Source organism: Curcuma longa, chromosome 13 (assembly GCF_044706935.1).
Source record: "Curcuma longa cultivar G26 ecotype Majalengka, Jawa Barat chromosome 13, ITB_CL_G26_1.1, whole genome shotgun sequence".
Classification (NCBI taxonomy): Eukaryota; Viridiplantae; Streptophyta; class Magnoliopsida; order Zingiberales; family Zingiberaceae; genus Curcuma; species Curcuma longa.
Window position 1 is genome coordinate 8,829,331 of NC_133873.1, and position 72,089 is coordinate 8,901,419.

A 72,089-nucleotide genomic window follows, 5' to 3' on the forward strand; every position below is an offset into this window, starting at 1 on the left:
GACAGAGGCAGTCGACTGAACCATCGCAGAGCTGATTCGGACAGGGTCGTCGAGAAGACTCTGCACTTGATGGCGCTAGTGTATTGATAAAGCAATGCAGCATTTTCAAACCGCCCAATATGATCTTCCGGGTCGGTAGATCCCATGTAATCAGGAAATTGTAGAGTCTGGAAGTGTCGGGGTAGCTCCTCGTCTATGATTCGGCGCGCGAAGGGAGAGCTATTCATTCCGCTTCCTTCTCCTGTTTCGGGACCCTTTACCCGGACGGGATCTCTGATCGGAGCCTGATCAGCGGCGGATTCCATGGAGGCGTCGTAGTAGTTAACCTCTGACATGGGTCTCACGGAAGGTGCCCGCGGAGCTTCCATAGGCGTGAATAGTCAGCAGGCTAGAGCTGGAGGGGCTTCGACTGGTCTTGTAGAGACTAGAGATGGAGGAGCTGGAGCTCCAGGTTGCTGCCTTGACAGGGCGTAGACCACTGCGGCCACGGCCCGGTCGAAATCTTCTTGAGTCATGGTGAGGAGATGGGGTGGCTGCGGATCATCCATTGGCATATCTCAAATCAGGACTTTTTGTGTTCCCACAGACGGCGCTAAAATATGTTTCTGTTGAGATCCGCTTCTGGATGTGTTGCTCCTTCTCAACACCTCACTTGAGCTAACTTGAGTGGGGAGGGAGACACGAAGCTACTGGGACCTGTGCTCACAAACACTATGAGAAGGAAGGTCAGGGGTTGCCCTGGCGCGACCACTCCGATGCTTAAGTTAGTTCGTGGAGAGGGAGGAAGAAAACAAGAGGAAAAGAGAAGGGTTGTGAGATTCCCCCCCCCCCCCCATTCAGTACAGAACTAACCTTTTATACAAGCCGAAGACGTTATGTCATGTTACAGATGTGACTGAAGTCCTATCACCGTTATGAATGTGTCAGAAGGCATGGTATAGTCAACGCATATGTCCCATCGTTGACTCGTATTTAGGGGGTCATGTCACGCATGGCTGTCAGAGTATTATCATGATGAGTTGCAGAGGTGGCAGGAGGACATTCACAACCGCATGATGGGGAGTGGTCTTTGGGAAAGAAAGAGAAGTCCGCATCGGGCCAGGGCAGAATGGGGAAACCAGCGTGCCTTACGTCTGAATGGGTTGAGTCGGCTCGGGCAGGGAAGCCACTCTGAGGATCTGGCTCGGCTCGGAGGCGATGTAAGGCCGAATTGACAAGGAGAGGCCCATTTCCTTGCTGATTTGGCTTGGTCCCCGTATCGACCCGAAGGATTCGGTTCGGGGATTCTGTACCGAGTCATTCGAGAGGGTGAGACTTGATTCGACATCGGCGCCGGTACAGAGTACTCCCGAGTCGTTCGAGAGGGTGAGATTTGATCCAACTTCGCGCGCGGATGAGGAGTCGGCTCGGTTGACTCGAGAGTAGAGAGCCTTATTGAGAGGACTCAAGACCGTGGCGGAGGTCTTCTATCCGGTCTGGATCCGATTTCCCTGACTCGGTCTGCACGCCTTGACTTGAGGAGGTTTCGGAGAATTCGGCTCGATCCAGGCTCTATGACCCGTACCGTTGAACCTGATAACCTTTTTCGGGCGCGGCCCACTCCTTACGATCATAACAGTAGGTATTTATATGTACAAAGCTGAGAGATACTCGTGCGAATTGTTGAGTCGTTTCAATCATTAATTTTAGCTAACTTTATTGTAAACCCTTCCACCATTAATGATCATTAATCACTCACCGTTAATGATCAATAATCACTAAGACCTTATTTACAAATTATGAAAAGAATTTTATAGTGAAAATTTTCCTTTATTTACTTCGTTAACTTTATAAAAAGTATGAATTATATTCCTTTTTTTGTTATGGGCAGATGAATTTACAAATTCATGATGGATTATTTTTTGATTATTTTTTTATCCGTTTAAATCGGCGGAGAGTTATTTCCTCCCTCCCAACTATAGTCTAATTTCTCTCAACTCGTGATCGAACCTCATGCAGTCGCGGACGGCAGCCCCATATGACTGCAGATGCAAGGTGGCCTTGCACAACCTCTTGCAATGATCCCGCGAGGTCCTTCGTCTTTCTCTTCCTTTTTATTTCCCTTTTTTCCTTGTTACTTTTCTTCCTTTCCCAATAGATTTTTTTCTTTTCTTTTGCCTTTTCGTAGAGATGTTTTTTTGGTTTTGAATTCCTTTCCTTCGTCATTAAATTCCATCATTCGGAGTAAATAGAGGATTAGGGATCATGGAGGAACCATATAGGGACCCTATGTTAGGTCAGCTCGGTGCGTTGCGCGTATTTACACATTCATAAACATACAGTGGAAGGAAAAATAATAATTACGATATATTATTACAACACTCGTCGCAATACACGCATGCAGAATACAATAAGTACATGACATAATTGGAAATTAAAATTTTATAGAATAATAATTTATTCTAAATATAACTGACGGATGACATGGAATGAGATTGACATCAATCAAGCGCCTCTTTCAAAGCTCCTCCTCTATCGGTGATCCACGCCAAGCTCTCATCTGGATGACTTTCCTTTGGTATTAAGTTTTACCGGTGATACACATTTCACAAATGTGCATAGCAGAAATAAATAAATAAATACACCTAATTATTACAACACACGCATGCAAATAAATGAAATAACAAAGTACAAAGTATGGCAGGAAATTAAATTTTTTTTCAAAATAGTAAATATTCTATGCGTACCTTATTGATGACGTTGAGCAAAGTTGGTATCAATCGAGCGGTCCTTGTCGAAATCCCGCCTCTACTGATGATCCACGCCAAACTTTCATTTGGACGACTTTCGAAGTCACAAGTCGCGACATCGTCTTTGATACTAGCCGATGATCGATTCTAGAGAAAAATCTTATTCCGGAAACACTCAACAACGTTTGTCGAGATCGTTTTATGAGGCTTTCTAACTATCATAGGCAATCATATTCTCGGTGTAGTTTCGGTGATCAACCTTTGACTGTCAATTTGGATAAATGGTTGGAACCTTTCCAATGTTGATGGAATAATTTCTGAAAGCTTCATGAGCTTCTGTGAAAATGACAGATGGTTGTTGGACGATCGGGGTTGATCAGCCACGACTGAACAACTCTTCATAAGAGCTATCTGTTGGGGCAATTTTGCCCCAAGCGATTTGAATTTTAATGTTTGACTAAATCAGTTAAGTTAGACAATGTTTGTTGATCTAACGTGTGTGATTTGAGTTCACAGGAAAGTCCAGGAATAGAGTCTTAGCATTTGATGAAGTCCCGGAGGCGCGACCTCTTGGAAAAGGACGAAGTCCCGGAGGTGAGGCCTCTTGGCAAGAGAAGTCTTAGCACGACAAAGTCGAGGGAAACGTGTCAAGCAAGTGCAAGGAAGTGCACGAGGCTTGTGGAAGGCGTTTGAAGACTTGTGTCAAGGCTAAGGGATGAAGAAGAAGCTGAAAAAGGGAGTTTTCAGCTTAGGCAGTCGACTAGCCCTGCCAGCAGTCGATTGGGGTTGATCTAAAGAACACACAGCCAAGAACAGAAAGATTAGTCGAGGGGATAATCGACTGGGACCAGTCGACTGGCGTTGGAGCGGTCGACTGATAGACTAGACCGGGTTAGCGTTTGTTTCTTTGTGCATCATTATTATTACTTTGCTTCCGCTAACAATCTTGCAGAGAAAAATCGAAAGACGCTATTCACCCCCTCTAGCGAACGCCTCGATCACAACAAGTGGTATCAGAGCCTGGTTCCTTTCACCCCCCTCTAGCTGATGATCATTATCGATCATCAGCTAGAATCCAAAACCAATGCAAGCATTAAAGAGGAGGACTAAATCAAATCAAGTGAAAATTAAATATATATGTACATGAATAGGCAACAAATTTAAATTGGCACCATTTATTGTTTGATCTATCTTCAAATTTAAAAAATTCTAAAAACAAGAGTAAACACTTAGAAGAGTAGATAAGTAGGGTTAAAGCAAAATTAATTTGTTGCATATATGACATGGGAAACAAAATGTCTTCTTCAAAAGCATGCATATGATTTTAGCATGGTAGGAAAGTGTACGCCCAACCATCGTAGGAATGATTTGGAACATAAACCAATGTCTTAGAGGAAGACTAAAGCACCCTCTTATTGTTGGATGTTTTACAATTTTAACAAATGTTAATTAGTATATTAGACCGAAGATGATACATAAGGAAGTCATCCTTAGCAATGACCTTGTAAATCCAGTAGGGACCAATAAATTTTGAGTCCCAAAGAACAAAATTATTAAAAAGTTTTGGGTGTGACAATAAAGAAAAGTGGTAATTAAGTATATCCTTAGCATTTTTGCACATTTGGAACTTTATATTTCAAAGTGCATTATATTTTCTTTTACTTGCATTACATCTCATTAGAGCACAAGTTTGAAGTTCTTTGTTGTCCCCGGGACATGGTGCCGCGGTAGAACATCTAGGTTGTCACCCAAGTACCCGCGGTTCGATCTCTAGCTACAGACGTATTTGTAGAAATTTTCCTTCAAATGAGGAGCGCAATCAAAGGATGTTGGACGTCTGGGCTGGTCGCTGCGTGCACTTCTCGATTTACCCTGGTGGCTGGTGGGAAACTTCCGTGGGATCGGACCAGTCACCCCAGGGATAGTCAAAGAGGCTAACTGGGATTTATCAATTTTTTTTGGTATATTAAGACATTTATAAAAGAAAAGAAAGTGAGATGTTGAAAAAATTATATTGTTTAAGCTAATCTTTGATTGTCATTCTAAAAACAAAACTAGAAAATTATTTTTTTAGATTTATCAAAATAAGATACATATTTCTATCAAATTAATGATGTTTTTCTAAAGTTTGTTAATTCATTACTCATAATTGGTTTACTCAATTTACACATAGAATCAATTGATTGAATGGAAAATATTTATTCGACTTAATTTGTTCACAACTCAATCAATTGGAGAGTGGACTAAGTTATTTAATTGAACATAATAATTATCTCTTTATTCTAGTTGATTGTTTTTAAGACTCAATCAATTTGAAATTAATTGACTTGTGCAATCATTCGACTAATCAAGAGACACGATAGTAAAATTTGAATTGCCGACTGGATTGTTTTGTTGGAATATTTTATTTATATACATTTTTCCTTATTGAATGTGTCACTAACACCCATCAAAATTATTTATTTAATTATTACCAAACCCCTAATTATCGACTTAAGTGGTATAGAGAGGTCCGGATCGTCTCTCTCACGGACTCAATGACAAGAAGTTTATTCTAGACATATGGTGTGGGATTTTTATTAGTTGACTTATTAATTCCTAACTATTTACAAGATTCAATTTCTTGACAATCAAATCCTACACACTAAAGTCAATCATACATATTTACATTATACCACAACAAATTCCACTAATTTACAACTACTCCACCCATTATGTACAGCTCACATAAATTAACTAAAATTAAATACATTCTTATTGCACACATCAACAACTAATCACACAACAATCTCTTCTAAATAATACAACCTAATAAGAACTTACAACATAAACTTCATTCACACAATATACAATATTTTATACACAACATGCATTACAAAACATATTCACAACAAAAACATACTGCATTCAACACAACTAAATCATGAATAACACAAGTTCAGCATTGCAACATGAAGCATAAATCCCACATATAACCACTTACAACAGTTAAGTCACAACAGCATGCATACAAATTACAATTCTCACTTCTTTATTCACAAACATCACTCAATTCCACATGATCTGTTTACACTTCAAAACCATTTATACTTGACTCAAAACAACTAAACCATTATGCAACCAGCAACACCCTTTCATACTCACAAGACTGAACCAAACAACCAAACAACAATTTCCATTTATTCAATTAGAATCAATAAACCAGGAAAACATGAGGGTTCCTTGATGCTATTATCTGAACAGATTAGAGAAGGATAGAAACACACTAGGAATTAGGGTTTAGGATTTCCAATTCATCACTGAACAAGTGCAATTCCCTTCATTCATACACTACAAAATCAATCAACCAAATTAGGAGGGGCCGGTTTTGCTTATAATAGAAGCTAACAAACTAAGAACGAAGCAAACAAGACTAGATTATGTTAAAACTAGGGTTAGAGATTAAGGCCTTCCCTCAATCAACGCCGACACCAACTGAAGGAAGGAGGAACAGAACATGGGATGCGGTGGAATGAGGAGAAGGTGGATGGAAGGATCCAATCAACTCCAAGATACAGCGTGACACCATGTTGAACAGCTTACACCAACGTGGATGAACAAACGCCGCCGGAAATGGCGGATTCCGACGAGCTCAGATCGGGGAAGATAGCGAACTTCGCCCCTGCTCAGCCTTGCAAACCACAGACAGATTAGAAAACCAAACAGAGACTTACCTCGCGTCTTCGGTGGAGAAGATGGTCGAAGTTCAGACGGCGTCCCGTGCCTTACTCCGGTGGATGTGAAGGATCAACGAGGTTGCCGGAGCAAATCACCCACGACAAGTCCCATGAAGTACTGCCGGTCTTCCCAACTGGAGCAAACTACTCACAGCCACCGAAGAACCGGAGGGTTAAAGAGGAACCGTGCCGGAGCAAATCACTCACAACCGCTCCCCTACGTTGTCGTCGGTGCTCGTGGATCTTCGTGGACACCGGCGGCAGCTAGAGGGTTGATCGGAGGGGGAGATGATGAAGGAAGGTGGCCGCGACGGCTCGGAATCGCGGCGGCGAAGACAGTGAACAATGGAAAATCACGAGAGAGGAGAAATGCGCCGAGCCTAGTATCCGCGAACTGGCGCTTGCCTTTTACCCTAGGCGTTGAACCGACGTTGATGAACCGGCTTGAACCGGGTTGATTGAACCGGGCCGAAATTTGCAATTGAACCGGACCGCTGGGCTGAGCTTTGGGCTTGCACAGTGTTGGGCTGAGATTTGGGCTTGAACAGTGCTAGGCTCAATTGATTTATAGGATAATTTGATTTGGATTGAGCTTGGATTTGGCTGAACCAAATTAACTTTGGTCTGAGTCAATTAAAGTGGGTCGGGCTTAATTGGCTTGGTTGCATTGGGGCTGATTAAGTCCAATTTGAACCCTAATTTGAATTGCACCACTTTTAATCTTGATTTTTAACCTGGTTGAGTCAAATTGAGTCTGATTTGAGCCCAACTCGAACCAGGATTGAACTTTCTTGCAATTTAGCCTTCCAATTAATCATTATCATCATTCTAATTAATTCCTGCAAACATTAAAGACCACAAAATTAATATCCATAATCACCCAAAAAATTAGAATGAAGACATAATTTCATTCAAGACAAGAATTAAGCTCAATAAACCCAAATATGACATGAAATGCTATCAAGAAAGTCCAAAATAAACCCTAATTAACCCTGCCAACAATGAATTATCACTGACTCATCAATTGACCGAAGTCACTTAATCTATTGATTGAAGATGTCAGACTTACCTAAGAAGTTTAAGATTTTAGTCAATTCATGTCCTTCCTCTTCTTTTTCAGTCACACCTACTTTGATTGAATAGATAATTCATTTGACCCAATTTGTTCATATCTTCCCTCAATTGGGTAATGGAAATGAGTTTACTATTTAATTGAATAAAAAATTTTTCTCTTTATTTCAGTCGATTGTTTTTAGGCCTCAATCTACTTAGCAATCAATTAACTAATCAAGAGAGAAAACAATAAAAATGCTTGAGTTGTTGACTCATTATTCAACTAAAGTCACTTAATATATCGATAATCGAATGCATTAGATTTATATAAGAAATTTAAGATTTTAATCAACTTGCATCATATGTTTTCAAATTATTTTCGATAAGGTCCTCCATGTTTTCATATATTTTATTAAGGACATTGGCCTCCTACATTTCAACTTATAATAATGTGTTGTATATAGTAATTGTTGGTTGTATATATCCTACTTCTTATCAATCAAGGTCGTCAAAACTTTCTCATCTTGTAAATAACAAATTAGACATCAATATTGCATTAAATGTTTTCTATCGTTCACCATCAATTCCCAACCCATGAGAAAATATGAAGACCTTACAAGTACAATTGAACCTAGCTCTATCAAAGAATTATGATCAAATAAGAGTGAGACAATTATCTCTAGCATGAATGGAAATGATATATCCCTAGTATGGAAGCAAGGAAGACAGCTTTAGAGTTTGGGGTATGGTTGAATTGATTACTGTGGAGCAGACTTGTTGAAGTGGGTAATGGTCGAATCTCGACGAAGTCGAGATAATACCCTCCCTCGTAATGATCAACTGTAGCTTTTCGATTTATGATCTCCTCACAGATGGTTGTAGAGCCGACCGTGTGAGACTGCTAGAGTGGCAGATTCTACCTTTTTGCTGAAGAAGGAAGACAACTTTAGAGAACATGAGGAGGAGAGAGACGAGGAGAGGCCATAACCAACACACTACTTGGGTGACAAAAATCGGGGTGCACAACATGAGGAAACTATTGCAACACATCGGAGTGTGTCTAGGAGACTATTTTAGGTGTTTGGTGAATTTTGTTATGAATTCTAGGACTCTTGCTAGAAGTTTGATAAATTTGTTATGAATTCTATGACGTCAAAAAGATTTGTATTAAAACATTTTTTCCTATCAAATTTTATAAAGTTACATATTTTGGTAAAAATTCATGAAATTTGAACATTTTCTAAAACCTTAATAGCTAAACATTATAAGATTTTGTCAACTAAAATAGAAACCAAACAGTTCAGTCAATTGAACATCCAATCCACTCATTGAATATCCAATTCAATCAAGTGAAGTAATTATTATTTCTCTAATAAATTGCTAATTCTATTAGTTAATGCAACAAATATAAACTTTTTATACTAAATAATTGTATATCTGATCAAGATGGAAGGTATTCAGAGGGGTAATTTAGGAAAAAAGCATTGGCCGAATTACAATATTGCCGAACTTTTTAATTTTATATTATTTTTTTAAAATAATTTTTCCCGAATTACAATACTGCCCTTCCTTTCAAAATAGCTTTAGCTTTGGCCGACGTTGCTTTTCTTTTCTGCGTCTCCTTTTACGGATTCCATCCGGTGTAGTTCCAGCGGAGCGAGCATTCGAGTTCAAGAAATGCAAACAAAGCGAAAGACAATATAAACTTTGCTATTCCAAAGATTGCTGTTGGTTTTGTAATCTCTCTCTCTCTCAGATTTCACCCTGGTCGCGGTGTTTCTTGTCATCGCGCTTTCTTGCAGGATAATCTTTTATCCTGCTGTATTGTTGGGGTTTATGGTGCGTTGTTCGTTCGACTCTGTATTTGTTGTTCGCCATCTTTTATTCGCTCTTTTTTTTTGGATCGATATGGGGAGTTATATGAGTCTTCTTCGGTGCGCCTTTTGTTTGTGTGTTTTTTTCTCCAAAGATTTCTTTTGTTGCTATGAGGGTTTAAGTGTTACTTACTGCTAATCCATTGTGAAGTGAGACGACGGTCCTCGGTAGGTGAACAGTCTTGCTGATGACACGGAACAATTGCAATCTTTGGAGATGTCCAATAAAATAATTGTGGAAGGTGATAGTGGATTTCTTGTACCCGAAGTGCGTGAATGCGTAAAAAGTGGGTTTTCGTACATCTTTATCGACTGCGAATGAGTTTTGGTTCAAAAATCTTTCTTGCATACGCTCAGGTATTGTTGTCCAAGTATTAAGATGTAAAGTCTTCTTGTTGCTCATCTAATCCAGTTCCTTTCTGTTTAATGATCAAGGTCAGAAGATTGTAACTGGAACTATGGGATTGAGGGTGCTCTTCGGTGTGGCTTTAATTCTGGCTCTGTCTCGGTTGCTTTACATGCCAACTTGCAGAGGTTACACATACGGACCAGATGGTAATTCGTTTTATTGCGATATCTTATGCTTATCTGAACGAGTTATTCTGTTGAGGTTGCTACTAATTCTAAGCATTTACTGAATTGACACATTGTTTTCCTTTTTTCCTGCTACAATCTCATTCAGTTTTTGCTATAAATTCCCTGTATATCACATTGGACTTCCCTCCTCTTCCTGGATGGGGAGCGTTTGGTGGAGACCCCTGCGGTGAGGGCTGGCAAGGAGTTGAGTGTGTTGACTCAAGCATCACTGCAATGTAAAATTCCAAACTCTCCAACTATATTTTTTGTTATTATTGTTTGCTTCATCTAATTAATTTCTATTATGATAGAGTGATTAATGGTGCAAATTTGGGCGGACAATTGGGCAATGAGCTTTCATATTTTTCTTCACTTATGACCTTGTGAGTGTGAATGCTAGAAGTGTACTGATTTTGTAATAATGGAAAGACATTTTTCCTTTTTTTTTAGCTGTTTGCAAGTGAATTTCACAAGACACACCATATTCTGCATAACAATGGCTGATAACTTCTTGTTATTAACATCTATCTTAGGGATCTGAGCAATAACCATATTAGTGGCAGCATACCAGGAAGCTTACCTGTAACACTAAGGAGATTGTATGTTGCTATTTACCTTCTGTAATTGTTTCATATACATGCATGAAATGAATGACATTTCCTTTTTTGTCAGTTTTCTTTCAGACAATCAGTTCACAGGAAGCATTCCAGATTCACTATCCAATCTGACTCTTTTATCAGACATGTGAGTTCATCAGTGTTTGCATGCACACTTAAGTGTAAAAAGGTTATTAGTGTGGTACTAATTCTATCCCGTTGCACTTTCAGGTCATTGAATAACAATTTGTTGTCTGCAGAATTGCCTGATGCTTTCCAGGCCCTCACTGGATTGATAAGCTTGTAGGTGTCTCTCATTTCACTGCAAACTAAGGTGTGCCATGTCCACATTGTTATTCTTTTTTGCTGAAATAGGGACATCTCACATAATAATTTGAGTGACCAACTTCCACCTTCTATGAAGAGTTTGTCTTCTCTCACTACACTGTAAGTTTTCTCATTTTAGTTAGTATTACTTTCGTAATCATTTATGAACATGATACTTAAAAAATTCCTTTATAGTGCAGGCATATCCAAAATAATCGAATATTTGGGACTCTCGATGTTTTGCAAGATCTTCCTCTCCAAGATTTGTACTTTCTGCATACACCTCTCTTTTATTTCCATAATAAAATTAAGAATGAGCAAGAAGAAAACATACAATAACAATAAATATCTTGTTTATTTATACAGGAACCTAGGTGGATAATACTAGGAAGAAAGAAATCAATATCATTTGTCTAGTTGTGATCCATTCATATAATCACCATTTGTTTGCTTTTTTATGGACGATTGCATGATGGAGTATTATGCTAGTTATTATCATACAATGTTCTTGGATATGTTTTACTAGACATATTGTGGGAATTTTCTCCTTGAATGCTTTTCGGTTTTAATATTTGCATCAATTTCAAATGAGACCTATGTATTTTTTTCTTTTCACACTGTTTTTAAGTTGAAGGATGGAAAAATGAGTGAAGGGAAGGAGAGAAATAAAAGAGGTAAAAGATAACTTCAGTTGTTAATTTCCAAGGAAAGCAGAACTGATATAAACAGAGAGGAAATGCCACTTTTCCTTTGTTTCTGTTCTGCTCATAATGAACAAAAGAGAAACTTAAGAAAAATGACAATTTGTTGGTTGCAACCAATCACTGACCAACGATCAGCAATTGTTTTATTCTTTATTTTCCTAATTTGTGTTTCCTTCCTCTTTTCCCTCATAGGTCAGATGTTTATTTTTTCCCTCATTGCACTTTGGTACTTTGGAAGTCTTCGCTACTAGAGGAAAACAATTTTCTTTTAGCTTTTGATGTTTTCGAGAAATTTCTTCTGTTACTAGGATTTATTTTATTCTAGGATCTGAGCAGCTAATTCAAATTTTGGTTTTGGATTAAAAGTCATTGCAGACTCAAAAAGTATTGTAGGATTCTAAAAAAGGTATGGATGAAAATGAAAGCTTTACCCAAATTTGATAGCTAATAGATAGTGAGCTAACCAGTGAGATTATATGTTGATTTGGATCTAACACTCATAACCAAGGTTTAAAATATTGAGTCGTATCGAGGTTTCAATTCCAGACCGGAACGATACAGTTTCGGTACCGTATTGTACCGTGCCGGTATAATTTTGATATTTTTAAAATATAAAATATATTAATTAAAAATAAAAAAATTAATCTAAATATTTAAAAATAAAAAATAAAATATTTTTTTAAAAAATAATAGGATATTTTATGAGGCTTAATTAAGTCTATTTAAATTATTCCAATTATAGTTAGGATTTGATTATTAAAGTCTAAGTTTTAAAAAAAATCTGCGACTGCGACTGGGCATGCGCGACCGTGGCACACATGGCCCACATGACGCCTCTGGAGGTGTCGTCGGGCTTGGGCGATGCTTCCGATGGCATTGCCAGATGCGGGCGACTCCTCTGGAGGCGTTGCTGAGCCCGAGCGATGCCTCCGGAGGGTATCCTGGTCGGAATGCCGGTGCTGGTGTCGGTCAGCTAGTAGAATGAAAATTTTCGTTGGTATCGAGTGAAATGGCTCGAGATTTCAATCCTTGCTCATAACTATATGAAAATCCAAGCCTCTAACACTTGTTGTTTCATTTATAACATTGAAATGATCACTCTTAACCAAAAGTATTATTCTTTTTAAATTGATCTGTGTAATGAACCTAGGTTTCTAACAATAATTTTTGTTTACTAACTTTGGACAAGGTTTATGATACTGAGCTATGCTTATCAGCACCGACGAAATTTATCGTTCTACCTGTCGATCGGCATGGGTGGAGTCGTGAGGCCGCTGCAACTTTACGACGGCCAAATGAAGGCCTCTGTGTGGTGATGAGGTCGTTATGAGGTTGCGACGACCTTGGTTGGCCGGCAACTTGCATTTTATTTTGTTTTATTTTTTTTTTAATTTTGTATTTTTTTCATTCTCTTTCTTACTTTATTTCATCTTAAGAGTAAATCTCATTTTCATTTAGGCTTTAGTAGTTTAGGGTTTAGTGCAGTTAATTTTTTTTCTCTTTCTTTTTTTTAATTTATTCTTTTTTCTCCAGTAAATTCTTTCCCTTTTTCGTTTATTTATTTTTCTCCTTCCTTTTTAATGATGAAGATGGAGACGAATTATTAGGAAAAGTATTTGTAGAAATAAAATATTAATAAAACATATTTTTAATTAATATTTTTTATATTTAAAAAAAATACTAAAATCATATCAGCACAGCACAATACGGTATCAAAATCGTATTATTCTGATCATAAACTGAAACTTCGTCATGGATCAAAATTTTAAACCTTGACTAAGGATACATTAAAAATTATTGTATAAAAAATTTGCTAAAATGCTTAAGATATGGTCTCAATTCCTTTTAAATCTTTTTAATTTGTGTATCTCATAGTTACAATTGGGGTATCTTTAAAATTTCTTTGATGCCTAAGTTCTCATGTGTCATATACACTATAACAAATTTGAATTCTTGCACCATCAGCTATGAAATTTTACTGCTTGTTTGACTTGGACTTGATATGTGACAGAAATGTAGAAAACAATTTGTTCTCAGGATCAATCCCACCAAAGTTGCTTAATGTTCCTAATTTCAAGTGAGTGTCCTATGCTTTTTTTTATCTTGTTTTAACTTGGTATTTCAATACTGTTTCTTGCTCAAAGGTAAAATTTGGGCATATAATTTTTTCACAACATTCTTAGATATATGGACCTAGTCTTTCCATTGCCGGATGCCCTTTGTTGAAGGGATTGAAGGAAAATTTATCAAATTACATGTGTGTTTAGTGTTTGCAAATACTAACTATAAGTCTACAATTTGATTCTTGCTACAGGAAGAATGGTAACCTATTTGATGCCAATGTTATTCCACCCGCTATCGCCCCACCAACAGAATCACCATTTCCTCACTCACCAAATTTTGCAGTAGCCCCTGTTCCCTTTTCTGAGGCTCCTACTCAGAGTGGTGGTCAATTTTCAAGGCATAGTAAAATTTCAACAGCAGAATTAGTTGGATATACTTGCATGATGATAGTTATACTAGTCATTGGTATAGCAACAGTGAAACTATGTATATCAAAATGCAAAACAAGAGAACCCAAAGATGGAGCAACTTGCAAATGGCTTGAGGCCAGTAGAATTGGACAACTGGAGGATCCTCAATTTATTAGATCACATAAAGAGGGAGGTAAAAATCTTGAATTTCATTTTTAAACCTGTTGTTTATCCAGTAAACTAGTTGCTCTTACATAATTTAAATTGCTGACATTGTTCACAGTACTTGGAAAGCCAATTCGAAGATCGGAGGACAATTCTAATGGCCAATGGAATGTTTCACTTCCCATGCCACCGGTGACTCGTTCTGACACAGAGAAACTCGATATTATAAGTGAAAAGAGTCTGAGAACTAGGACTGAAACTTCAACTCCAAATTCTGCTAAATGCTTTCATGTTGCCACACTTCAACAGTACACAAATAGTTTCAGTGAAGATAATTTGATCCAAGATGGAAGATTTGGCCGACTATATTTGGCAGAATTACCTCGGGGAAAGGTTTAAAATATCTCCATGTTTTTTGATTGACACTGACAAATCTAGAGAACATAATTTTAGGTCTTTCCTTATCATTAAAATGATGGGAAAACTTGTATGTCTTATTAGATTTAACCAAAAGAATGAATGTTCATACCTATTCATGTTTCTTGGAAAATGATACTCTTGACAACTAACTACCTCCAAATTTGACGTATAATACTCATTAGCTTTTATTTACCTCTTCTCTTTTCTATTGCCCTTGGTTATGATGTGTAATTGTCATTAGCTTTTATTTTCCTCTTGTCTTTCTATTTACCCAAGGGCAAGCCTTTGCAGAACTATTACACTAGATTCTAATCACTAAAGCAACTTTTCTAATGTATTGATAAATTTCCAGATTCCTTGGTTGGTGAGGGCATTGTGCATTCAGAAATTTCTTTTTCTTTCCTTTAGGGCTTGTTTACCTAGGTGGTGGAGAAGGGAAGGGGGAGGAGATGGAGAGTAGAGGGAAGAAACTTGTTTACATGTAATTTGAGTGGGGAAGAGGGAAAGGAGGTGGATAAGAAGGAAAAGCTTAAATAAGCTCTCATCTTCTTCCTTGTAATGGGGAGGTCACTGTGGGTGCCATCTCATGCATGCTCAAAGAAGTTGAGATGCTTGAGTCGAGCTTGAATCCTTTGAGCTTGACCTCCATCAAGATCATTCTCCATCGAGTTCACTACAAGATGTTACAAAAAATGTGGATTCAGATTACACAATCAAGATCCTAGCCTTGAGAAGGACCCCTATGATAAAATCCATTGAGCTGTTGTCTCATCTTAGCCTTGATCTCAATACCATACATCCTAAAATAAATCTTATTGCTAGTTTTTCCCTGACGTCGATGCCTCATTGGACCCAAGAAGGGTTTTTTGGTTTTTACTCAGATCGTTCCATTGCTTTTGCCCAGGTTTGGGATTCCTTCTCCTCAATGGTAATTGGATTATACCCTAAAGTTTGGAGTTTCTCCACTTACTTTATATCTTGAAGATAATATGTTTCATACATGTATCTTAAAGTTCTAGGATTAAAAAATCTTCCTGTACATGTACTTTACAATGTGAAATAGAGTTCTTGTTAAAAAATTACTATGGAAAACTTGTTTTTCTGTTGTGCCTTCATTGTTTTGATTTTTTTAAAATAAAAAGTATATAAAATTTTTGAATGGTGTAGCGTTATAATAACTAATATAAAAGAAATGAGAAATATGTTGTGAATTTGGTTAATGTAGCAAGTGTTGTTCATGCAATGTTTTGAACCATCTCCTTCTGTGTTAACTATGGTAGCTTTTCCTGTTTTTAATATGGATCTTCCATATATGTTGTGTCCCTCTCCATACTTCTGTTGTGACAAGTTTCTCCTACTTAAAACATCGTAAACAATGCTTCATCTTCCTATTATTTTGTATCAGTATATGCACATGCAATATGTAAATAATAACATTTTGAAATTGAATATCTAATTAGCCTTCAAATGTACAGATGTTGGCTGTTTTGAAGCTTGAGAATAGAGATTCAAACCCCTCAGAAGATAACTTTTTGAAGATTGTTGAGCGCATCTCAAGGGTTCGACATCCAAACATTGTCGATCTTGTTGGTTATAGTGATGGCTATGGTCAACGGTTACTTGTTTACAATTACTTCAATTGCACAACTCTTTATGAAGTGCTACACAGCGATGACTCTATCAAGAAGAAATTATCATGGAAGGCTCGCATCAAGATTGCAATTGGAGCTGCTAAAGCTCTAGAGTATGTGGATTCTAGTTTATTATTTTGCTGGATCTAAGTATGCATCTCAACATAAACATATAATGTATTTGGTTCAATGCTGAAGGTATCTCCATGATGACTGTCCACCTTTAGTCCATCAAAGATTTGATTCAGGAAACATTCTCATCAATGATGATCTAGAAGTACGTGTTTCTGAATGTGGTCTTGCATCATTACTATCATCATTCCCAGCTACTCAGGTAAGCAAAGCTGTAGAAACTTGAAAGCTCAGCCATCATTGTTTTAACCTTACATCATTATATAACTGAAGAGTAAGGATTATCAAGCTTCCTTATTGCAGACCAGTTAGTAAAAATTCTTTAATACTTTGGTAACTAGATGTTCCCCTAATAGGTAATGTGCTGGTTAAGTGACATTTTTATTATCATTTCTACCTTGTTAATTTTGGGAGCCATTTCCACGTGGAACCTTGCAAGGAGAATATATTTCATATGATCTACATTTGATCTACATAAGATGCATATCAGATCTTGAAACACTTACTCCCACTTTATTTTTCAATTAGCTAAAAGCCATCAAACTTCACAATAGAGGATCACATCAAGATTGTTTTAAAATGTTTTAAGACTGAAGAATGAAGTTTATTATATATAGAGTTATGTGGTTTTCAAATGTGCCACTATTTTGTGCTTGTTTCCCAGCTCGCCATTTGAATCTGATGAAAATGAGAGAAATTGATAAGTTTAGCAATTATATCAGTAACTGAATTCAAACATTATTGATGGAAATTATTCAGTAAAATATCTGCACACAAGGCACAACAAGTACCATATGTATTCAATCTACAAAAGACAAACAAAGTGATGCCAAACATTCTTTGAACCTTTGAACCTCAGAATATGAGGATAATTTTGAGATTATCTTTAAAAACTGAAAGACTGAAGTTATTTATATATAGATTTTTATGGTTTTCAAGTATGCTTATTTCACATCTCACCATTTGAATTTATCCTAACAAAATGAAAGAAGTTTGATTAGTTCAGCAATTATGTCAGGAGTTGGAAGTCAAATAGTTGAGTAAAATATCTGCAGATTAGAGTTTGAGTTGGTTATTGTCTTATGAAAAATGATTGTTTGGTTTTCTCTTAGTTATCAGGAATGGAACCTGCCCTTTTCAGTTATGATGCTCCTGAAGTCAGTGAATCTGGGTCATATAGTGTGCAAAGTGATGTTTACAGCTTTGGAATTGTCATGTTAGAACTCCTCACAGGGCGCAAGTCCTTTGATAGGTATGTTTTGGCTATCTTTCACTCATCCTTATAGGGATTTTACTTCTATTAAGTATTTGAATTTTCTGTTGGTTGCAGCTCACTTCCTTGGGGTGAGCAACATTTGGTGAGGTGGGCTAGTTCACAACTTTATGATATGAATACATTGACAAAAATGGTGGATCCTTCAGTTGGTGAGCAGTTTGCTGTAAAATCAATCTCAAGATTTGCGGACATCATTAGTCGTTGTATACAGGTAGAATTTTCCATAAACTTATATACTAGCTTATCAGTATGCATATGGACTGTTGAATCATGTTATCCAATTACTTTAGTCTCATAGATGCTTGACATGCTATAGATATTTCATGCACTAATGAGGAAAGTGAAAATAAGACCAATTTGATTTAATTTGCATCACATTCAGGTAGGAATGACAGTGATAAGCATTAATGGGTACTTGTGACAACCTTACATGGGTTTGAGTTATGTTAAATTGGTATTTAATGAGTATCACTAAAATAGTAGATGCCCATGAAGGGTGTGAGCTGAATTTGGGTTAAAAAACTCAGGTAGCAAGAGTTTGAATAAATCTATTTGATTTTATAATGAATATATAAGTAGATACTTAAGGTCCTTAATCTTTCATTATTTAATTAAGCTTTAACAAGTACTCGAGGTTAGCCCATTTGATTGTTTATATTTTGATAATAGGATGAGTACGACTAGAGAAATGAATGCTTGTGACACGTATCAATGGACTCTAATTCTCTTAGACATGTGCATGTTATGGGCAATGTATTTTTTTTCATATGTATTAGTTCATATTTCAAAGATCAAGTGACAGAAGGAAGTATTGGTGCAATTGATTCCTAAGTGATTGAGATCGACCATAAATTTTAATGTTTGGGCAAAGAGTTTAGATTAGGAATGTTTTTGTATTTGATATGTGTATTTTAGTCATGTAGGATTGGTGAAATACACATGAGACAACTTGGTGCAACCAAGGTCGATGGATATTCGATGACTCGAGGTTCATGGAGATCAGAGAAGGATGATGTAGGACATTCGAGAGATTGTAGGACGAGGAGCATTGGAGTACAATTGTGCTTGTTTAGGCAAATTATTTAGGCAAAGTGTGAAGGATGACACGTGGAGAGAGCCGAGGGTTCAAGTGCATTTGAGGGACAAGAAGCCTAGTCGAAGACGATCTCGTGGTGAAGGAGTTGCAAAGATATAACACTCGGTGAGTTAAGAGTCGAGACCTATAGTCATGGGAGAGCATTGATCTCAACAAAGGCAAACTCAACCATAGATGGTTGTAATTGATGATCTACTAGGTTAAAGGGTGTCTCTAGTTGATTAGTGGTTAAATCAACTTGGTAGTCGACTTATTTGCTCTAGTCAACAAACAAACATTTCGTTCGAAGTTGGAACTCAAATGTCAATTGTTGAGTTGATCGAGTAGACTGATGGTGGTTGAGTTGAATAGGTAGTTAACTCAATCTTATCAGTCATAAATTGAATATTTCTATTTGTGACTGAGTTGACTGATGGAAGCAATTAGGAAAGCTGAAGAGAGTCGTTGATGAGAAAAATATGCGTGACAATGGTTGGATCAGGTAATGGCTACAGTGCATTTATCGACTGATCGATGTTAGCATGATAGAATGGTAGCCAACAACTGAGACTTTAGAGGGCTATTTGAAGGGCCAAAGATAACAAGTTTGGCTAATGTTCATTGCTACTTTTTTTGTTACCAACTGAGCTCATTATAATTTCTTTCTCTTTTTTATAAAGCCTCTTTGTAACCATTGGAAGTTTGTAAGAGGTTTTACTACCTCCAAAAGAATTTTGAGAAGGAGAAAGTATAGAGGGGAGTATAGAAGTGACCCACCGAAGAATCATAAGTTGTGGAATGAGAGCCTTGGGCATTGTCCAACCATGTAAATGCATGTGTTAGCATTGGTAAATTGTCTTTATTTTAATTTTACTGCATATTCACACTTGTAAGCTAACATCACAAGTACAAATGCAATTGACCCTCTCCCCTCTACCTTTCTCCCATCTCATCGCATTGGTTGCAACAAGTGATATCAAAGTTAGGAAGCACTTCTATAGATTAACTGTTAAGAAAAGTACAAAAATGATGGCCAATTCAATAACTATCCACTAAAATTTGAAGGTGAATTCTCTATGTAGAAGCAACGAATAGTGGTATTTTTTAAAAACCAATTTTGATATGATGCTTATTTTGAAAAATAGATTTGAGATGCCTAGGGATGTTGATGGAAAAGAATTGGAGGAGAATCGATGGACGAAGAAGTAAAAAGAAGAGTACATGACTAATGGAAAGGCTTAGGTGTAGGTATAGGGGGAGCCTAGCTTAGGTCTTTAATTTTATTTCATGATTTACCTAACTTAAACATTATCAAACATTAAAAAGGAGGAGACACTATTATTGCAATTGACCTCTAAGTGATTGGGATTGATTATAGGTTTTCATGTTTCAGTAAAGAGTTTAATTAGGATTGCCTTTGTGTTTGATATGTATATTTGAGTCGTGTAGGATTTGGTGAAATACACATGCAGATGACTTGATATGACCAAGGTTGATGAGTACCCGACGGCTCGAGGTTCATGGAGATCAAAGAAGGATGTTGTGAAACTTCTGAAGGACCCTAGAACGAGGAGCATCGGAGTACAACTATGCCTATGGAGGTAAATTATATAGGCAGGGATGAAGGATGACATGTGAACTGAGCCAGGGACTCAAGTGCATTCAAGTGATGAGAAGCTTGACCAAAGATGACCTTATGGTGAAGGAGCTATGAAGGCATAACTATTGGTGTGTTGATAGTTGAGAGACCAATACTCATGAGAGAGGGTTGATCCCTACATAGGCAGACTCAACCATTAGGATGGCCGAAATTGATGATCTAGTCAATTGAAGGGTGTCTTTAGTCGATTAGTGGTTAAGTCAACTCTTTTGCTCTAGCCAGTGAACAAAATATTTTGTTTAGGACTAAAATTGAAGTCAGTTGACTGTTGGGTTGACGGATTAATTAATGGTGATTGAGTCGATTAGGTATTTGAACAAGCTCAGCAGTCAACAAACAAAATATTTCTATTCATGGCTGAGTTGACTGGGAAGTTAACTGATCATGGATTGGAAGCAACCTGCCTACTAAAGTTGAACCTGAAAAGTTAGAGAGAAAAAAGTTGTGTTATAATGGTCAGATTGGGTGATGGCTACGATGTATCATTCGATTGATGATGGTATTTTAGTCGATTGATCAACGACTTTGGATGGCTATTTAAAGGGGTGAAGTTGGACAATTTTGAGCTAGCGCTCTATTATATTCTTGTAACCAACTGAACTTATTATAATCTCTCCCTCTCTTTTGTAAAACATCCTTGTGATTATTGAAAGTTGTAAGAGGTTTTTCCATCTCCAAAAGAATTTGAAGGAGAAAATACAGAGTGATCCACCGAATGATCATAAGTCATTGAGTAGGAGCCATAGGGGATATCAAATCATGTAAATACATGTGTTAGCATTGGTAAATTTTCTTTATTTTAATTCTACTACGTATTCGTACTTGTGAGCTAACATCATAAGTAGAAATGCTATTGTCCCCCTCCCTCTCTACTTGGTTTCCATGTCATTTCATTAGTCGCAACAAGCTCTTTTACATACTAGCTATTAGGAAAAGCACAAACGATAGCCGACACAAACACCTATCCACTAAAATTTGATAGTAAATTCTCTATATGGAAGTGACGAATGGAGGTGTTCTTTAAAATTGATTTACATAGAATGCTTATCATGAAAAATGATTTTGAGATGCCTAGGGATTCTGAGGGAAAACAATTGGAAGAGAATCAATGGATAAAGTAAAAAAAGAAGAGCACTCGACTAATGGAAATGTTGAGTATCATTTCTAAGTGTAGGTGTAGGGAGAGTTTAGCTTAGGCCCCCAATTTTATTTCATGATTTACCTAACTTAGAAGCGATTGTGCTAAGAATCTTCTGAGTAATATTTGGGTCATGCAATACTTGATGAAATACATATGAAAATGACTTAGCGCAACCAAAGTCGATGGATACTTGATAACTCGAGGTCTATGGAGATTGGAGAAGGATGATATGAGACATTTGTGGGATCATAGTATAAGGAATCCTATGCAATAAATAATAAATCGCAGCGGAAAAATGATCCCTTTAGCGATCCATGCGAAAGCAAACTTATACAAGTTTAGATCTACAAAATCCTATCTAATAGGGTATATCTTTGGAGTGTGCCCTTCGCTTATCCCGCTCTTCCAAAGTTTGCCGGATCTCTTGCACATTTAAGTGTTCGTGCCTCTATGCGTATCCACACGAACACTTACTTTTGGAGAAAGTTTTAGTTGTGCTAGCAACCCTTTGGTGCAAGTTTCGGCCAAGAAGAAGAGAGGGCAAGAAGATGAACATCCCTTTTGAAATTTTAGAAGAAAAACTCTTTTAAACTCAAACCATAAATACTAAAGGTTTTTAGGCTTTTAGTATTCCCTCATTAATGCATGATTAATTCTTATTAATCATGCATGATGAATTTAATTTTATCTTCTTCAATGCATGATTAATCCACATTAATCATGCATGATGAATCAAACTTCATTCATCAACTTGGTTTAATTTGAGTCTAACTCAAATTCAACTAACTTGAGTCTAACTCAAGTCTCGGTCATCTAATGAGCTTAATTGTTCTTTTAGTCAAACTAAACTGAACCAATCTTTAAAATAAAATGTTATTTGTATGTGACCCAATAGGTTCTTGTAACGTTGGCAATGTCTCTAAAACTTATTTTAGAAACATAAATAATGAGTGACATCTAACAATGCATCATTGCTATCCAAGTGACAACAATGTCGAGATCTGACATAACCTTCGTGACTATGATAATGTATGACCATGTCCTTCTATTCTTGATATCTAGATTGATCAATGAGGTATAGATTGTGTCATCCTATTATCAATCTTTATGTTTCTTGATTCTTAAGTAGACTCACTCAAGCAAATGAGCTCAATATCTCATATGGACTCATTTGAGTATGGTCATGCATTTCGTAGTCCCACTCTATCAAGAGGTCTCAAGATATCACTCCCGTCATATTGGAGGGATAGATCCCATCTACATCACTCACATCCCTCCGCATAATTTGTTACATACTAGTGATCGCTTTTATAGTCTACCCTGTTATGGGTGATGTTTGATGATACCAAAGTACATAACTCCTTATGTAGGGAACTATAGTGACTTTAGGTCTAAGGATTATTTATACTAATAGTCACATGAGAAAGTTTGACACTCATATAACGATCTATGAAACTTTCTCATGGCGGATTAATTCAGTGTACATTTTTTAATGTATACCTATGTGTCAACTTGATATCCCATATCCACGACTTGTGAGATTAAGTCATCCAGTTGACCTATATGCCAGTCTCAATGTATTAATATCGTCCCTGAATATTAATGCTTGACTAGGAATGATTAAGAATAGTGTTCTCTACATTATCTCACTATTGACTCAAACAGTCGATATGATGTAGATTAAAACTTGTTACTCAAGAACATTATTATACTTAGTTATTTGGTATAAACATAAAGTAAGCATAATAACTAAAAATCTTGCCTTTATTAATAATAGAATATGATACAAAAGTCCCTAGTTAATCATCACATAATTGACTCTAGGGCTACTACTAACACGTAGGGCAAGGAGCATTAGAGTATAACTGTGCTTGTGGAGGCAAATTACATAGGCAGAGTGTGTAGGATCACATGTAAAATGAGCCGAGGGCTCGAGTGCATCAATGGACAAGAAACTTGACCTGAGACGATTTTGTGGCGAAGGAGTTGCAAAAGCATACCTCTTGGTGAGTTGATAGACCTATACTTATGGGAGAGAATTGATCTTAACATAGGGGACTCAACCATTAAGATGGTTGTAATTGACGATCCATGTAATTGAAGGGTGTCTCTAGTCAATTGGTAGTTGAGTCAACTCATTTGCTCCAACCAATGAATAGAATGTTTCTATTTTTGTTCATTGGTTGGAATTGAAGTTAGTCGACTGTTGGGTTAATCAAGTGAATTGGTGGTGGTTGAGTCTACTAGGTGGTTAACTCAAACTCATTAACCAATAATAAAGTATTTTTGTTCGTGAATGAGTCGATTGGAAAGTCGACTAATCAAGGATAAGTTAGTTGATGAAAGTTACCATTTGATTTAAGTTGAACCAAAAAAGTTGGAGACAACAATTAATGAGTAAAAGATGCACTACAATGGTTGGAATGACTACAATGCATTGGTTGATTGATAGTAGTATTTAGTTGAATGATTGACATCAACACAATAAAATGGCAATCAACAATTGAAAACTTTGGAGGGTTATTTAAAGGGGCAAAGATGGACGATTTTGAGATAATGTTCACTGCTATATTCTTGTAACCAATTGAGCTCACTGTAACTCTTCTTCCTCTCTTTTGTAAGGCCTCCTTGTAACCATTAAAAGCTTGTAAGAGGTGTCTCCACCGCTGGAAGCATTTCAAGGAGAAAATATAAAGCCGATCTCAAGAGTAGACAATCGAAGGATCATACGCCGTGGAGTAGGAGCCTTGGATGTTGTTGAACCACATAGACACATGTGTTAGTATTGGTGAATTATTTTTATTTTAATTCCGCTATGCAAACATCACAAGTAGAAACGATATCCCACCCTCTCCCTTTTCCTTCGGCCATCTCTCTTCGCATTGGTTATAATAGGAAGAACTTTAGAGGAGCTAGATGATATAGATGTTATATGTCCTATGATGATAAGGATGAAAACAAAGCTAGATCCATTCCTGCAGAGTCTAAAGGCAGAGAGATAAAACATATAAGGAGAGCTAGTGGTGGTGTGATGGGTTATAGAAACTTTATTAGTTAAAATAAGTCATGTTTTTGAGATTCACATAATTGTAAAAATGGTACATACAATAGAAATAAAATAACGTAAATTAAGCCCACAAGAAGTTATAAGCATAACAAAGTTAAAGCATATGATAAGTTCAATTAAGAATGAGAAGAAAAATATTTATTAGCAAAGGTGCTTGGAATTTTATCCTATTCAATTTCTGCCAGACAAAAATTTTATAGGGATAGAACCTTTCCAAGCAATCCACATGCTCGATCAGACATGTGCTTGATCGATCAAGCAAGTTCTTGACCGATCGAAACACACCTTGATCGAAGCATAAGATCGCTGGCCTCTTGTGTTGGTATTCAGGATCCATGCAAAGAAAAACAAACTATGCAGTGGAATTAAATTAGTTGTACCTTTCTTCTTGAGATTGTATGGAAGATTTTTTGTACCCGAAGACCTCTTGATCTTCTGTTGTATTCTTCTCCTCTTTTTGGACGTCGTGTGGGCGACGATCTACCAAGAGGATAACCACCCAACTCCTTCCTTCTTGCTTCCAAGCCGCCGGCCACCAAAGGAGAACCAAATGCTAGAGGCGCCTCTTCCTAGCTTCCTCTCTTCCTCTCTTCTTCTCTTCTTCTCTTCCTCTTTTGTTGGGCGCCGGCCCCAGCAAGGAGAAGAAGGACAAGGGGCGCCGGCCCTAGAGAAGAGAAAGCAAGGCAAGGTAAGGGCGCCGGCCCTAGAGAGGAGAAAGCAAGGTAAAGGGGGTGCCGACCCTAATTGAGAACAAGAGAATAGAATGTGTTCTTTTGAGCCGCCCCCTCTCCTCCTTTTTATAGCTTTGCCGCCTTAGGAAGTTTAGGAAAAAATTAACAGAATTAACATAATTTTGTTGGATAACAAAATTAACAGAATTCTGTTGGATAACAGAATTAACAGAAATTCTGTTGGGTGGATACGAGGCTTTTTCTAGAGGCTACAACAGAGACCTAGAGGAGGAATTGGTTTAGGCCTCCTGATTGGCTTAGGCTTCCTGTGTTTGGTTCGAACACCCAACTCAAGTCCATCAATAATAACTCATACCACTAAAGAGTCATTATTGAACTACTGCACCAATCCCATATTTCAATATGGGCTCCTTCTTATTATGAGTGCGTTAATCTCCTTGTGTTTAAGATATTGTATGTCCGTTAATTAAATGAGTTACTGACAACTTAATTAATTAACATCTAATTCCAAGAGTAGTACCACTCAATTTTATTATCATGCCGGACTAAGTCCACTTGCAGGGTTTATATGATAATCCTTTTGAGCTCCTCAAGGGGACATCATCAGCCTAAATAATTAGGACACAGATTCCTTCTATAAACTACAACACACTATATACATAGCATTATCTCTCAACTCATCGGGTCTATTGATTTAACGAATAAATCTCACCCTTCGACAAGTTAAAGAAATAAATATTAAGTATATGTACTTGTTATTATATTGGAATTAAGAGGACGCACATCCATAATAACAGAGGTTTTGTTCTTTTATATAGTCAGTATAAAAAGAACAACCTCAAATATATCAGCCTTATATTCTTTGAACTTATTAAAGCACTCAGACTTGCGGCGCATCAAGTAAATATATCTATATCTCGAATAGTCGTCTATAAAAGAGATAAAATATTCGAAACCACTTCTTGCCTGGATAGTCATAGGTCTACACAAATCAGAATGAATCAATTCCAACACTTCTTTGGCTCTATACTCCTTTGTCTTAAAAGGTCTCTTGGTCATTTTTCCTTCTAAGCAAGACTTGCAGGTTGGAAAATTTTCCACCACCAGTGAACCCAAAGGTCCATCGGCTATTAACCTTTGAATTCTACTCAAGTTAATATGACCTAACCTTAGATGCCAAAGATATGTTTGGTTCATTTTCGAAGGTTGTTTTCTCTTATTAGAATTAAAAGATGTGTTATTAATTTCTATTTTTTGCATCGTGGGAGTTATTGGATTAAGAGTATATAAATTGCCAACCAACATACCAGAACAGATAATAATCCTATTTTTTTTGACAACAACTTTGTCATCAAAAGAAATAGAATATCCATCCATAAATACTTTAGAAACTGAAATTAAATTCTTTCTAAAACATGGTACGTAAAGACAATCCCTCAAAATCAAAGTTTTATTTCTCTCAAAAGATAAATAAACATCTTCTACTGCAATAGTCGTCACTTTCGTATCATTGCCCATTTGACGATAATCTCTCCTTCACGTAGTTGTTAGGTTTTTGGAACCCCTGCAACGAATTGCAGACATGATCAGTGGCTTCCGTATTTACACCAGGTATCGGTAGATAACACCACTAAACATGTTTCAACAACTACTGAATAAGATATACCTTTATTGTTCTCTTTTCTACAAGGACAGTCTACCTTCCAATGTACAGACTGCTTTCTCATGGCCTCCTGCCTGGCAGTCCGATTCTGGTGTCCGAAGAATTCTTTGAGATTGAGCATCATGTCATAGGCAGTAGGCATGACCTGATGCTGATGTTGTAGCACATTTGACATAGGCCAAAATGTAACACCGCGTCATCTCATCTGCCTTAACCCATTTCCTATGTCTCTCTATTTTCTCTTCTCTAGAATCCTTATTAGGCACGGTAGGACAGACCTCAAAAGGTACGAACTTGTACTCTTTAGCAGTTAAAACAATGTCCAAGTTTCGTTTCCAATCAATATAATTTGGACCAGTAAGTTTGTTTTCTTTTAGAATAACAGTAAGTGGATTGAAAGCCATAATGAAATCCTGAGAATCACAAAATAACATATTTGATCAAAATTTTAGAATTTAAAATAATATTGATCCTTCAAACAATATAATTTAAATTCGCCAACACCTCAAACACCGTGAATTTCGTATGTCACGATAGTATGGACGTATACTAATTGAAACATTTGTAAGAGGAGATTTTACCCATTAATTTTATTATCTTGTCAACCTAACTTTATGACAAATAAAATTAATAGTTGGTTTACCTTCGGTCACACAAATAATAACAGTGACTCGATGGGGAGGATAATATCAAATGCGATATTATCTTCGGCCACACAAAAATACGATATATTTTTGCTACGCAATAAGGACTTCCTTGGGGGGTGGGGGGTGGGGAGGGAGGGATAATAAAATAATATGGAAATAATATAATAGCATTACAAGTAAAGAGAATACTAAAAGGGAGCTTAACAATGGAGGACCGAGGACATACAATTGACAAGATAATATAATTGAGAATATGTCATCCTAGAACTTGAGAGGAACTCCTATGGTATACGAGCAAGCTTAACTAGGAGACTATTCTTTTTTTTAGTTAAATCGTTCTATTAGGGTATATGAAGACAAGATGAGTGATGAAATTAACCTTTCATAGATAAAAGAAAATTAGAAGATATGTGAAAAATACTCATTGTAATTGCTTCAAAACACCTTAAAGATGATCAAATTATGCATCTCTCACCATAGAAGTGAAAAGATTTTTAACTTCAAGAATGATGTTTTATTAAGAAAATTTGTCATTCACATAGTCTTTGGTAAAAGTAATAAAATATTTGAAACCAAGCTTGGAACATACATGATTAGGACACCAATTATAGAATGAGCTAAAGAGAAAAGTACAGAAACATGCTTGTGAACATTGTTGGGAAACGAAGACCTAACATATTTTTCCGACTAATAAGACACTCAATACTTTAAAGATGGATAAACTAAGAATCATCTTAGAGAGACTTGGATCGCCAAAGCGGCCATGGATTATAGAGGAAGCTAAGAAGATTTTGTCATAAGAGATAAGAGCCAATACAAAATATGCAACTGGACGATATGAAGAGATTCATGACTAACACCAATCTCATTTCAAATTTGTATGGAAACAAATTATAAATGTTATGGAGTAAGTTAAAAATTTAGTATGTTTGCTAATTGTTAAATCATTTATAGGGAATTCAAGCATATGAATCAAAAGTGATAAGGTTGAAATACCCATGACCCCCTCAATACCTTTTTGTCATAAGGAGAACTATTTGAAGAGCACGATATTGATAGTTGAGCTAAGTAGTATGAGGTTAGAGAAGAAGGTGATGTTATTGAACATGTGTTTGTAGATGTTTAAGTTAATAATTCAAGTAGAAGATCTAGTGGGATATGCCGAATGTGGTCAAAGTACATCTATGCATCCACTACTACCTAGATGCAAAGAAGATGATAATACTCCTCAATAGCTATTGTGATAGTAGAGACAAGAGTTATTGAGATATGAGTAGATGAATGCTTATAAGACATTCCTTATAACCATTAACATCATATTGATATAATCACTAGAAGATGGGACAACTAAATGAGAAAAGAATTTATTTAGAAGATATGTAATTTTTTAATAATAAAAAATTTAATATTGATTGTTGGTATAATATATGTTTTGACTATATTAGGTTATTATTTTAATTTACCATATCAATATCAATATAACATCAACACAAATGATGATCTTCTAGTGTCCAGAAGTATAAAATTAAAATTGCTACCAAATATAGAGTTAGTTGCTAAATTATTAATGAGAGTCAAGAGACATATGATTCATCCTTTTGCAATGTAGTTACAAGCCATATGCTAGTAAATAAAAACAATTTATTAATAGACATTATCTACTCATCTATAAGACTTATTTTGTCTCATTTATCTTACAACTGAGTGATGGCTATAATATGGAGGATTGACTCTAACTTTGAAAAATGATTGCAATATGGATTCTTTCATAGACTACATTTTCAAGTGTTTGTGAAAGAAATTGGTTCACTTTCTTAATCATATTAAAGTGTGAAATTGCCTTTCTTATCATTGTTTGTAGAAGATGATTTATGTATACTATAATATGTGTTTTCAATTAAAGTCATAACATAAGAGAATGGAAAATAGGAGACCAGTGATGTTGACCCATTTCACTGAGAATGAGGACAATCTAATGAAAGATTGGTGGATCACTATCGAGGTTGAGAATCCATTATTTGATGAACTAGGATCCATCACAATCATCTCAATTCCTTACCCCCAATAGATTAAAGAAGTTTAAGGTAGCTGGGATGCTAGTGGGGAGGATGATGACGATGCAGTTTTTGATTGAGAAATTTTATTGTTTGGATCTCATCTCAAACATTTTCAAACATCTCAATGTCAAACACAACCAAAAGTACCAACAAAAGGAAAGAAAAATCTCTTGCAGTCTGTAGTAAGTGAAAGAGAAACCTTCTAACTATATTCTATGGAAATTAGCTGACAAGAGAAAGGAAAAATTGATGATTGGTCACAATCCACTCTATTTAGTCGATGAGTAACAACTTAATGAGAGTGATGAAATAACATCACCTTCTAAAACTATAGTTTGACGAGAAGTTTGAAATGACGATAACAATACACCTACTGATGTAGGCAATGATAGTGGAGATACACATGCGGAGGTGAAACTTATGTTTCCTTGACTCCAACACTCTTTACTCCCTGATACGTGAGAAAGGTTACACATGTGCACCTAGGATGATGATTATATCACTAGAACTATCAAGAGAATATGTTAATGCCCTTGATATAGGGGTGTGAGTCAAAATGAAGTTAATGATTATCGAGATATTTAGGGGAGTTTAGTCGAAATTAATTCTGATCAAAGTTCATAGAACACTCAACATTCTTATTGTAGCTCTAATGCACCATATAATGATTCATCATATGAGAGCTTGGAGACATTTGTGCTTTCTTATCTTGTTCTTGTACTAGTTCCAATTTCAATACTATCATTCTAAGTCCAATTCCTTATGGTGAATTGAGAGATTGAAGAACATATGGAGAAACCAATATTAGTACCACATGTTCTAAAAGAATTATCTAATTTGGGTATTTAAGAATTATGAGGTTGATCTCACAAGGGTTCTACAAGAATTAATGTTCTCATCCGATGTATGCCACTTCTTTTTAGTGATTGTCGCAAATTTTATAATAACTTATTGCTTATTGTTCTCAGATGTTAATGGAAATATTTTTTTTTATTGGTGTAACCCATGCCGTATTGACACAACATAATATGGTACTAAAATTTTATTATTTCGGTCAAACACCCAAACATTGACATGACTCGAGATTGAAACCTTGGACCTATTTATAGCGGGATAGCAAGATTAGATGCTAGTATGAATGTAGTAGGTGCCCTGAACATCTTCATGTTAAACATTTGATAGGTGTGGAATGTGAAATGAAGGTGTCTCCAACTCGGTTGAATTGTGTGAAAAAGGTATATATAATGATAAGGGAAGTCGTTTTGCGTAAAAATAACATCTGATTTGATTGGGAGGATATCTTGAAGATCAATAGCAAAAACTCAGAATTATCTCTTAGAATTAGCTAACGTGTGATCGTCTTTGTGCTGGACTGTTGCTGTTGGAAGAGATCAAATGTGAATCACATCGTTGGTTGTAGAGATATCACGCTACAGATTTTGAGTTTGTTTCAAGTCTTGTGGCAATTGGAAGAAGCAACCAAATTTGTCCATGAGACTGGGATTGATGGACTATCACATGTGGGAAAGCTACTGTGCATCAATATACCATGAAGCTCTTCTAGAGTTTGAAATCTTGGTAGCCTAGGTGGTGAGGTTTTCCAACTAACTTTTACCTATGAATCAAAAATTGTCATGACTCATGAAACATAATTCTTCCGGTAATTGTTATGGATCTAGAGAGGCCAAGAGTAGTGGTACGAGGCAATCACAAAGTGGTTGATGTGCTTTCCATTTTGAACTTAGTGGCGCTATAGAGTTTACCAAATAGGGTAGAATGAAAAAACACTATTAGTGGCTGCAGAGCCAATAATTGACGTCGTCGAATTACTTTAGTTTGTGCTACATGGACCAATTGCTCGAGATTGCAGTAGAAGAAATTGTTGTTCTGGCCTAGGCGCTATTATGAATACAGATTTGGTTGAGGGGTGCTAGATCCTCTAGAACATCATGCAGGCACAAGGGAAGATTGTGAGATGTCTCTAATTGTGTTCGAATGTCATGTGTGTTGCATGGGAGGAGCTTCAAGATCGTGCATAGTTAATAGGATAAAAATAAGCAACTCTAATAGAGTAGAAGTTATGGCGTAGGCTAAAAGAAAATTTGTGTTGGACTATTAAGAAATAACATTTGAAAAGTTTGATATAGCAAACATGAAAATGCTGAGATGAATCTATAGAGTACTAGAAGGATAAAATGAAAATACTAATACTGGAGAGTAGTCGGTTTAGCTTTAGTAGATGATGAGATGAGATAAAATATATTTGAGAGTTCCTTATCATGATTCTTGTTTGCAGGAAGTGCCGGAGTTCAGGCCTCCAATGTCTGAGGTTGTCCAAGACCTTGCTTCTGTTATTTGATGCTCAAATTTTAGAGGCTTGGTATCAAAAACTATTTGCAGAAATGCTCTCTCTCTTTGAAACATTTTAATTTAAAGAAATTAGTTATCTGCAAACCTGTAAATGGAAGATAATTATTTTATTGTTGTTGCAAAATTTTATATGTTGCTGTCAATGAGAAAATTGTCAATTATGTATCTTGTCGCCTTACATCTAGTTTACATCTGGTATATACTGGGAAAATTTTCCTGGTTTCTGTTTTTTCGCCATTTTCTTTTTCAAACTGTAAAATTTAAAATCTTTAATTATTAACACTTATATAATAGGAAAGTGAAATGATACATATAAATTAGTTACATTATTATTTTTTAAATGGATTAATGCCCTAATAATTAAGGGACATTATTAGTTCTTAAATGATCAATGCCCTAATAATTACAGGGTAAAATAGTAAAATTTTAAAAAAAATCAATGTTTTTAAATTTTAAAATGTGTTTTGGTTCTCAATATTAAAACAATAAGGGTACCTATTTCTAGAAATAGTTAAGAGACTTGTTTTTTTAGCTCTACCATAACAGACTAATATTGACTAATTACTATGCATTACAATTTTATTTTAGATGAAGGTAGGGAGATGCAACCATTGTATTTTTTTTTTGTGTTGAAAGGGTATGGTAATGAAATTGGATTAATGATCAACGTGCTAGGTAAGTATGTTAATATGTTAATAATGCTCCTTGGGTACAATGCAACGATGAGATGTTTAATATGATGATACTCTTCTGTAAAAGGTGGAATTCGCCACCTTAGCGGCCCCACACGGTCGGTCTCACGATCATCTGTGAGGAGGTAAATTGAGAAATTGCAGTTGATCACGACGCAGGTGGATATTGCCTGATTTCGCTCAATCACTTATGATTTGAATCTCAATTATAACACATTGTAAGATATTTTTTTCAATGGGATAAAAAAAATTTGAACCATTAATTATTAGATGAGCGCCACTCACACTTTTAAATTTATCTGATAGGCCAATTAAATAGAAGATCATCTGTCTTCAAGACGAGTTGAGTCTACCAAATACCTGAATTATATATATAATAATAATAATATACTAATAATTAATTATTCCCTTTTTGAATGAACATTATAAAATTCATATTTTTCATCTAGCTTAGATATTTTATTCCAACTCTAATACTAAAATATATGGAATCCACTATGGATTTTTATCCAATTTCAAACATTTATTTTATATCCATTCAAATTAGCCTTTGTAAAATTTAACCCATTTTCGTTGTCCCTCTGCCATAATGCAACCTTGCATATTCATCGTGACACTACACAAATTATAACATATTATTGGTGCAATTATACTATCGAGTTTGACCATATAATTTTGATATGAATGACAAACTTTTAAAGTTAGGTTTATATTATTATATTTTTATTAATACCAGATTTATAATTTGGATTGTGAATTGAGAGAGATTATAAGCTATCTGTAATTTTGGATGTTGGGTGGTTCTTTCTTTTCAAAATCAATGAGTCAAATGATTATAGGGAATTGATTGAAGACAGAAAATTCACAATAAAAAATAAGTTTGATATTTAATTTGATAATTTTTTTTGTATATATTCAATATACATAAGGTAAATTAGACGAACAAGCTTGAATAACTCATTAAATCATTAAATTAAATGACCAAAGTATTCAGATCATTAATATTTATGAACAAAGATTGTAAACTGCCCATAAATAATATTCATGAATAAAGTTTATAAATCATGTTCATTAATAAAATTCTCATCGATATAGTAAATAAATAAACCAACTTATATTATCAAGCTCAATAATTTTTAAAATATAAAAGTTGCAAACAATTAAATAAACTTGAATTAAAAACTTAATAATATATACATGAAGTAATCTCAAATCAAACTTAAGCTTATAAAATAAAAACTAAATCAAACTTGAACAACCATTTCAATAGCTTAATTTATTTTATAAATTTGTTAGCCAAAAAATATGTTGTTGAAGTATCAATATGACGTATTATTACAAAAAACTAAATGTTGTAAGGTGAATCTTGGAGGGCTAAGCATGATAAAATCACTAAAATGACTTGAATGGTTGAGTGTAGAGGCCGGAGATATGTTTGGATGAAAGAGCTTGAATGTAGAATGCCTCATTTACTCAGACAGGGATTCACAATGGTGGTAAGCAATGATAAGTTGGCAGCTGCGATGTACATGAATCCCGTATTGATTCTGAAAGACAAAATGTTTAAATAGTTATTGTTCCGGCCAAATGTCGTAGAAGGTCAAGCCACCAGTCAACGGACTATCTGGCAGGGGTGATCACCGATCAGAGTTGAGGTTGGGGAACTTCAGGGAGTCTCTCTTTCCAATGGGGTCCTGAAATATACTGAACAAGGGAGGTTAGACTGGCGCCCCGGGGGATCCCGGTGAGCCACTCCGACGCTCAAGTTAGAGTTTTTCTTATGGGCAAAGAGAAAGGAAAAGGAATAGAGTGTTTTTGCATCCTGACCTCTTGCATGGTTATGAGTTACTCCTTTTATAACCAACCTTCGAGGTTAGTCCGGGAAGGCGGCTACTTTGTGCCTCGGATACGCATATTATCACCAGAAGAACCTTCTCTTTGTCCCTCCTATCCTAGGCTATGCTTATAGGAGGAGCTCGTAGAGGAAGGTCAGACTGATCTTCCATGCCCATTTTATGATAATGCGTGCAAACCATGAGGTTAGAAGAACACGCCACGTATAAATACGAGGAGCACCATTAATGCGCTGAGGGGTCGTCATTAATGCGAGTGGGGACGACTAAGACAGACGCCGAAAGTAGCGGTGTACCTGCAGCACACCGGCCTTGAGCCTTCCCAGCGATGGTGACAGTGGTTGGTGTCAGAAGATCAGAGCTAGGGTTAAAACCTACCATTGAGGTTAGGCCTGCGCCGAGACGCGAGGGTATGCCGGGACGAGGCTCGAGCGGGTACGCCGGGGCGAGACTTGAGCGGGTATGCCGGGACGAGACTTGAGTGGATATGCCGGGTGAGACTTGAGCGGATATGCCGGGACGAGACTTGAGCGGGTATGCCGGGACGAGACTTGAGCGGATATGCCGGGACGAGACTTGAGCAGGTATGCCGGGAGGAGACTTGAGCGGATATGCCGGGAGGGGGTCTCTTCTGACGAGGCGAGGGGGTTCGCCCCCGTGGCTTGAACTTTGACCACACACTTAGCCCTCCTTGACTTCCCGCATCATAAGCATCCCCCTCAAGTCTAGTCGAAGGAGGCGTGGTCCGACTGACTGCACAAATTGGGTAGGAGAGAATTCGGCTGGAGGCGTGCCGCCTATCCGCTTTTTGGGGCGTTTCATTTTTCCAGGATCCTGATCTGACGATTGTGGACGAGTTTGCCCCTTGTATAAAGATGTCTTGCAGCGTAAGCCTCCATTGAGCTTGTCTTTTCATCGCCGCTTCTGCGCTTCATCTTCCTCCTTTCCTCGTTTAGCCTAGCAATGGCGGAGGTGTCGTCCACCGAGAGATGGTTTGAGAAAGAGCGGTCCGCGATGGCGGTAACGACGTTGGAGCACCTCCGGGAGGCGTACGGCATTCCCGTAGATCATGAGTTGCGAATCCCACTACCAGAGGAGCGACCGAACAATCCACCTGGAGGATTTGTGACTTTTTTCGAGGATCAAATGCGAGGCGGACTGCGCTTTCCTCTCCCCCAGTATTTCCAGGAGTTGTCCCATTACTTCCAGATATCCCTTTCGCAACTAGCCCCCAACTCCTTTCGTCTAATCGCCAGTGCGGTGATCCTGTTCCGGCTGTACCAGATACCTTTGGAGCCGACCACTTTCCATCGTCTATTCTACCTCCGCAAGAGCGAGCAAGGCGTCTTTTTCTTCGCTGCCAGAGGCAGGTATAATTTCCTGGGGAAGTACCCTTCCAAGATCAGGGCTTAGCAGAGCAAATTCTTTTTCATAAAGCCGCCACAGCCGTATACTTGGCCTAGTCCTTGGTTGGACGATCCACCTGAATCTCCCGAATTGAAGGATCTTCCAGATGAAACGGCTTATCAATATATACTGGATACAGTGCTAGGGTTGCAGTACAACGCGAGCCTGTTGTCGGAGAATGAGGCGTTGCTGCACAGGGCGGCGTTAAGCCCCGTGGCCAGACCGCTAACCCTGCCTCTGTCTGAAATCCTACGCCGGACCTCTATTAATGGCGAACTGAAATGGAGTTTGGTTGTGGAGTCCAACTTATTACTGCCGGGGGATCCTACGGCGAACCCCGATTCCACGCTAGCGGTGCCGGTACCTGAGGAGAGATCGGCAACGGGCGACGTGGTGGCCTCTTCTGTTTCATCTAAACCTTCTTTATCGCGTAAGTCCAAGAAAACCCCTCAGCTTGCAGGTGGGAAGAGACGCAGGGAGGTTCCCGCTCCGACATTCGTCAGCGAGGGATCACCGAGGGCCTCGCCTGAGAACATCCTCCCTGATTCCTCGGAGGCAGTGGTGGAGGTCCCTCGGCGACGGCGGAGGCTCGTTCGGTTCGCCGACGAGGCTAGGGAAAGTGGTGAGGGGGAGGAGGGGGAGGAGAATCCACACCAGCCGGGAATACCCGAGGCTGGTGTGGTGGGTGAGCCGTCTCTCTTGGTCCCTGAAGAATCCATGTCTCCCGCGCTTGAAGGGGGAGTGGTGCAGGAGCTGGTAAGCGAGCCATCAGCAGCCTCTTCTCCTCTGGGCGCGGGGTCCCTGACCGAACCTTCAGACGGAGGGATACGAGTGGAAACAGCAACCTGTATCCTGAGTCCGGAGCCTACAGAGGCGCCATCCCCTCGTGCCAATCAAGCCAGGGAGACAGCCCCGTCCACCTCGGCAACCGCTGTGCTCACGGCCACGGATGAAGAAGGGGGTGCCTCGCCTCTCACTAACATGCTGCAGGAGTATGAGCAAAACGTTCTCTGTCAGATGGACATCCATGAAGTCCTTGATAGTTCATATCAGTCTCTACGGCAGGGTTTGGTGGAGCTTCGTCTGGTCCATCGGCATTTACCTTCCTTCCTCTGAGACAGGGCTCAATGCCGTCGGTAGCTGCGGGCGTTGATGGAAGAACTTCCTAGGGAGCTCCATCAGACAAAGGGGAGATTGGAAGAAATGACCGCCGAATCTGCCGACTGGAGGAAACGGGCGGCCATCAACGAAGATCGCACGAAGCAGCTGGAACGGGATCTTCAAGAGAGTCGGCAACGGCAGGCGGCGATTGGGGAGGAATTGAAGGCTGTGAAGGAGCAACTGGGCAAGTCACCGCGGAGCGGGAGAGGCTGTTAGCCCGAGGGATTACACACGTGCCTCTTGTACCTCTGTAATTGCCTGTATCTGAAGTGGAAAGAGTGGTCGATCGATTGTCGGCGGAGCTAGTCGCGGCCTGGGTGGAGGCGGAGACCGTGAAGCAGCAAGCGCTAGAGCCGGAGCTAGCGGCGGAGCCTGACTTAGCTGAGTGACAGGCAGCTTTCTTCCAGTCCCAGGAGTTCTTCGAGGCCTTGGCGGACAGGAGCAGCCAGATGCTACGCTATGGATTTGAGGGAGTTCTGCGACAATGTGTGGTGACGGGACTGATTTCTCCAGAAGCGGACCTCAGCCACCTCAATCCCCTGCAAGTTTTCGAAGAGCTGCCCGCTTCGGTCAAAGTTGGCCGCCCACAAGACCATCCTTGATCTATCTCGGCACCTCGCGTGCTTATGTTGGTTTTCTTTGTCTTGGGATATTCCTCCTCTAACAGTGACGTGTTTAACTGTACGAACTTATAACTTGTTTTTGGACCTTCTACGATGCTATGTATTTCTTTGTGCGCCTCTTGCATATTGGCAGACGCAGCTACGAATGGCCAACGGCGCCTGTATGTGTGATTCCCCATCGCTCTAGGAAGGGTAACAACGGTCGTCCGGGCTCGTGGGCCAAGGCCTTGTCATTCTCTATTGGGCTTGCAGGGCTTGGGAACGCCAGCTGTGACCTTCTTGAATGACGGGGCCTGATGCCGCCGCGCGGCCCAAAACGACGCGGATTGTTCGATCAAAAAAGGAGAGATCGGTTCATCAACGGTCAGGGGAGAGGCGTCACCGAGGCTATACGCCAACTGTCGTGGTGTGTCGCCTCAACTTCTATTTGTTCGGAGAAAACTTGTGGCCATCCCTACCTGCGCTGCAACCTTTCTCCGATAAAAATCATGTTTCACGACGCGATGACGCAGCGGTTGCAGTGGAGGCTTTCCAGCGCCGGAGCCCTCCTTCCACCTCCACTGGCGTCGGGGGACATTTCAACGGCGGCAGGGGAGGAGCAAGTGGTCCGGGAGGGCGAGCAACCATTGGCGGTGGACGGTCCGGCTGTGCCGGCGGGCAACCAATCCGTACCGGAGGGAGCTCGGCCAGTGGCTGAAGGTATGACCCCTGTGAGAGCAGAGGAGGGGACTGGAGAGGAGGTTGTGATTCGGGAGGTGCCAGAAGCCAGCGGTTCTCGTAAGAGGAGGCGAGGCGAAACCGTCCCTGCAGAAGGTGGTTCCCCCGTGGTTGTTGTGGATGTACCGTCCTCTCCTCCATCTTCTCCCTCCGCCCTAGTCGCGAGGGTCTCGCAGGAGGTTGAGCCTGAAGCGTCCGACTAGAGGCGGGACCCCTGAGCGTTCCGGGGAGCGGCGCAGCGACCATAGACGTGAGGAAGCGTCGTCTGATAACGAGCGGCCCGCCCGCCGGCTCCCCGAAGGGCTGGGGAGACACGTCGGAGCCACTCACAGCCTCCGCAGAGGGAACAGACCCCTTCGGCTCCCGGATCTTCGCGCCATTTGGTCCCGGGTGAGGGATCATCCAGGCAGCCTCCCGGACATGAGGGGCGCCGGCCGGGGCGGCCTCATGAAGAACAGCTTCGGACCTACGAGCGAGACGTTCTGCCTCGTATGAGTTTCTGGGACATAGACGACGACCTCCTCTGGTTCATACGCAAGAGCGAGGCCTCAGCCAAAGGTATGCGTAATCTCGTCCTCCGTCTGATGCAGGAGTGCCGAGACCTACGCGACCGTACGACGGAGCTGGAGCAGGAGGTGTCCGCCCCGACAATGGAGCGACTGCGGGCGGAGAGGCAGGAGGCGCAAGTAGAGGCCGGTAAATGGATGCAACGGGCCACCGCTTATGATCAAAAAGTGCAATGCTTAGTGCAGGAGCTCGAGACGCTTCGGCCGTTGGCGGCATCCGCTAGGGAGGGACAGAGGCGAGCGGAGGCAGCTGAAAGCGCCCTGCAGGCTGCTCAAGACCGACATATTTCCATGGCGGGGGAGCTGGAATCGATGAGGACCCGATGTCGCCGCCAGGAAGAAGAGATTTCGGTCCTCAATGCGTCCAACGCCACCCTCTTGTCCCAGGTGCAGGCAGTGTCGGAGAGGGACATTCAAGCGGCGATAAGTCTCCGGGCGGCCACGTCAGCCAGGGACGCGGCTCATGCGGAGGTGCGTCGCTTGACGGAGGAACTACAAGCCGCTAAAGGCGCTCGGGAGACAGCTCAAGAGAGGCGGCGCGAAGAGGTGGGGAGAGCTCAGAGGGAGCTGCAGGCCTTTCGGGAAGGGGAGACGCGGCGATTTGAGGAGCGCAAGGCCGCCTTCTTGAAATCTCACGAGTTCTATGAGATGCTGGCGGACCGGAGCAGCTCCATGTTTCGGCATGGTTTTGAATGAGCTATCCGACAGTGCGTAGAGCTGGGATTTCTTCCCAGGGATGCAGACCTATCGGCTTTGAATCCTCGCCAAGCATGGGAAAGTTTGCCGCCATCAGATAGGGCGGATTAGGAGAAGCTTATCTTCGTTTTGCTCTCCTTTTATCTTGACATTTTGCTAACAGATTGTTATGTATAAACTGGTTATGGTTGGGACTTGCGATCGGTGGCCTGTGTTGGCCTTTCTGTGTTTTCTTTGTTTACTTCACATTTGTTTTTGCCTTTGTTTTTGTCGCTGACAATGTTTGTATGGGAGATCCTTTCCTGTTGCTTGGTGTGGATTCCTGTAGGACCAGGGCTTGGGCTACCTGGTGGGCCGTGGCCTCTTCCTGATTATTTATGGGCCTGGCCTGGCCCGATGGATTACGTGGGTCATCTGGGCCGGCGATCTGGGGGATTCAGAGAGGGTTAAGCACCCGAAGGGGATACATCTCCGAACTTTCACAGGGAAGAAGAAGAAACGACGCATTTATGGTTCCGCCTAGGGAAGGAGGAACATTGACGTGTGTGTGGAGACGTGCCCGGCCATTCGCAAGGATGACTTGATATCCGCTGGCACTGTGGGGACATCACCCGTCAGTGGCAGAGGGGAGTAGCGTAAAGCAGGTTTAGCCGCTGTCTCATCATGTGTCCTATCGGTTATTAATGCCAGTGAATAATGACGGCTAGGGGTACCGTGCCCCTACATCTCCCACCTCGCTCCTCTATATTAATCGGGGTTCTCCACATGCCGCTCCTTGCCAGTGAAGATCTTCGCCTTCCTTCTGCTTGTATTTCTTCGGGCGCGATAGTCATGGATCTCGCCGCCATGGAAAGGGAGTTGAGGCGTCTCCGGGCGGAGAGGCTTGAACTCAAGTGTGAGACCACAGAGTGGGTGCACCGGGCGGCCACATATTGTGCCAAGATGGTGCAGCTTGACAAGGAACTGACCACTGTGCGACGTCGTTTGGGAGAGCTCCAAGAGGAATTGACTCCGGTCAGGCTGGAGAACCGTAGGCTCGGTCAGATGCTAACCGAGGCGGCAGGACACCGCCTTAGGCTTGAACGTGAGTTGGAGGAGGCTCGAGCCTGTGCATTGCGGTTTGACGAGGAGAGAGCCCAGGCCGAAGAACGGATGGAAGCCCGAGAACGGGAGTTAGCCAGGCGGGCTCCTGGCTACGTCTCGCCTCCTCGGATCTCCCCCATGCGTCCCACGTACTACTCCGACGGCTACGGGAGCGATTAGGGTCAGCTGTGTTTAGCTGATCCCGTATCATGCCGCCAGCGCCGTGGGGGGTGGTCTAGGCTGGGGCCTTTCTTATATTTCTTGATGATGTCCTCTTAGAAAAAGTAATTCTCCGCTGAATAAAAACATCTTCGGCTGCTCTTAATTTTGATGTATCCTTTTGTATATAGAGAGTTGACTTGTGAATTGGATGTTTGGCCGTCGCTGTGTAGGGTTTTCTTTATTGTCTCACCGATCGCGAGGGATCAAATGGATTCTGATCTTTATTCCGGCAGAACCATGGGGAGTGCCTAGCCGTGGCCGAGATGGCTCTTGCTTTCATTTCGGCCGAACCGTCGACGCGTAGGGTCGTTGAGGCCGTGAGTACTTAGCCGTCGGCGCGTGGGGCCGAGAGGGCTGTTGACTTCATTTAGGCCGAACCGTCGGCGCGTAGGGCCGAGAGGGTTGTTGAGGCCGTGGGTACTTAGCCGTCGGCGCGTGGGGCCGAGAGGGCTGTTGTCTTCATTTAGGCCGAACCGTCGGCGCGTAGGGCCGAGAGGGTCGTTGAGGCCGTGGGTACTTAGTCGTCGGCGCGTGGGGCCGAGAGGGCTGTTGTATGCCGGCCGAACCGTCGACGCGGAGGGCCGAGAGGGTCGCTGAGGCCGTAAGTACTTAGCCGTCGGCGCGTGGGGCCGAGAGGGCTGTTGTCTTCATTTAGGCCGAACCATCGGCGCGTAGGGCCGAGAGGGTCGTTGAGGCCGTGGGTACTTAGCCGTCGGCGCGTGGGGCCGAGAGGGCTGTTGTATGCCGGCCGAACCGTCGACGCGGAGGGCCGAGAGGGTTGCTGAGGCCGTGGGTACTTAGCCGTCGGCGCGTGGGGCCGAGAGGGATGTTGTCTTCCTTTAGGCCGAACCGTCGGCGCGTAGGGCCGAGAGGGTCGTTGAGGCCGTAAGTACTTAGCCGTCGGCGCGTGGGGCCGAGAGGGCTGTTGTCTTCATTTAGGCCGAACCGTCGGCGCGTAGGGCCGAGAGGGTCGTTGAGGCCGTGGGTACTTAGCCGTCGGCGCGTGGGACCGAGAGGGCTGTTGTATGCCGGCCGAACCGTCGACGCGGAGGGCCGAGAGGGTCGCTGAGGCTGTGAGTACTTAGCCGTCGGCGCGTGGGGCCGAGAGGGATAAAAGACTATTGCGGGGATGTTCGGGTATGATCAGAGAACCCAGTACCATATGGCGCCTTACAATGTGCCAAAAAAGAAAGGGGCGAGGGGAATAAGAGAAATTAGCTATAGAAAGGTCGGAGGTGCTGGGCGTTCCACGGACGCTTGAGCTCCTTCCCATGCTGATCCGCCAGGTAATATGATCCTCCGTCTATCTTCTTGGTGACCGAGAATGGTCCCTCCCATCGGGGCTCCAATTTGCCGACATCTCCCATAGGGTTAAATTTTTTCCAGACTATGTCTCCTACTTGAAAGGAACGAGGGAAGACCCTTTTGTTATACGCAGTGCTCATACGTTGACGGTAGGCCTGAAGTCGGGTGTGGGCTATCGCCCGGTCTTCACTGATGAAATCCAGTTCCAGGAGGCGTCTGCCTGCATTATCTTCGCTGTCGGAGTAGGCCTGGATCCGGGGGGATGGCGAGCCAATCTCCACGGGAATCACTGCTTCCCCACCATATACCAGGTGGAAAGGAGTCATGCCGGTGCCCTCGCGAGGGGTGGTTCGATAGGCCCACAGGACGCTATGCAGCTCCTCCACCCACCGTCCCCCCGCTTGGTCGAGCCGGACTCTCAGTCCTCGGACCAACTCCCGATTCACTACCTCCGTTTGACCATTGCTTTGGGGGTAGTAAACCGAGGTGCAGATGTGGAGTATACTGAGGTCCTGGCACCACTCTCGCATTCTGCGGCCCTGAAACTGCCTCCCATTGTCGGATACGATCTGCCGAGGCACGCCATATCTGCAGACAATATTCCGCCATAAGAACTTCAAAACAACATCTTCCGTGATTCTGGCCAAGGCCTCAGCTTCTACCCATTTGGAGAAGTAGTCCACAGCAACAAGCAAGAATTTCTTTTGTCCCTGTCCCGGGGGGAAAGGTCCCACTATGTCTATTCCCCATCGGTCGAAAGGGCAGGAGACCGCGGAAGTTTTCAAATATTCAGCTGGCTGATGTAGAATAGGCTGGTGTTTTTGACAATTGGAGCAGGTACGAGCGAGTTGGGCCGCGTCAGCTTGTAAGGTGGGCCAGAAATACCCAGCCAGCAAGACCTTCCGTGCCAAAGTTCTTCCCCCACTGTGGTTTCCGCAGCAGCCTTGATGGATCTCCCTCAAGACATAATCGGCCTCGTCTGTGCTCAAACATTTCAGGAGAGGGCGAGAAAAGGCTCTTTTGTAGAGGAGATCTCCAATGAGGGTGAAACGGGCCGCCCTTTGTTTGAAGGTGCGTGGGGGACCCGCTTCTTTGGGCACAGCGCCGGTACGCAAGAAAGAGATAAAAGGGGCCCTCCAATCGACCTGAGAGGCAGGCGGCTGGGTGTGATCTATGTGAGCAATCAGTTGTTTTTGTACAGCGGGCTCCTCGATGGTCCATGTGTGCACCGCGCTGGCCAGTTTGGCCAGTTCATCTGCCTTAGAGTTATCTGCCCTTGGAATCTTCACTGTTAGGATCGGTTGAATAGCTAGAGGGGGGGTGAATAGCGTTTCTCGATTTTTCTAGATCTTTCTCTGCACAGAGATTAGCGGAAGCAAAAATATAAAAGAGAAAGAAAGAGATCAACGCTAACCCGGTTTATTTTACTTGGTATCCACCTCCGCAAAGGTGACTAATCCAAGGATCCACACGCACGCACACACCCGATGCACTATGAATCTTCTCCTTCTCGAAAACCTTGAAGGCGGAGAAACCTTTACAACTCTTCAGATCTCCTCAAATATGATATGAAATATTGTTTAGGAGGAGAGGAAGAAAGCAGAGAATGGAGAACAAACAAGTTCTCAGAAGAAGCACAAAGAATGAAAGAATAGCAAAAAGATTAAGTTGTTCTCGTGCAGGCTTCTTTTATAATCTCTGCAACATCAGTCGACTGCTGGCAGGGCCAGTCGACTGATGCCTTCAATCGGAAACAAAATCTCGCATTAAAGCGCATTAAATGCTTGCCAATTTTCTGCAACGTTCAAATAGCAGTCGACTGTCCAAGACCAGTCGACTGGAAACAGTCGACTTACCATAGCACCAGTCGACTGACCAGTCGACTCCTGTATTCCTCTGGCTCGACTGATCTTTCTGTGTGCGCCTGATTTATGAGCAGTCGACTGCTGGCAGGGCCAGTCGACTGGTGAAGCTGAAAAATCCCATTTCAGCTTCTCTTGACCTAGACCTCGGCCTTCAAACACCTCCCACAGCCTCATGCCTCCCTGCACTAGCCTGAGATGCTTCCATCAGCTTTGTCATGTCAAGTCTTTGCCAAGACCACCCTTGGACTTCTCCTTGCCAAGACCATCCTTGGACTTTTCCTTGCCAAGACCACCCTTGGACTTTTCCTTGCCAAGACCACCCTTGGACTTCTCCTTTGCCAAGACCACCCTTGGACTTTTCCTTTGCCAAGACCACCCATGGACTTTTCTTTTGCCAAGACTACGCTTGGACTTTCCTGCAAACTTGCATCACACATGTTAGATCAACAAGAATTGCCTAACTTCAAACATAGTTTAGCCAAACATTGAAACTCAATGCACTTGGGGCAGCTATTGCACCAACATTCACCACTATGACCTCCTGGAACTCGGCTTTTATTTTGTCGAAAGTGGCTACATACCTCTGTAGGCGCTCATTGTGGATTTCGAAGGTACCTCCTAGCTGGCGGGCTGCGAGCTGGGAGTCAGAGTGAATAACCACCCTCTGCGCTCCCACATACTTGGCGGCTTGTAGCCCTGCTATCAGGGCCTCATACTCAGCTTCGTTGTTAGAGACTCGAAATTGCAGTTTGATGGCCAGTTGCAAGGAATCGCCCTGCGGGGACTACAGGAGCACTCCTACCCCGCTGCAGTTTTTAGTGGCGGATCCATCAACATAGACCTTCCATGCTTCTTGATCCTCCGGCCCTTGTACCTCTGCGAGGAAGTCTGCCAGGGCTTGAGCTTTGATGGCGGTTCGAGGCAGATACTGGATGTCGTATTCACTGAGCTCGACTATCCACTTGATCAGGCGACCTGAAGCCTCGGGGTTTGTCATGGCCCTTCCCAAGAGGCTATTGGTGAGCACCGTGATGGGATGAGATAGAAAGTAGGGTTTGAGTTTGCGGGCGGTGAGAGTCAAGGACAAGGCCAATTTCTCCAAGGTGGTATACCGAGTTTCTGCATTCTTGAGCAGGTGACTAGAGAAATAAATGGGTTGTTGGACTTTACCTTCCTGTCGAATGAGCACGGATCCGAGCGCACCTTCCGAAGCGGAGAGGTATACCCAGAGAGGTTCAGAAGCCACAGGCTTTGACAACACCGGGAGGGTGGCAAGGTAGGCTTTGAGGGCAGCGAAAGCCTCTTCGCACTTGTCGTCCCAAGAGAAACAGGTCGCCTTCCTCAGAACTTTGAAGAAAGGGAGGCTCCTGTCTGCTGAGTGGGAGATGAATCTGGACAGGGCGGTGATCCGGCCCACCAGCCTCTGTACTTCCTTGACGTTGCGCGGAGAGGTCATGTTCTGTAGGGCCTGGATTTTATCTGGGTTGGCTTCTATCCCCCTCTCGGTGACAATATATCCCAGGAAACGCCCGTTCCCTACGCCAAAAATGCACTTGTTAGGGTTGAGTTTGAGTCCATGCTCCCGAAGAGTGGCGAAGGTCTCTTCGATGTCTGAGAGCAGGGTCTCGACTTTGGGAGATTTGATCAGGATGTCATCCATGTAAACTTCAACGTTACGCCCAATTTGTCGCCGAAAGACCTTATCCATGAGGCGCTGGTAGGTGGCACCAGCATTCTTCAAGCCGAAAGGCATCACAGTGTAGCAGAAAGTACCATCAGCGGTAATAAAGCTAACTTTCTCTTTGTCTTCTACAGCTAAGGGGATTTGGTGATACCCCTGGTAAGCATCCAGCATACATATGAACTCACATCCAGCAGTGGAGTCAACTAGTTGGTCGATCCGAGGGAGAGGATAACAATCTTTCGGGCAGACTTTGTTGAGGTCGCGGAAGTCAATGCAGACTCTCCATTTGTTACCTGGCTTGGGAACGAGCACCACATTGGCGAGCCAGGGGGGAATTGCACCTCGCGAATATGTCCAGCGTCCTTGAGTTTGTTAATCTCTTCCCTTATTACCAAATTTTGGGCCGATGAGAAATTTTGTTTCTTCTGTCGTACTGGTCTAGATCCGGGCAGGACGTTGAGGCGGTGCTCCATGAGATCAGGGGAGACCCCATTGACTTCTTGTGGTGTCCAGGCAAACACGTCTCGGTTGCGGATGAGGCTCTCGATCAGGGCTTCTTTATGCTCGGGCGGCAGGTCCGAAGCCATCTGGGTGACTCATTCCGGCTTCCCTGGCACTATTGGTACTTCTTCTCTAGGACAGGCGTGCTTCGGAGGGGCGGTCTCGTGCAGGGTCTGAACTTCATTCCGGATAATTCTCGCTCGCTTCCGCCCAGCCTGCACAACATCAACATAACAGCCACGCGCCGTACCTTGGTCTCCCCTTACCATTCCCACTTGGTCCGCCACGGGGAACTTAATCTTCTGGTAGAAGGTTGACACGACGGCCTGGAAGGCGCTGAGGGCTGGCCTTCCAAGTATTACGTTGTATGAGGAGGGTGCGTCCACTACCACGAAAATGACATTCCGGGTGCGACGCAGGGGTTCTTCTCCCAAAGACAATGGGAGGTTGATTTGCCCGAGGGGTTGCACCTCGTGTCCAGAGAATCTGAAGAGGGCGGTGGACATGGGGCGTAACTCGTGACGATCGATCTGCATCTGGGCGAAAGCCTCCTTGTAGAGGACGTTAACGGAGCTGCCGGTGTCGACGAAGACCCGTCCCACATTATAGTTGCCAATGGTGGCTCGTATGACCAGTGCATCATCATGGGGCGTAGACACTCCCGCTAAATCTTGCGGGCCAAAGTGGATGAGAGGACCAGTCTTACATACCTCCACTCCGTACGTCTCCAAGCTCCGACAGTGCGCCCTTCGAGCGCGGTGCGAATCTCCATCAGTGGACCCTCTGAAGATCATATTAATGTTGTCGCGATATGCGGCATTGTCGGGGGCTCCCTGGGGGGTAGGTGGACGTTCCCGGTGATGTTGCGGCTGCTGCCGTCCTTGTCGGTTTTCTTCATTCCGGGGGGCATCTCGCCGAGGACTCCTTCGAGGTGGCGAGGGCTGCCGGCGGCGATCTCTGTTCCGGCGGGGGGCGGTAGCCTCCGAAGATGGGTAGCGCTGCGAGGGGTAGTCTCTTTGCCGATGGTTAGGAGTTGGAGAGCGCTGAGGAGCGGGGAAAGGAGCTCCTCGGGTCCGCTGTCTTTCCTTCACCAGACGATTGATCTCGTGCGCCAGTTCCCGGCACTCATCGGTCCCATGCCGGTGAGTTTGGTGGTACGTGCAAAAGCGGGCGGGGGGTGCCCCCGTCGAGCCGGGCTCCATGGTGAAGAGGGGGGCCGAATCCACAGTTTGGACGGCGCGTCCGTTATTGTAGTTGAGCAACTTCGGTGGGGCCTCTTGTCTCGGCGAGGGAGAAACTGATTTTTTCTCTGGACGGGGAGGGGGACCTCCGTCCGTTTTTCGGGCTATCTGTGTTTCTTCCAGGTGTATATACTTGTTAGCTCGGTCCAGTAATTGCTGATAACTTCCCGGCGGTTTCTTAACCAGGGACCTGAAGAAATCTCCTTCCGCTAATCCCTGCGTGAGAGCACTGATCAGCACGTCGGACGGGGTAGGAGGCATGTTCAGAACCGTTCCGTCGAAGCGGTGGAGATATGCTCTCAGAGTCTCTTTGGGCTTTTGTTTCAGAGTGAACAAATCCAGGGGGGTCTGTTGGTACTTCCGGCAGCTGACAAACTGATGTAAAAAGGCCGCTTTGGAATCCTTGAAAGTCCGGATAGAGAGTGGGGGGAGATGCTGAAACCACCTTTGAGCGGGGCCTACTAGGGTGTTCAGGAAAATCTGACACTTCACCCCGTCGGCGTACTGATGTAGCAGGGCCATGTGCTCGAAGCGGCACATGTGGTCATCAAGGTCGGTAGAGCCGGAGTAGTCCCCTATTTGTGGCTGTTGGAAGCGGCGAGGGAGTTCTTGTTCTAGAATCTCCTTAGAGAACGGGGTATCTTCCTTCTCCTCCGACGGGACCATGGGAGCCTTACCCTTGTGGTCGGGTAGGGGGGCTTCTCCGGTGTGGGACTCTCGAGAGTCTTCCCTGGGGAGTGGGGCTTCCCGTTGAAGGGAAGCGACCACTTGTGGCGGATTCTGGCCGGCGCCGGGACCTGGCTGGCTAGCGGTCCACCATCCTGGGGTTGAGGAACCTTCTCCACGGGTGGGGGCACTGGCGGCTGTCGTTGTGCAATCCTCTGCATGATTTGGTCCACCAGATGATCTAGTTGCGCCGGAGTCAAGGACACCCCTCCCCCCGGGTTTCCTTCATCGGCCCGTTCACGGCTGTCAGCAGTCCTTCTAGTGTTAACCATTACGACACCTAGCTCAGTTTTTCCACAGACAACGCCAAAATGTTCCGGCCAAATGTCGTAGAAGGTCAAGCCACCAGTCAACGGACTATCTGGCAGGGGTGATCACCGATCAGAGTTGAGGTTGGGGAACTTCAGGGAGTCTCTTTTTCCAATGGGGTCCTGAAATATACTGAACAAGGGAGGTTAGACTGGCGCCCCGGGGGATCCCGGTGAGCCACTCCGACGCTCAAGTTAGGGTTTTTCTTATGGGCAAAGAGAAAGGAAAAGGAATAGAGTGTTTTTGCATCCTGACCTTTTGCATGGTTATGAGTTACTCCTTTTATAACCAACCTTCGAGGTTAGTCCGGGAAGGCGGCTACTTTGTGCCTCGGATACACATATTATCACTAGAAGAACCTTCTCTTTGTCCCTCCTATCCTAGGCTATGCTTATAGGAGGAGCTCGTAGAGGAAGGTCAGACTGATCTTCCATGCCCATTTTATGATAATGCGTGCAAACCATGAGGTTAGAAGAACACACCACGTATAAATATGAGGAGCACCATTAATGCGCTGAGGGGTCGTCATTAATGCGAGTGGGGACGACTAAGACAGACGCCGAAAGTAGCGGTGTACCTGCAGCACACCGGCCTTGAGCCTTCCCAGCGATGGTGACAGTGATTGGTGTCAGAAGATCAGAGCTAGGGTTAAAACCTACCATTGAGGTTAGGCCTGCGCCGAGACGCGAGGGTATGCCGGGACGAGGCTCGAGCGGGTACTCCGGGGCGAGACTTGAGCGAGTATGCCGGGACGAGACTTGAACGGATATGCCGGGATGAGACTTGAGCGGATATGCTGGGACGAGACTTGAGCGGGTATGCCGGGACGAGACTTGAGCGGATATGCCGGGACGAGACTTGAGCGGGTATGCCGGGAGGAGACTTGAGCGGATATGCCGGGAGGGGGTCTCTTCTGACGAGGCAAGGGGGTGCGCCCCCGTGGCTTGAACTTTGACCACACAGTTAGCCCTCCTTGACTTCCCGCATCAGTTATCATCGATGATCAATGATATTCTTGATGATTTTGGGTTTAGGGGGTGATTTTAATATAACTTTTCTACAGTGAATGCAAAACAGAGAGCTAAAAGAACCAAAAAGTGGGAACAAGTTTTACTCCTAGTTCGACAAGCTCGCCAATAAGTTTCTATGTAGTCCAAAGCTTAAAAATTCTTTCAGTGAAGCTCAATATCTGGCCTTACAAGTCTGACCATGCTCCTATCCTGTTGAAATAGTCAAACAGTTCAGTTGTTCATTTAAAGCCGTTTAGATTTTGAAATTCACTTGTTCATACAACTTGATTTTGCTACAATTGTTCAAGATAGTTGACGGAAAGAATGGAATTAGGTGATGAAGAATTTAAGAAGTGAATTAGGCAATGGCGTATTGTAAAATCTCAAAGAGAAAACTTCGATGAAGAATGTATCAGAGAAAAGCTGAACAGGTTTGCTACTATGGGGAAGTTCAAAAACTTAAGTGGCGTTGAGCTCGTGGAGAGGAGATAATTAAAGATTCAAAAATAATTTTGGAATCAATTGTGATATTTTGATTAATTGAGAATCATGATGTACTACTAGATATCATTCATTCATGATTTATTTATAATTAATAGTTAATTATGGACGATCAATATAAATCGAAAACCTATAAGATCACACACTATGAGTTTTCTTCAAAAGACATAAAACGAATTTAAGAATTGGATTCTCAGATCAAAAGAATATGAGTCTAATTGGACGAGACGAAAGATAAATATAGAAGATATTTTACAGGAAAGGAAATGCAATTGGGTCACGTTTTTTTGGAGACAAAGTAGATCTTCTTTGGTTTAATTATAAACTAAATTGATTTAGTTGAAATTAAAGGTGATTTGATTTTAAACAAATCTGATTTGATTGTGAACCAAATTAAGACTAATAGATTAGATTTTGATTTAACAGATTTTGTTTTTTTTTAACAAACTAAATCTGTTAAACATCTACAAATATAATTCTAAGAATTATTCACAGAGATTAAAAACTTAATGGTTAGGTTTTAAATCATCCACCCAAACCTTCTCTTCTTCTCCTTGCTGCTGCCCAACACAAGGAGGGTTATTTGTGTTGCCGCCGCCCACCTTGATTGGGTGGTTGTTGCCGTCGGCCAAAGGTCCCTTTCAAGCTCACAACTGGCTAGAAGATATTCCCTAAGATCAGTTGCTCCCAAGGGTCGACCATTCTGGAGCCAAAGGAAAAGAAGTTACAACCGACGGTGGAAGCAAGGAACACGAGGAGAAGCAATGGTTGTTTCTCAACTGAAAGTGAACCATACAATCTTTGAATTGTGGTGTAATCCTCTGTTCAATTTGATTCGTATCACTGGGTTGCTTCGAGCAGCCAAATACGAAATCAAACCATAGGTCATTTCTTAGATCGCTTATCTCTCCCCTTCGACTAATATTGATGCAGAGAAACAACACATGACTTAGGAAAATCGTCTCAAGGAGATCTCAACGTAAATACGAGTAGAAACAATTTTACTCAAGGTTATTAGTTGATGTTGTTTCAACTCTGCATCATTCAAAAGATATAAAGTTATTTATATCTTATTTACGATTATATTTGCATGCGTATTTTTCCTTGGATGGATTTTTGCGTAGTTAGTGATAAATTTGTTAGGAGATAATATCAGAAAACCAACATACAATTATATATAAAAGGTAGGAACTCGAAAGATTGCTTCATGACTGCTTCTGAAGTAGTTAATGCTTTTCACAAAGAAAGACTAGGAATTGCCACGTCTAAGCCAGACTTTGGAAAAACTCTTTGACAGAGTCATCAATTTGTCAAAATTGGCAGAGTTTGATCAGTGTGTAAAAATTTCATAGTTTTGCCCCAAGGTGGATAGAAATCCTTCTATTCCCCCTGGTAAATTTGCATTTCTGGTAAATGGAGTGACTGGGAAGTGGTTTCATGGTCGTAGAAGATTGAAATAAGGGAAAAGATCAATTGTAAGATGATGAACTGTCTATAAAGTAATCTAGCTACAAGTTATCTGAGGTTGAATCTTCGTATAAAAGACCAACAAAATCCTTTTAGAAGCCTACTATCAATAAGATGGCTAGCAGAGAGTTTGGCGGAAGGCTTGCACTTGTCAACAGGTGTAATAGCTCATTTGATCCTTTAAGAAGAAATTGAATCCTAGTTGCTCGAAATTTCTTTCAAGTAGAGCTGAAATACAAGTTGGGTGATGGTAGGTCAACTAGAGGAGCTTAGATGAGTGACTACACCTTGCAACACTCTTTCGAAACTTTATACCAGTTGCTAGGAAACTAAAATACAATGGTGGAAGACTTCAGTTCAGAAATATACACTGCATTGAAGTGAACAATCTCGGAGAATCTGAACTCAGTGGATTTATGGATCTCTAGGAAGCTGTTCATGCATTATTGCTAAAGATGGGGGATGGTGTAGTAACTTCTTAGTTCACTCTGCCTACTATTCTTTGTCACATGGTGGAATCAGTTTCGATCTGTTCAGTAATATCTAGAAACCTCATTTTCAACAAAGTAAAAAGTTAGTCTGGTCAAGTATCCATGATAAAATCAGCACAAAGGGAGGCTGGTAAGGAAAAACATATTGATCCATCATATATAATACAATTTTGGCGAATGATTAAATGGATTGAAATCATCTATATGTAATCACAATATGACATACTCTGATCAACAAACAAAATCAGAGTATTCTGAAGAAATTTTAACTTGTTTAGCTATTAGCCTAGTGTGTCATATAGATGAATCTTGTTATTATGCATGATAAGTTGTGTTTAATTATTTTCTCAAATCATAAACTAGTGTCTTAGCCTTGGTGCTAGTGGTAAGGAGCTTATGCAGTTTATGGTAATCATTTAAGCTAACATCTTTTCAATACATGTAGTTATTAGGGCATCTATAGTCTAGGAGCTTTTTTAATTCTTGCACATAATAAACTCAATTTCAAAGTTATATATCAAATCCATGTGCGATTGATAATAAAGTGTGATGTATACAATGAAAATAAAAATAATTAATCATAATGCTAACAGATGATGTAATATGGCGCTCCTACTTCATAGCTTGTGGCACACCTAGTGTGTCACCAATGAACAATTCACAAATCCACCCTTTTAAATGGGTTAATAAGATAAGCCTCAACAAATATTAATAATACATTGCTAGAGTTTACTACAATAACTAGCTACAGAACACTTAGTATAAATCTTGATTATAGTCATTGCTAGTTGAGATAACTCTATAGGGAATCCTATGCAACAAATAATAAAATTCACAGTGAAAATAAGATCTCAACAAGCGATCCATGCGAAAGAAAACTCGTATAAGTTTGATTTATCTATCTAATAGATCTATAACTTTGAAGCGTGTCCTTCGCTTAAGGTTTAAGGCGTTCGTCCTCAGTTCACCGGATCTCTTGCACGTTCAAGCGTCCGTGCCTCTATGCATATCCACACGAACACAATCTCAAGCTTAGGAGAAGAATCACCTTTGTGGTGCTAGCCACACAAGGAGATTTGGCCAAAATAAAGAGGAAGAAGAAAAGGGGTGTTTGGCCAAGAGGGCGAAGAGAGCTAAAAAAATATCTTATTCTTCTTGAAAAGTGCAAGAAAAAACCTTTTATATTCATCTCATGAATATGAATGGGTTTTCCCTCTTTAGCTTTCCCACATTAAAGCCAATTAAAATCCAAATAGAGTACATGTTTCTCATGTTGGCTCTTCATCTTCTCTTCATCCAATGAAGAGAAAAATTCTTAGTTTTCCTCTATTATTAATTCATTAAATATTTAATATTTCATTCAAATTTGGTTGAGTCTAATCTAAATGAGTCTAACTCAAATTAGACTCAATCACATAATCCAATTGGATTCACTTGAATCGAACTCAATTAATCCAATTCGGATCATATTTTAGTCAAACTAAAATCAATAAATCTCCAAAGTATCATGTCGTTTGTGTATGACTCAATAGGCTTTTGTAATGTTGGTAATGTGTCTAAATCGCTTTAGATACATAAATAATGAGTAGCATCTAGCAATGCATCATTGCTACTCAACTGATGAAAAGTTAAGATCCGACCTAACCTTTCCGTGACTACTATAATGTATGATGATGTCTTTCCATCCTCGAGATTGATCAATGAGGCATATACCGTGTCATCCTCGATATCAATCTTTGTGTTTCTTGATTCCCGAATAGACTCACTCAAGTAAATGAGCTCAATATCTCATATCCACTCATTTGAGCATGACCATGCATTTAGTAATCCTACTCGATCAAGAGGCCCACAGATATCACTCCCGTCATATGGGAGAGATAAATCTCATCTACATCACTCACATCCCTCTGCATAAGTCGTTGCATACTCAGTGATCACTTTTATAGTCCACCTTATTACGGATGACATTTGACTATACCAAAGTATACAACTCCTTATGTAGGGAACCATAGTGACTTCAGATCTAAGGACTATTCATACCAATAGTCACATGAGAAAGTTTATGACACTCATATAACAATCCATGAACTTTCTCATTTCAGATTGATTCAGTATATATTCTTTAATATATATCCATGTGTCAACGTGATATCACATATCTATGACTTGTGAGATCAAGTCATCAATTGACCTATATGTTATCTCATGTATTAATATTGTCCTTGAATATTAATACTTAACTAGGAATAGTTAAGAATAGTGTTCTCTACATCATCTCACTATCAATTCAACTAATTGATATGATGTAGATTAGAACCTACTACTAAAGGACATTATTATATTTAGTCATTTGACACAAACATGAAGTAAATATAATAATCAAACTTTGCCTTTATTAACAATAGAATATGATACAAAAGTCCCTAGTCAATCATCACATAATTGACTCTAGGGCTACTACTAATAATCTCAATTTAGAATTGACACTAGATTAAGAAAGTCTCGAATAGAAGTTTAACATTGATCCACACTCATTTCCTGCAACCTATTAAGGTTGTCCTAGGTGAGTTCCCATCTTGCTTGAGACCTTCTAGCTAATCATTAGCTTCCAAAATGCAATAGAAATGCTACTAGAGGGCCTTTAGAAGTAAACGACCTTCCAAAATGTCAACCTTAACCTAGTTGGTGCAATCATGCGCTATACATATAATTGATATGTGATTTTGATGTTCGGAGAAAGTTTAAGTTAGGGAGACATTGTTGATTTCATAAGTGTAACATGAATCTCAGCTGCAACAACGAAAGTCCATATAGGTTATTGAGAACAGAATACTAGGCATGTGGACTAAAGATACAATAACATGAAGTCTTAGGTCAATGAGACTAGATGCTAAGTAAGACATGAAGTCCTAATAACTTATGGAGATCGAATGTTAGGCATGATGAGGTCTCAGATGCAAGGAGCTTGGCATGAAAGTCTTGGAGGCAAAGAGCTTCTTGGCATGATAAAATCCCAGAGGTTCGGAGGGCCTCTTGGTATGAAGGTAAATTATATGAAAAAGAGTTTGAGTGTATATATACACTAGGATAAAGGGATTAGATTTAGGTATAGACTCAACCTTATAAATGGTTAGAATTAGAGTATTAATCGACTAACACATTAGTAGATCAGTCGAATGAGGAATTGACTCACAATCAAATAGAACACATTGTATCTCCTTCTATTATAATCATCTCATTTGTCAGTATTTTTTGTACTGTCTCATATAGGTTTTTTCAAAATTGATATTTGGTATTATCTAATCATACTTAAACTTAAGGTGTATATATGTTATTTATATTAATAGTTCCTTTTATTATTACTTTTCATCCCTTAAGTATATCTACAACAATACTTCTTCGTCCTTCCCTAATTACTACTCCCCAATGAAGTATCTTCAGAACTATGATCATATCTCCCTTCCTAATTACTAATTCTTTGTCTCTTAACAAAGTATCTACAAAAATACTATTTCATTTCTCATTTCATTCTTTCTTGTATACCATGATTTGAAACTTGAATTCTCTATCATCTTTGTCTTCTCCCCTACACATTTTATTTCTTGTAAATATAAAATACTAATTCTTTTCCTAATCTATTTATTACCACCATAGCTTTACTAGTAAACGTTTCTATGTTCTATATTTCAAATCTAAGACAATCAATATTTCTATAATTCTATTTGTATCCAACCTAGGATGTGAGAACTCTTATATATTTAATACTATATCTAAGTTTTCATGAAGATATCGGTCCTTGCCAAGACGTTATAGTCGGATCCTACAACATGTTTCTTTCAAGTAACAACATAACATTAGTGCAATATTTTGGTGAATCCATACATATCATTTATCTATATTTTATATTAGTTGGTAACCTAACACAACCCTCCTTGATTCGAGTTTGGGATTGACCATGATGGAGTTTACTACCCATTACCTAATTGGCTCTAGTCAACTAGATTAGTTAACTTAATGTTATCAATCTACTGGACCAAACCACGAGTTGGTCCATTACCACAAACCTAATCGGCTCTCATTTAGGGTTTGAGTCTATCAGTCGATCGAACTAGATAACCATAAATAGAAATACTTCTGTTTAAAGTCGGCAAGTCCACTCAACATCAATTGACATCTATATTGACTCCGATTACTTCTAAGGTCAAATCCACCTATTTTGAGATTTACTCGCCAAAGTACAATTTGTCTTAACACTTAACTCACGTAGAGATTACTTTCACCTTGAAGCCATCATACTACTTGTCCCTCGAATGCACCTAAACTTATGGCTTGTCCTTATTCCATCCTTTATGCCTTCACTTATATAATTCTCCTCCTCAGTTCAGTCACACTCTGATGATGCTCCTCGTCCTGTGATTCCCCATATATTCCATGTCATCCTTCTCAGATCTTGATATATCTCGAGCCATTGTGTCATCATCTGACCTTAGCTATGCTAAGTTGTCTCCATGTGCATATCTTGAAGTCCTGCATGACTCAAATACACCTATCAAATAAAATAAGAATCTTAATTTAAATCTTTACTTTACCCATCCAAATATCGATCGTACTTGATCTTAAAGGGTGATTGTACCAATAATCTTTCTTTCATTTTATTATGGTTGGCAAAGTGATTAAATTAGATAATGATCCATGAAAAATGCTCAACTATATTACGGACCTAAACAAGCTCCCTCTACAATCCCCTTGAATTAAGAATTTTACAAAACATAATAGGGAGAGTGATTTTTTTTAATGAATTTTAATTTAAACCCATTCACTTTTCTTCTCTTTGACCATGCATCAAATAAGGCCCAAAACTCATATTCTGAATATTCTTAATCTATATCTGAGATTTAGATAGAATACCAAGCCAAAATATCAAGAATAGTTTGAAACTAAAGTATAGTTAACTGAGAATAGTCTCCAATCTATTGCTCGCAGATCGAGCCGATTGGTTTCTGATAAATTTTCAAATTGTATTTCTGTGCCAACTTTGAAATTTCACTAAAAAATCTATAAACATTTAAAAATTCTAAACTTTTGCAGGGAAGTTTCTTTAATGCATGTCTATCATGAAAAAAAACAATTTTAATAAAAATATAATTTAAAACATAATTTTGGCATAAAAATGAAAAAAATTAAAAAATTATGTTTTAAAATCTAAATGTAAAATTGTAACCTAAAGTTTTCAAAATATAAAATAGTTTTTAAAATATAAAATTTTCAACTTATGATATATGAACCACATGTTTATAATAATATAGTGGTAATAAATTTTTGTTCTACTTTGTGCAACCATTACTACCAAGTTGAATGTCATCTTTTATATATATATATATATATATATATATATATATATATATATATATATATATATATATATATATATATATACACAATTTTGATATTCTGCGCGACTCGCGATCCACCATCCATCACGCGATCGCGAGCCAGATCTGACCGTCCAAATTGAGAATGCACAGTATTTTCGCTCGCCTGACTTCCGCCGTTTCCGCCCGTCCTCTTCTCGCCGTCCGATCACCGCCGGCCGCTGGACCGGGCCCGATCGACGCGCCACTCGCCGGCGCGTCGACCGACGTCGGATTTCGATCGAATTGTGGTCGGAATCCGACAAAATTTGATCGGAACGTAGTCGATAGTGACATGCGGCGTTTCTGGCCAAATCGCGGTCGGAGATCGATCGGGGAAGGACCGCCATCGCAGTCGATCCCTTCCCGGCCGATCTCCGACCGCGATTTGGCCAGAAATGTAGCATGCCACTGCCGACTGCGTTTCGACCAAATTGCGCAATTATATATATATATATCCTGCGGTCCACCTCGTGCGCTCCCACCCGACCCAGCCCTGCTCCAACCACTGTCGCTTCGCCGTCCGACCACCGCCGCATCACACCCGATGGACGCGCAGCTCGCCGGCGTACAGCCCGGCGCTAGATTCCGATCGGATAGTGGTTGGAATTCGACAAATTCGGCCGGAATCGGTCGCTCGGCACTGGCAGCCGATTCTGGCCAAATCGCGGCCGGAATCCAGCCAAATTCCGGCCTGAGACCGGACCCGTGCGCACTCCTCCGACCCCTCGCCACTATCGCCGTTGCCGCTTCGCCGTCCGGCCACCATCGGCAGCCGTGTCACACCCGATGAATGCGCAGCTCGCCGGTGCACATCCCGACGCCGGATTCCGGCCGGATAGTGGTCGGAATCCGGTGAATTCGACCGTGATTTGGCCAGAATCGGCTGCCAGTGCCGAGCGGCCGATTTCGACCGAATTCTCCGGATTTTGACCACTATCCGATCGGAATCCGGTGCCGAGCTATGCACCAGCGAGCAACGCGTCCATCGGGCGTGATGCGGCGGCCGACGGTGGCCGGACGGCGAAGCGGCAGCGGTTGGAGCAGGGCTGGGTCGGGTGGGAGCGCACGAGGAGCGTACGAGGAGGACCGCAGGATAGCAAAATTCTATATATATATATCACAGTATTTTCGCCCGCCCGACTTCCGCCGTTTCCGCCCGTCCTCGTCTCGCCGTCCGATCACAGCCGGCCGCCGGACTAGGCCCGATCGACACGCCACTCGCCGGTGCGTCGACCGACGTCGGATTTCGATCGGATTATGGTCGGAATCCGGTAAAATTTGATCGGAACGCAGCCGGCAGTGACACGCGGCGTTTCCGGCCAAATTGCGGTCGGAGACCGATCGGGGAAGGACCGCCGTCGCAGCCGATCCCTTCCCGGCCGATCTCCGATCGCGATTTGGCCAGAAATGCCGCGTGCCACTGCCGGCCGCGTTTCGACCAAATTACGCAATTATATATATATATATATATAGAGAGAGAGAGAGAGAGAGAGAGAGAATTTTGCTATCCTGCGGTCCACCTCGTATGCTCCTCGTGCGCTCTCACCCGACCCAGCCCTACTCCAACCACTGCCGCTTCGCCGTCCGGCCACTGCCGCATCACACCCGATGGACGCGCAGCTCGCCGGCGCACAGCCCAGCACCGGATTCCGATCACTATCCGGTAGGAATCCGACAAATTCGGTCGGAATCGGCTGCTCGGCATTGGCAGCCGATTCTGGCCAAATCGCGATCGAAATCCAGTCAAATTCCAGCCGGAGATCGGACCCGTGCGCACTCCTCCGACCCCTCGCCACTGCCGCCGCTGCCGCTTCATCGTCCGGCCACCATCGGCAGCCGCGTCACACCCGATGAACGCGCAGCTCGCCGGCGCACATCCCGGCGCCAGATTCCGACCAGATAGTGATCGAAATCCGGTGAATTCGACCGTGATTTGGCCAGAATCAGCTGCCAATGCCGAGCGACCGATTCCGACCGAATTCTCCAGATTCCGACCACTATCCGGCCGGAATCTAACGCCGGACTGTGCGCCGGCGAGCTGCGCGTCCATCGGGCGTGATGTGGCGGCCGACGGTGGTCGGACGGTGAAGCGGCAGCGGTTGGAGCAGGGCTGGGTTGGATGGAAGCGCACGAGGAGCGTACGAGGAGGACCGCAGGATAGCAAAATTCTATATATATATATATATATATATATATATATATATATATATATATATATATATATATATGAATAAAATTCTTAGAGATAAAGAACAAAACAAATGAGATGTTTCTCATCATGTAATGCTTATACTCTAAGAAATCCAATTTATAATGGACAAAAATCAAAAGGGCGTCAAAAGGGCATCCTTTTTTCCAAAAATATCAAAACAACATCTCAACATATTTCATCCCAAAAATATTCTTATTCTAACATTGTTGTAGCAATTATGGTTATAGCTACTACTATAGTATAGAGTAAAATTGCTCCATGATAGAGCAACGTCGGAGGAAGGTGAGGGATTGACTTTGCATGCACCAGGTGACGACATCCTATAATAGGATGTTTCAAATCTTGAATCATTAGTTCAGAGGGACTACACTTTGGATCAGAGCATGACACTTAGCCATGCCTTGTATGGTTCATCATATTTGGCAGACTAGAAATCGTAGCCTTTTTTGAGCGAGAGTCTATTGATGTAGAGAGTACTTACAAAAGACTATAGATACGTGTATACTGATCCTTGAACACTTATTCAGATCTAACACTTTGTTAGACATGAAAAAGTTGTTCAAGAACTCCTTGTACATCATTTTGATATTTACTTCCTATAAAAAAAATTACTCCAATTTAGTCAAAATTAGCATTATTATACCCAACTAATCAAAATGGGTAAACTTGTTCAAAATAACTATAATATTATTGTAACAACTATGACCATAGTAGCTATGGTCATAGCTACTATAATAGTGTGGAAACAATTTTAATTAAATTGGAATGATTTTGATAAGTTTAAGCAATTGACAAGTTAATAAAGAATATTTTGATATAACAATGTTTCATTTGTTGTAATTTTGATCAAGTTGGAATACTTTTGTTATGATTATACCTACTAGAATCCATATTGTAGTAGCTAGGTCCATAGTTGCTACAAGCTGTAACAATTATGGTCATAGTTGCTACCATAATAAGCGATTTTGACCAAGTTAAAACTATTTTGATTAAGTTTAAGTAATTTAGACGAAGTTGAAACCAATTTGATCAAATTTGATCAATTTTGATAAAGTTGACAAATAATATTTTGATATAATAGTTTTTTATGAATAATAAAAGGTAGTTCCGTGCATGAAACTCCACAAATATGAAATTAAGAGTAAAGGATATACAGACATAATCAAGGAGTGACATAATAATTACTCTATGTACTTTATATATGCCTAATCATTGTGCCTTCGACACTAGTAAAAATGTTCATTATCTTAGCAAAACGTTTCCTCACGATTCTAGTTGAACTCTAATCTCTTCTTCAAGATTGAGTTTTTCATCAAATTTTCATAGCCTCATTTTTTTCTTTTTTATACATTAAGAGTGTGTTTGATTCAAATTATTATACATAATCTTAATTATGTGATTATCAGATAATCACATAACTAAGATTATAAGGTATAAAGCATAATTTAATGTTATTTGATTCAATTTATTTATTTAAAAAAAATAAAATATAATCAGTTTAACATTTATTATATTACCCTTAATTCAATTTATTTTTAACATAAATTAAATTAAATAAATAATATTAATGATGATAATAAATTAATAATATATAAAAAATAAATATAATTTATTTATAATTTTTTAAAATTTAAAATAAATTTATATATTTTTAATAAAATAATTCATTAAAATAATTATTTCAATAAAATAATTTATTAAATTAATAAATATAATTCATTAATTTTATTTTTTAAAATTTAAAATAAATTTATATATATTTTAATAAAATAATTCATTAAAATAATTATTTTAATAAAATAATTCATTAAATTAATAAATATAATTCATTAATTTTATTTTTTAAAATTTAAAATAAATTTATATATAATTCGTTAAAATAATTATTTTAATAAAATAATTCATTAAATTAATAAATATAATTCATTAAATTAATTTTATTTTTTTTATAATTTAAAATAAATTTATATATATTTTAATAAAAAATAATTATTTTAATAAAATAATTCATTAAATTAATAAATATAATTCCTTAATTTTATTTTTTAAAATTTAAAATAAATTTATATATATTTTAATAAAAAATTATTAAAATAATTATTTTAATAAAATAATTTATTAAATTAATAAATATAATTCATTAATTTTATTTTTTAAATTTTAAAATAAATTATCTCTTTTAAATTTATAAGTATTTAAATTAAAATTTATTGAATTAATTAACTCGATTTCAATTAAATTTCTCGATACATTTCAATTAATTCAGTTTTAAAATTGAAAGATAATCATGGAAAAAATTTTCGTTAACCTCTGAAATCACATAAAACCTTAGGTTGTCAAGGTAATCACATTCCCGTATTATAACTCATTTACTGATGTTACGGTGATGCTGCATTACATGGAAATCGATTATAACCTGAATCAAATGTTGACAACCTTGGACAGATAACCAAGGTTATCAATGATAACCCTAACCAAACGCCCTTTAAAAGTTATAGTTCCATCTATCTTTACATAAAAAAAATGATAAATCCCAGTCAGTCTCATGGACTCAATCCCTGGGGGTAGCCGGCCCGGTCCCACGAAAGTTTCCCACCGACCACCAGGGTAAATCGGGAAGCGCATACGGCGGTCAATCCAAATGCCCAGCATCCTTTGATTGCGTTCCCCATTTGGAGAAAAATTTCTGTAAATACGCCATAGCTGGGGATCGAACCGCAGGTCTCTGAGTCACAACCCGGATGTCCTACCGTTACATTGTAAGCAAAAGGTGGAACCGCCACCTTAGCGGCCCCCTAGTCCCGGCCCCACAAGTGTCTAGAGGGAGTAAATCACGGACGGCCATTTTGGCCTCTTTCTCATCATGGCTAGCGCAGGGGAGGGATCAAACCCATCGCCTCATTGGTCCTACCGTTACATAAAACTATCTTAAAGAAGCCTAAAATGGTACAATGATCATTATGTTTGATCTTTTTATTGAAGTGGAAGCTTCACGCAGCTCCACACTAAATATATATAGTACAAACATGAAAATAGTAAAAAAAAAACAGTGTGATGTATGAAATTCGCATTAGTATGGGCTCTCATCGATGCATGAAACTCCCATCGGTAGGGAATTTCAAGAAGAGTCAGACCATATTAGGTCTATTGTATGTAGCCTTACCTTACATTTTATTTTACAAGAGGATATTTCCGCAACTCGAACTCGTGATCTCAAAATCACATAGCAATAACTTTACTGTTACACCAAAATTTTCCTTCATGAAAACACTACAAGTATGAGTAATACTAATCATAAAACAAAAACTATAATTTTCTAACATTACTACATCTCCTATACATTACTAATTAAAAAAATGTCCAAGATTATAATTAAATAATTAAAATATTCCTGTATTCAAAACTTCTTGCATCGTAATACTTCTAGTTCTTGAAACCATAGAGGTACTTCAAATTGTTATCTCGTTATAGACAACCTCCCAAACCAATTCTGAATCCATACTCCAACATCCATAAATAATATCATTAGAATTTTATCAAAACATTCATTTGATAGAGTGGTACTTAGATAAGATTCTCCGGATCCTTGTTTATAATCTGACATACAGCTAAGAAATGCCAAATTTTCAAATTCTGAATGCTAGCCGATCCACAACATATAGTGTCTATAGAGTGTAAAAGTCCCCGGGGGCAATGGTGCAACGGTAGGACATCCGAATTATAACTCAGGGACCCGCGGTTCGATCCCTAGCTACGGCATATTTGCAGAAATTTTCCTCCAAATGGGGAACACAATCAAAGGATGCTGGGCATCTGGATTGGCCGTATGCGCTTCCCGATTTACCCTGGTGGGCGGTGGGAAACTTCCGTGGGACCGGGCCGACCATCCCCAGAGATGTGGCTACTGGGATTATCATTTTTTTTTATAGAGTGTAAAAACCTCCCTACTTTATAGACAGATGTTACTAATAATCCAACTTTTGCAAGCACAACCAATTGGAAAGTCCATCTCTCTTTGACATTTAACAAACTACTTAATCATACTCAATGGTTTCTTGTGAAATATTGTTGATCCTATATCAATTCTAACTCGTATTAATTTCATAAGCACCTTATGCACAAGGTTTCTAGTATCTTCAAATTGTAACCGCCAAGTCTATAGCATGTTTGTTATATATAATCCTTAAGCTAAAGCCAAACTGGAATGCAGATGGCTTTATGGAACTAATAAACAAATAAAGTATCTACATTTTTTAAAGCTTTGATATACATGGATTAACAAATCTAGAGCATTTAAGCTGATCAGTTTAGGGTCACTAAATTAGCATGATTGTCTTGTATAAATATTAGCTTGGAAAATTTAGCTGCAAATGCAGTAATGATTTAGCAAAATGTGCACCTACAAGTAAACAAGATTAGTGAACAAGTATCATGCAAAAGAAAACTCTTACACATAATCATTTCAAAAGAATCAAAACATGGGACTAATATGTACACTGAGAAAGTAGTAAAAAATAAATAAATGAAGATTGTTATCCAAGAAGGGCTAGCATGCTCAGTTGCTGCAGAAGCAACAAAAGAGCAGATTGGTCAAGTGTACTATTTCTTTATTATGACTGATATAGGTTGGTTTTGCCTGGTATTTCGTTGATAAATTGCCATGATGTAACACTAACCCAATAAATGAAATTTTACTGAACTGGTAATAAAAAAATGAGCTACTTTTTTCATATATTCAAAAGAATGGAATTCTGAGGCTAGTGTACATTGCTAAAATGATGAGGTAGTAACATGGGTCCTATGTCTAGTTTCAACTAAAGATGCTATCAGAGACATGTCCTTGAGGAATCAATGTTAGCTAATGGATGTCTTACATGGACGGTAAATGCTACAAGTGAACTTTGTGATGCATGGTCCGGAGTTTCTTGTAATGGCTTTTCCGTGCACAAGAAATATTAACAATCAAGGAATGACTGAGATTACATGTATCACTAAACCCCATTAATTTTAAGCCAAACTTTTTGCTAAGGAAGTGTAATCTAGCCTTATCATCACCACTCGCCAATTTTACTTGGCGTGCTGCCTCTCTAGATACACAGGCATACAGATGGAATTCTTGACCCTGAAGTTCTGACAATTGACAATGTCCATTCAGTTTTTCATTCGAACTGTGTTTCCTTGAGTCTTCACATTTAAAATTTCCAAATGTGATTCTCATAAGCCCCATCGTGTTCAGATCATCCATGGTAGAAGGATCAAAAATGAATGAGTATATTCCAAACTCTAAATCAGGACTCCTAAATAAGTCTACAAGAATATCACTGCACAATCTTAGATTCTTGTGCAAGAACTTCTTGGAAATAGATTTGTTCACAAACTGTTCCCTCCAAGTTTGGAGTATGCATGAAGCTTCCCTTAATCCACTCAAGAAGGCGCCATGCATAGTTGCAGGATATTCTCTATTTGTAGCTTCCCCAGCAAAAAAGAGTCGCCCCTTAACATTTTCTGCAAGGACATTGTAGTCATTACCTGATGACCCAACTCTGACATGGGAGTAAGAACCACGAGAAAGGGGGTCATTGCCCCATCTTGTACAGATTGTTTGGATTGGATCAGGCACGGAAACCCCTCTTGGACCATAAATACCTGCATTTCATGAAGTTACTAAGGACTCTTATTTATCAAATCATAGAAATCAAGGAAAATGCATTTTCATGCCTAGGTTCCTGAAAAGCCTGTAAAAATAGGATGCTGATATGGAAATCAGCCATAGTATTTGTTGATCATAGTATTTACCAAAAGTTCAGCATGCATTCAAAAAGTAGCACAGCATTCCAAATCACTCGTTTTACCAAAATATGGCATTGATATAGACTAGTTTTGCACATCATGGTGTTATATGAACAAAAGCTCAAGCAAATTGGAGTTATTCAACTGCAGGAAAAGGAGGCTACAGAAATAATACCTCTAAGAATGCTGAGAACATGGTGAAGTGAAGTTAGAGGATTGCTTTGTTCAAAGTTCAAGGAAGCTTCTCCTGCAATCAATGCAATAAGCACCGCACCACCAGAAACAGTATGGTAACCATAGAAAAGAAAGAATTCACCACGTTTAGTTTGTTCCTTTCTGAGACATCCAAATGTGTCGACCTCCTCCCCCCAAAATACATAAGGAAATATCATTGCAAGCTTATTTAACAACCCGAATCCCAGCCTATCAATTGCCTGTAACTTCTGAGGAGGCAATTCTGGATCAAACTTTATAGTCCCACTCTTCAAGACCCCAAGAGGCACAGTGCAAAGAACCATATCAGCCTGGAAAATTTGTCCACCAACAACCACAACTTCCACACCCCCTTCTCCATAAGCAATCCGTGTTACTGTCTTCTTGTACAATATCGGCACATCCTCACATAGCGCATGGATCAATCTCCAGTTACCTCCCGCAAGAAAGCAATGATCACCACCCATCTCATAGGGGTCATCCTGGTCCCAGTGGGCAAGAGACAAATCTGAGAGGCTTCCAGCATTGGCGTACTCTAAATTTGCAAGATGCCAATCAAGAAGCTCTCGTTCCTCGATCTTCCTGGCGACACCATACAACTTCTGTAGGCGCTCAATAGCCGAACCTAGTGAAATGTCATTAGCGGACTCTCCTAAAACCTCCCTCAATCGAGCAGCATTTTCAAGAAGTTTGTTGAATACAAAATCCACTTCAGCGTCCATTCTCTGATCCACGGCTGTGCCATCTGGCCAGAAAAGGGGACATGAATCCCTGATCTTGTGGAGACGTATACCAAGCTGCCTGGACAAGACTCCAAGGGGATTGGCGTGAATGCCAGTGATGACGCTGCCTCCAAGATCTACAGATGCGAAGTTATGGTTCTTACCCATCTTCGTGGTGAATACTCTACCGCCGGGACGATCCCGACCTTCCAAAATTAGGACTTTGAAGCCAAAACTAAGAAGCTGCCTCGCGGCCGCAAGGCCTGCGAGTCCAGAGCCTATTATGATAACAGATCCCTTGTCCTGCTTATCGGGAAGCTGGGCCCTGATGGCGGGAGGCACGCCAAAATTGATGTAGCCGTGCTCCAATAGGAAGTCGTACGCGCTGGAGATTAAGTGGTCGTACTGCCTGCTGACTGTCTCTCTGATTTCAGCTTTGGAGAGGTAGGAGCGCACGTTGGAGCGCCACTGGGCAAGGATGTGGTTGCGGACCACGATGTAGTCGTTCTGAACGGCCCCGTCGTCGGGCAGGTCGACGACCCCGGCGGAGACCTCAGCGTCGAGGAGCGAATCGATGGGAAAACCCAAGGAGACGGCGATCATGGCCTCAGTCTCTGTCTCGTTCTGGCGCTCGGCGGCGGTCAGGTTGCGCCGGTTCCGACGGCGGGGCCCGCCGATGTGGTCGTGGAGGAGGGAATCCAGAAGGGACTCGTCGTAGTTGGTGCGTTTCACCGCCCTCCGAGACAGTCGACGGCCGCCGGAAAGGGACGGCGGAGGAGGATCCATCGGCGAGGGTCCGAATCGGGCAAGGTGGAAGTTTATCGAGGTTTCGGAAGGAGGGCCGAATGGTCGGGGTGGGTGCGGGTTCCACCGGTCCGCGTAAATTGAAAATGAATGACCCGTAAAAAAAAAAAAAAAGTAAAAAATTAAAAAAAGCACCGCTCCTAAAACAATGCTTCAATTTTTTTTAAAAAAAAAATAAAATAACGGTTCATTTTATTTTTTTATCTTTAAAAAATTTTATTAAAGTAATTTTAGATAAATTTGATGTATTACTTACTATATGCGTATAATATATAACAATTTTATTCTAAATTATTATAATATAAAATAATTTAATTAAAATTATATATCAATTTTAGTCAAAGCTTTTAATATGTAGCAATTATGATCAAAGTTATAATATATGGTAGGATAATTTTAAATTTTAATCAAAACTACTATATTTATACTAGTTTTAATGCAAACTATTATAACAATATTAAAGTGAATTTGATCATGTTAGAGAAATTTTAATTAATTAGATTAATTGTGATCAAAATTATTTTTTTGATATAATAGTAGTTCATGTTTAACAATTTTGATCAAATAAAATAATTTTAATATTATAGAAATTTTACCTAAAATTGCCATAAAGGTGTTATAATAAGAGTGTTTATAAGATTAAAAAAATAAGATGAGATATTATTTTAATATGTTTTAAAACTATGATGCCCTTTTCATGATAATAAAAATAAAAATGTCTATTTATTTTGTGCGTCTAAACCTACTCTCTCAATGATAAATCACAGTCAGTCTCATGGACTCAATCTCTAGGAGTGATCGGTCCGGTCCCACAGAAGTTTCCCACCGACCACCAGGGTAAATCGAGAAGCGCATACGACGGCCAATCCAGATGTCCATCATCCTTTGATTGCGTTCCCCATTTGGAAGAAAATTTCTGCAAATACGTCATAGCTGGAGATCGAACCGCGGGTCCCTAGGTCACAACCCGGATGTCCTACCGTTGCACCATTGCCCCGGGGACAAAACTGTAGTGGGTAAACTTTTTATAGTGACTGGCCCCACCGCCGAAACGGCCCCATATCAGAAAACTCCCTAAGGGATTTTTTGGAGGCACGGTACCACTAGGTTGATAAGAGCATACTGCCGAAACAGCACTTTAGCCGAGCTAAGACTTGAATCGCACAGTATCTCAGTCAACAAATATATGTTGCTAGGAGGATTCGAACTCAAAACCTCAAGCAACAGATGTCTTCATGCTTACCACTTGGGATAAGACACTTCAACAAAACTGTAGTGGGTAAACTTTTTATAGTAACCGGCCCCACCGTCGAAACGACCCCATATCAGAAAACCCCCTAAGGGATTTTTTTGAGGCACGATACCACTAGGTTGATAAGAGCATACTGCCTCAACAGCACCTTAGCCGAGCTAAGACTTGAATCGCACAGTACCTCAGTCAACAAATATATGTTGCTAAGAGGATTCAAACTCGAAACCTTAAACAACAGGTGTCTCCATGCTTACCACTTGGGATAAGACACTTCAACAAACCTACTCTCTCAAGACTATACTCATACTTGTTCATCCAAATAATTGGATTGAAGCATAATTGGCATAAGTTTCATCTAGAAGTTATTCTCTTTTGTAATTCTGTTCCGTCGTAATCAACTTAGCTATACCCCGGAGACCACCTAGAAACTACTCTCACTCTTACTCTTGCTCTTGCTCTTGCACATAACTTCTCTTTTATTTTCGGATTATATTTCTCATACACGTCTCATGCCTTTCAATTCCATGATGAGATTCTCACAAGCTTTACCTCTCTATGAGATTAAATTTCACAAGTTACAAGCGTAAAAGCATATTGAGTTTCTAATTTTAGAATTTTACTTTGTTATAAATTGTTTTAAATTTCACTATTTATGATAATTTATTATAGCTTTTGATTTTTTGAAATTTGTGCGGTCAATGTCATCATTGGATCTCTAGAGCACCATCTAATAATTTTAAACATTGTTAAATTCATCTAAACTTGTAAAATTCCAAAATAAATAACAATTTGTGCTCTCGTCTCTATCACTTTGGATTTATTTGTATTTACACTTTTTTGAGTTTTTTAAATCCATGTTGCAATTTTAACAAAACTACTATTTGGTCTATATTTATCAAATTTCACTAACTAGCACTCCTATGTGCTCTTTGGCATTAATCCTTAATCCAATCATGTAGGCCATCATTTTTTAAGATTAGGTAGTTTAGGATTATCTAATTACTAAAAAAAAATCATCGATTTGTGATGAATTTTATAAAATTATTCATTAAAAAAAAATTTGTGATGAATTTTACAACAAAGATTTTTTCTTCGCAAATATATCATCGTAAAAATTTATGATGAAAAAATAAACATTCATCATAAAATTTACAACAAATAAAATTGTGTTATAAAATTCATCGCAAATCAACGATGAAAGTGATTTTTATCGCAAATCTATGACAAAAGTGATTTTCATCGTTGATTAGCGATGAAAATATTTTCGCCACTAATCTTGTCGGAAAAATAACTTTATTAACTGTATTGATTGAAATAATACACAGGTTATAGCCATATATATAGGCAATATTTCTTAGACCGGGTCACATAGACCGGGTAATATAATACTGGGTCACATAGACCGGGTAATATATATATTAATAATATATATTAATATTCTAACACCCCCCCTCAAACTCAAGGTGGTAAAGTAGAGATCAACTTGAGTTTGCTCAATAACACATAGAAGCGACCCGGCAAGAGAGACTTGGTGAAGATATCTGCAATCTGATGTTCGGTAGACACGGACTGCAATTGCACAGTGCCAGCACCAACATGCTGCCGTACAAAATGGCAATCGATCTCGATGTGCTTAGTGCGCTCATGAAATACATCATTTCGAGAAATTTGAATGGCACTCTGACTATCACAATGAAGATCGGTGGCTGGCGGTTGAGGAATGCCAAGATCAGAGAGAAGTCGTCGAATCCAAAGAAGCTCGGAAGTAGAATCAGCAAGTGCACGATACTCTGACTCAGCGCTGGAACGAGAAACGACAGTCTGTTTCTTGCTTCGCCAGGAAACAAGGGAATCACCCAAGAAGAAACAATAACCAGTGATGGAGCGTCGGTCAGTGGGATCGCCTGCCCAATCAGCATCAGAGTAACCAGTGAGCACCAATGATGAATCAGCAGAGAAGTGAAGACCATGTAGAAGAGTGCCCTTAACATAGCGAAGAATACGTAATACAGCAGAATGATGAGCTGTACAGGGACTAGTCATGAACTGACTAACGATGTGAACTGCATGAGCTATGTCAGGACGAGTGACTGTCAGATATATCAGGGAGCCCACTAACTGGCGATAGAGTGTGGGGTCCTCAAGAGGGGCGCCATCGAGAGGAGTGAGACGACAGTTTGCCTCAAGTGGAGTTGATGCAGTCTTGCTGTCAGTCAGGCCAGCACGGGAGATGAGGTCAGAAGCATATTTTGCCTGGGATAAATAGATACCATCTGCCGTGTCGGAAATCTCAAGACCTAGAAAGTAACGCAGCTTACCAAGACTCTTCATATCAAAATGCTGATGAAGATAGGTCTGCAAATCAGATATTCCAGAGGCATCGTCTCCAGTGATCACCATATCATCAACATATAACAATAGAATAATAATCCCGGATGAGGAGCGACGAATGAATAAAGCAGAGTCATAGGGAGAGGCGGTAAACCCATACTGAATAAGTGCTGAGCTGAACTTGGCGAACCAAGCTCGTGGTGCCTGCTTCAGACCATAAAGAGCACGACGTAACTTACATACCTTCCCCGAAATGTCTGAACCTGGCGGCGGACTCATATAAACCTCCTCAGAAAGATCTCCATGAAGAAAAGCATTCTTCACATCCAACTGGTGAAGAGACCATCGACGAGCAGCAGCAATAGCCAAAAGACAACGTAGAGAAGTCAAACGGGCAACAGGAGCAAATGTCTCTTCATAGTCAATGCCGTACTCCTGTAAGAAACCTCTGGCCACAAGACGAGCTTTGTAGCGCTCAACAGATCCATCAGAATTTGTTTTGATCTTGTACACCCATTTGCAGTTAATAGGTTTCTTGCCAGGTGGTAGATCAACGATATCCCAAGTCCCAGTCTTCTCAAGAGCCTGCAGTTCCTCAGACATAGCCTCACGCCACATTGGATCACAGTTTGCCTCACGAAAAGTCCTAGGCTCATGGTTAGATAGAATGGCAGAGAAACAATGGTAATCAAGGAGATGAGAAGGAGGACGACTTACACGGGTTGAACGTCGACCAGTGGCAGCAGGGACTTGAGATGCTTGTTCAGGAGACGCAGATGAGTCAGCTTGAGGTGACGGGGAAGCATCGACAGTGTCAACAGGAATCTGTGTGAGCTCGGGACCTGCAGAAGAAGGAGATGGATCCAAAACAAAGAAAGGGGAATCAGTTGTTGACGGGGAAGCATCGGCAGTGTCAACATGAATCTGTGTGAGCTCGGGATCTGCAGAAGAAGGAGATGGATCCAAAACAAAGAAGGGAGAATCAGTATGAAAAGGAATGCTAAACTTGGACTCAGAAGAGAACATCTTATGTTCCCAAAAGGTGACATGACGAGAAATACGAACTCGATTTGACACAGGATCCCAACAACGATAGCCTTTATGTTCTACCCCATATCCCAACAAACAACACAGACGATTCTGAGGCTCCAATTTGTTTCGTTCATGTGGGGGAAGGTGGACGAAA

General features: G+C 40.6%; 3 protein-coding genes across 3 annotated transcripts; 1 reads left to right on the forward strand and 2 right to left on the reverse strand.

Annotated features, from left to right (window-relative positions):
* The first annotated feature begins 9,830 nt into the window (after positions 1 to 9,830).
* LOC141844216 (protein STRUBBELIG-RECEPTOR FAMILY 3-like) lies at positions 9,831 to 32,134 on the forward strand. Its single transcript, XM_074732245.1, has 16 exons — positions 9,831 to 9,927; positions 10,055 to 10,184; positions 10,260 to 10,331; positions 10,482 to 10,547; positions 10,621 to 10,692; positions 10,776 to 10,847; positions 10,920 to 10,991; positions 11,072 to 11,137; positions 13,587 to 13,652; positions 13,890 to 14,242; positions 14,333 to 14,607; positions 16,110 to 16,378; positions 16,464 to 16,599; positions 17,510 to 17,649; positions 17,728 to 17,884; positions 31,972 to 32,134. Exons 1-16 carry the CDS (start codon positions 9,831 to 9,833, stop codon positions 32,032 to 32,034), a joined length of 2,106 nt encoding a protein of 701 aa, XP_074588346.1. The 3' UTR covers positions 32,035 to 32,134.
* Positions 32,135 to 46,515: 14,381 nt separating this feature from the next.
* On the reverse strand, positions 46,516 to 48,327 carry LOC141843999 (uncharacterized). Its single transcript, XM_074731996.1, has one exon. The coding sequence runs from the start codon at positions 48,325 to 48,327 to the stop codon at positions 46,516 to 46,518; it is 1,812 nt and encodes a 603-aa protein (XP_074588097.1).
* A 16,225-nt stretch (positions 48,328 to 64,552) lies between these two features.
* On the reverse strand, positions 64,553 to 67,350 carry LOC141844378 (lysine-specific histone demethylase 1 homolog 2). Its single transcript, XM_074732435.1, has 2 exons — positions 65,757 to 67,350; positions 64,553 to 65,437 (listed from the first exon to the last, which is right to left on the reverse strand). Exons 1-2 carry the CDS (start codon positions 67,300 to 67,302, stop codon positions 64,680 to 64,682), a joined length of 2,304 nt encoding a protein of 767 aa, XP_074588536.1. The 5' UTR covers positions 67,303 to 67,350; the 3' UTR covers positions 64,553 to 64,679.
* Between the last annotated feature and the right edge of the window lie 4,739 nt (positions 67,351 to 72,089).

Bases quoted from the DNA above. Each gene is read 5' to 3' on its own strand.
- LOC141844216 (XM_074732245.1), top strand. From the start codon at position 9,831: ATGGGATTGAGGGTGCTCTTCGGTGTGGCTTTAATTCTGGCTCTGTCT. The intron at 13,653-13,889 runs GTGAGTGTCCTA...TTCTTGCTACAG, and splicing joins CTTAATGTTCCTAATTTCAA to GAAGAATGGTAACCTATTTG. The intron at 14,243-14,332 runs GTAAAAATCTTG...CATTGTTCACAG, and splicing joins TAGATCACATAAAGAGGGAG to TACTTGGAAAGCCAATTCGA.
- LOC141844378 (XM_074732435.1), bottom strand. From the start codon at position 67,302: ATGGATCCTCCTCCGCCGTCCCTTTCCGGCGGCCGTCGACTGTCTCGG. The intron at 65,438-65,756 runs GTATTATTTCTG...CATGAAATGCAG, and splicing joins TGTTCTCAGCATTCTTAGAG to GTATTTATGGTCCAAGAGGG.
- LOC141843999 (XM_074731996.1), bottom strand. From the start codon at position 48,327: ATGGTCCCGTCGGAGGAGAAGGAAGATACCCCGTTCTCTAAGGAGATT.